The sequence below is a fragment of the Xyrauchen texanus genome, chromosome 48, assembly GCF_025860055.1.
Source record: "Xyrauchen texanus isolate HMW12.3.18 chromosome 48, RBS_HiC_50CHRs, whole genome shotgun sequence".
NCBI classification, from domain to species: domain Eukaryota; kingdom Metazoa; phylum Chordata; class Actinopteri; order Cypriniformes; family Catostomidae; genus Xyrauchen; species Xyrauchen texanus.
Window position 1 is genome coordinate 17697512 of NC_068323.1, and position 71537 is coordinate 17769048.

A 71537-nucleotide genomic window follows, 5' to 3' on the forward strand; every position below is an offset into this window, starting at 1 on the left:
TTGAAAGTAGCTTGAAATGGATATACTAATGTAGCTTGAAACTGATTTGTACAAATCATATTTTATGTGATTTTTTTGCCTTTCTGACTTGCTAAATATGATTGGATTCCAATCGGAAATGCACAAAAATTATATTTGCACTGACAGTGTGATCATTGCCTTAATGTTGTTTGCCAAGGCAAGTATCACTACTACCATCTTTAATGCCTTTTCACGTCATGCAGTTGCTGGTTTGGTATTTGATCATTTTTGGTGCTTCCATTGAGATGGAAACAGGTTTTAAAGTGGAAGTTCAGACTGTGGTTGGTGGCTCTCCTCTAGTAGGGTAGCAAAAGGGGAGAAGGACTTCTTTGTGTGGCTGACCAAGGAACATGAGGTACAGTAGTGAGCTCTGATTACTCTTAAATGTGTCTATGTGCAGAGTGGGTGGAGGGCAATACAGTGGTTCCTCCTGGGCCAGTGCCCTGTGTATAACTGCTCTCAGTACCCACTTTAAGAGTCTGATCTATATCACTTCCCTGCATAATTTTTTATTGAAATACCTAACCATAAGTATGAGCAATGTCAGGCTTTTCTTAGGAACCGTGGTGCTAGGATCAAGGCATCAAATTTCTAGATTGCCACCATTCCCATAGGCCAATTGTGTGTGTGTGTGGTAATACAATTTTTTCCAAACCCATGTTTGTTTTTTCTCATTCCTAAGAACACCAAAGCAAAGTAAATTTAGACCCTGTAAAAGCAACTTTCCTTTGACAATTAAAGAAGTACAGTGGCCCCAAAAAATATTTGGATATTTAAAAATGTGAAATGATTGTGACACATCATTAGATAACAAAAATTTTAACCAAGTACCATTTATTTTAAAGAAAGGTAGAACTCATTTTAAGCAAAGAAGATTGTCAGTTTTTAAATGATAAAACAATAGATATCTAGAATGTTGTTCAAAATGTAGACAAACAGTATTTGGACAATTTCTCATTTTCAAACTAACATGTGCTGAACTGCACCATTAGTTTCCATGCTGGGATACCTGTGTAAACGTAAGTGGAACTTAGTTGACACTTTGAATCAACTTAAATTACCTTGTTACCAGCTGGTTAAGAGTAATTGCAAAAATGGCTCAGAAAAGCGACATTAGAAAAGGTCTTGCGTCATTTATATACTACAGATACTACATTGTTTGATATTTTGTTTTCTAATCCAATGTAATTAATACATTTTGTTGCTTAAAGGCTAGGGTATATTTATTTTTATGCATGACTTTCTGTATTGCCCATGGTTGAGTGCTCAGCCTTTCAAAGTGCACTCTTTTGGCTGCAAGACCTTATGGATGCATTTGATGCTTCCGTCTCTATGAATGCTTTGTGATACTCTTTTAGCACAGACAATGGCAGGCACATACACTGATGATATGCAAAGAAGTGGACTCTCCACATGTTTAAAAAAACTAGACTGCACACAGACAGTCCTTCCATGCATACTGTGCAGATTACAACATTTGTGCCACGAGTGCTGTTCATTATATGTCCTGTATGTCACATGGAATCTGAAGTATACTTAGGTCATAAGTGCCCAAATTCTTCTTGGGGTCACTGTTTGTACTCTCTGAGCAACTTGCACACCAAGCCGAATTTCATCTGAACTGACTTTCTTTTTCCAAGTCCTTCCTTTTGCTCCAGAACTTCCACCATGTTATAGAGCCAACACTTTTTTGGTCCTGGGTTTTCAGGTATAAATACCACACCTTGCTTGACCTTGGCGCCTTGCAGGGATCGTAGGGTCTTACGGCCTGCATTGCACAGGTGTGCTGGATTACCGGGCGGAAGCTAGGTAAGTATGCGAGCAGGGCAATATTGAGGAGGGTCTGTGTGTGAGCTCTATATAACACACTGGCCTCGGGTCATTGGGCCACCATAAACATCGGCCTTAAACACAGAGCGAGAGAAGGTGTAGACACTCGTACCAGCCCTACCTCGGGGCCATCCTAGCAGAAGAGTGAAATAATACAGACCTTCTCATTGACACATCTGCAAAAGAGGGTGTTTGAAGCAAAACGCAGCAGTGAAGAATACTACTTGAATTTTTTGTGACTTCTGGACGTCAAAACATGTGTCTGCATGCACTTGTAAACCTCGAGTCATGTGTGCATTTTAATAATGGATGTGCATGGTTAAGCTCCAACTGTAACTTTCCCCAAAACAGCTGGATTGGATGGACAGTGGAAGACGGTTCTCTTTGAAATATGACAGATGAGTTTTAGAGATGATAGTATGGGATCTTAGCCATGCGAAAAGCTTCACCTCGACCTTATCATAATTTCTCATTCTCTGCTGCGTTCCATCATAGCCTTTTGTCCTGTTGTTCTTGTTTCCTTTTTCTCTCTCTCCATCTTCCTTTCTTTTTCTGAGTCATGAGAATTCTTGCGAGTCCCCGCTGAGACACCAGTTCTCTCTCCCACTGCTGATTGTTCAAAGCTTCAAAATAGAAAAATAGGATGTGAGTTTTTACTTTCTTTTTTAAACAGAGCCTTTTTCAGTTTTGCCAAAGGTTTCTCTAACAAGGCTGCTTTAGCGTAACATGATAAAACTGGACTTAATCATGTTCTCTTCTCTCTGCTAACATTGGAGGAGAGGGTGGGTCTGAAAGCAGACGATATCCTGAAGAGACCCAGACCAGACCACCCACACACTCGGAGGGAACAGGGGACTACAGCTTGACAGGGCCCTTGCATGGAAAACCTGAGCTGACTCTATTTTCACAGCTGCCCCTCTGTTCTCAAAAGAATACCTGAACCTATGACATCATTCTTTAACTGTAGGAAACAGAAAATAAACGGCTGTGATCTCTTGGGTACAATCATGCACTGATGACTGAAACATATCAGACGTTGGAGATCAAGGAGTACGGTTGGGGGTGTGTTTATGAAAGCAGCATGGAATTTTATGTGAATGAGAGTGTATGTATGCACACTTGAAACTGTGTGTGAATGAGTGTAGCAGTGTGTTGCTGTACAACTGGAAGTTCATGCATTAGTTCAGGGATTCCTCAACCGCTATGAATCTACAGCGCGACAGCAAAAAACTTTTTTTGTCTGAACAGAATGGGATGAGATAAAATGATTGGGTACCGGTCATTTTAAATAAGAAAAAAGGCTTGCACACTTACTTTCTGCTCCAAAATGTAATAAGTATGTAATTTTTTAATAAGTAATGAGGTGGTTAATGTTTCGACCCACACAAGAGTCTTCTTCAGAACTTGTTGTATGGATCGAAATGATAACTTGGTTTCTCGTTGAAAATATATACTTTTTGGGAGCAGAAAGTAAGTGTGCAAGCCTTTTTCTTATATTTGAGGCAAACATTGCTTTGGAGTGCGTGTGTTTTTACCTAAATTAACGGTCATTGCGCCATCACACAATCTTTCTGTTGTGACGTCTTCACTGGCTGCATGCAAAAACAAACAAAGCTTGACTGGACTAATAAGATTCAGGAGTGAATTATTCTTATTAGCTAGCTCTTTCAATAAATCTGTTGAAAACACATTTTCGGTTTGAATCAATCTATCGAATTACTTGCTGAATCCATCAGAGCTGGTACTGAATTAATGTCGCACTTACTGACTAGATGTTTGTATGACAATGTGTAGTTAAAAGGTGAAGAATGTAATATGATGTTTCCAAAAGTTAATTTATCTTGAATTTCCCTCTAAAATAATTGTTTTACTTTAGTGACAATTAGGCTTAGGGTTGACGTTTGGGTGAGGGAGTAGAGTTAATAAAATATGCATTTCTGTTTATTTTGTTTTATCATTTACAACATAAAATAAAAATTAATACAAATAAAGTGTTAGAATATATTGCCAAAAATAATAGTATTTTGTTTATTATGTACATAATAAACTCTAATAAACATAGAGCACATGTTACACCGCTCTTTGTCTCTCCACTGGCTGCCGGTTGATGTGCATATCAAATTCAAAGCTCTGATGCTGGCATACAGAACATTCACTGGGTCTGCTCCAGCATACCTAAAATAATTTCTGCAGAGCTACATGCCCACCAGAAGCCTGCGGTCGGATAAGGAACGTCGCCTTGTTGTATCAATTCAAAGAGGCACCAAAACACTTTCCCGGACTTTCGGTTTCATTGTACCATGTTGGTAGAATAACCTTCATACGTGAAGCTGACTCACTCTCTGTCTTCACAAAAATGACTTAAAACACATGGCACTTTTCGTACCTCTGTCTCCTTAAGATGATTTGCTTATGTTTTCCTATTTTGTAAGTCGCTTTGGATAAAAGCGTCTGCAAAATGTATAAATGTAAATGTTATGTAGTTAAGACCAATTATGGTCATCTCTCGCTGCAAAAACTGATTTCATTTGGAAACACTTCATATGTACAGTATGTGTAATAACACCCTGCTTCCCTCTGGCCTTTGAGCTCTGAGAGATTGATCTGAGCTACTACAAGCAAGCTGCCCAGGATAAGTGCTCTTATCTAATGATACATTAGTTTAGGAAAGCTATTTTAACACCAACACAAGCACCAGCACCACCTGGTCCACCTGCTTAGATTACAGGTTAAGCCTTCTTGTCCTGGAGGCATCTCCAAAACCATCTTATCGTATTCCTACCACCCAGACTAAATGCCCAGGTTAAGCCTGTGGTGATTTCAATCTTGACATTGTTGGCACCTTGGCTGAACACCTTTGCTCAATTCTCCTCAATTCTCTGTTTAGTGTCTCAGATGCTGAGGTCAGTGACTTCCTTACATTAAGTCTTCAGCTATAAGTCAGTGTGTATCACAGTGTTGATGCAAATGTGTTTCAACATGATAAGCTTTATCCAGGACCACCAGGCCTCTCACTGCACTAGTAGCCCGAGGAAAAGGAGTCTGTCCCTGATCTGAAAGGCCTAGTGCAACCCATAGCCACCATCTTAAACATTCCACTGTTTCACAATCCTTGTCGCCTGAAGACATTTTGGCTATGTGCTCTGCCAAAAGAGGGATTTAGACACCTGAGGCATATTTTAAACTTGTTCATCCTCAAGAAGCTCCTCATTGCACAAAGGCAGTGAATTAGAAATGTGTTATCTCGAAGACTCCTGAAGGCTGAGCTAATCAAAACACAGCATAGGTCATTGAGGGTATTGAGTGAAGCTCCTTTTCTTTACAGTGATTGCAAAGCATATTTTTTTTTTTCCACAATTTTTCACAATTAATTCAACCAAAATTGCTTAATCTACAGACTCCATTCAAACTTTGTTTGCTAATATTTATTTTTATTTTGTTTGTGGCGTGTTGTATTTATCGTGCCATTTTCCTGGTGAAACAACACTAGAGGTGCTACAACAACTCTCAATTTATTTTTCATCTTTTACACAAATCATGAGTAAAACGGTAGAATATCTGTTCATTAGGGCTGAAACATTAGTCGACATTATCGGCAACGTTGACAATAAACAATTTTGACAAAAATTTTAAATAATCGTTTGATCTCATTTAAAGTAACATGAGATCACATTAAACTGTAATGATGATGCGCAAGAGCAGCACTGCAGCTTGTGCCTGATTTAGCAGAGGAAGAATTAGATACAATCTACACTTTCCAAACTGCTTCAGCTGATGTAGATCACAAAGTATGAGGGAATTATAATGCAAAAATACAAAATAAGTAAAGACTCCACTCATTGTGGAATAAGTGGAGCTGGAGCTGCTGATCCGCTGAAGTAAACCTTGTCTGTCTGCATTACATCTATAATGTAGCTATATTTTATGCGTTATAACTTTAATACAGTTCAAACAATATGGAAGCAGATCATGTAAATAACTACAAACTCTGTCTGCGTTACATCTATAATGTAGTTATATTTTATGCATTATAACTTTAATAAAGTTCAAACAATATGGAAGCAGATCATGTAAATAACTACAAACTCCGAAACTGACATTTCTCTGTGCGGCCAGAGCCTCTTATACGAGTTGCGCAAATGTCCCGCTCGAAGGGGGAGAGAATGAAACTGCACCCGGCTGATGCACACTCTGTCACGGGGACGTTCATCCCTCGAGTGTGCAAGCTTAATGCAGCTAGATTATAACATGATGCTCGCCACTTATAGAATCATAATATATGTGTCACTGTGTCTTGTAGTGAATTTCTTTACTGAATTAAACTTAATAAAAAGTATTTTTTTTCCTTTAATTCGATGAATGTCATTTAGAGGTATTTTAAAAGATGATTTTGTCCTCTTTATTGTTAGTAAGCATATTTAAGCACCTTTTAAGTCAGGACACAAGCCAAAAAGTCAGTTATTAGCTAATGATAAATCATTGCAATAATCACAGAATAGTCGAATAATCATTCTAATAATCATTAGATTAATCAATTATCAAAATATTCATTAGTTGCAGCCCTACTTTTCATCAACACTTTTCACTCTGTTCGTCACACAATTCTTATCTTATGACATCAAAGCACTTTTACTATAGCACATCACTTGTTAAATATTACATTTAAACACAGCATTACATAACGTTTACCATACGTTCACTAACATTTTTCAACAATGAAAATGCATTTTTTATCTCACATTTGATTTTTATGACACAATAGGTTAGGTTATGGTAGTGAGATACGAAGGTTTTGTTTATTTAAAACTCAATAAAGCATTAAACTTAAAACCTCACCTGTTTGGTGGAACATTTAACTCTCTTTTAGCACCACTGAGTGGACACTTCACCTTGAAACTGCCGCCTTGATACGTTTAATGAACATGAAAATGTCACTTTGCTAAATATTCGCCAACATCACATTGTAATTGTAATAATTGCGTAACAAAAAAATTTTGTTCGCCTTTTTAAAGCTGTTTTAGCACAGAAACTGCATCTACATTGGAAATATACCATCAAAACTGTTGCAAGCACTGGTTTTCCTTCAGAAATCTGACACCAATGGGCCCAGTAGACCAATTTAAAGAATTTAGGAATATGTTCTGTCAAGTTCAAGACGAGAAGCATTAGACAGTATCATAGTGAAGAGAGTAAAAATGTGAATGAAATCAGGCAAGGTGGGGGATGAAGAATCTGGGGAAGACAGCTGCAAAGAGATGAGGATGAGAGTGAGAGTAGAAAGAGTAGGGATGTTGTCAGGGTAGCTTTGGCTCACAGGCACACATCTGGCAAGAGATTACAGCTGGCACGCCAGCATGCATGAGAGTGTGCTGCTGTTTCACTGCCCTTAAACTCTGCCTCTGCTTACAACTCTAAAGGCTGTTCACTCGTGATATGTCTCACTGTTGTTTCATCGTGCCATGAGTGCCATGTTTTTAAGATGGAGTGTGAATTTAAAAGATGTTCAACTTTTAATAACTTATCTCAAGGCAGTTCCACAATCACTATAACATTCCACAATCAAGCTGTTTGAATGTAAGTGTATCTTATGTGAACGAACCCTAAAGGGGCATTCTTACTGACAGTGATTTGCATTGACAAAGCAACCAGAAGTAAGTGCTTTTTTAAATGGAAGTTAGTGATTTGAGGCAACATGATTGACAGCGATCATCGGTAATGTGGCAAAGTTGGGCACAGTTCAACTCAACTTTATATGAAGTCATATGATGCACAACAACACAGACTGAACACACCAGCTAGTAATAATACTAATCAAGTATTTGGTGCAATCTCTAGATTTTATCACTCTCAATGTGAACACACCTTTATGCTGCCTTCCTCCAGTGCAATACAATCTTAGGGGTACAAAACCCATAGAATCATTGAATAAATTAACCTACCTCTTCCTCTCTCTCATCCCCCCTCCTTTCTCTCCCCTGCCCCCCTCTCCTTTCCTTATTCCATTTTTTTTCTCCATATCATTTTCCTAACCTCTTCCCCAACCTTCTTTCCCCTTTGATGTGAAATGCTTCTCAAATATGTGAACATCATGATCGCATTAAACAGTTACCCGCTTGCCATTGAGGAATTTTGTCTTCGATGAAAGAAAAAAAAATGAGAGTAGAAATAAGTGACAGAAGTGGGCTTGTCAAACTTAAAATCCTGGTTTAGAATCTTGCCCCAGCACGCACAGACAAGCAGGGCTTTCCCCAAACGGATTTGAACTATACCTAACTGCTATACTGTATATCAAGTGATGTGTATATATATATATATATAATGTATTTTTTATGTGGGGATAAAGGTGAAATATGTTTGTATAATGTTCTGTTTAATCAACAACACACTGCGCTACAAATTTGAGTCTCTCTCTTCCTCCCCGTGCCACCTCTCTCTCTCTCTCTCTCTCTCTCTCTCTCTCTCTCTCTCTCTCTCTTTCTGACCTGCAGGCTTTACATGTCTTTATTGCTTTGCTTCTATTATGTTCTTGCCCTAATCTTGGCTGTTTGGCAGAGCTGAAAGACACTTTTCTCTATTTCCCCACTGTTTGATCTTGCACTCTAAGCTTGAGGATTCCTCTCAGTCTCAGAGCTGAGGGACCCTAAGGTGATGGGTAGCATAGAACAAAGGCTAAAATATTGTAGCTTTACTCACATGAAAACAATGATAAAACTGTCAAAACCTCACATTTAAAGTTCATACTCAAACTCTTTGAATATTGCGACATCACTTTCATAATGTGTGTATGATCTGACATTGCAGATCTGTGGAAAATGCAATGCTTTGACCAAATGAAAGAGAGAACAGAATGAGCAAATGGCAAATAATGCCATTTCAAGGCCAATTGTCCTTTTGAGGACAAAAACACATTGATTGAAAGCCCAATGTACAACAACAAGCAATTAGATGCTGATTCAATGCAAATAGTGCTCCAAAGCTCGATTTAGGCTCCTTCATTCTTTCGACGAAATGGAAGAATGAACGGGTGTGATGTCATATAGAACTAAATCTGTCCAAAAAGGTGTTTTTGAGTTCATTTTGGTGGTTCGTAACAGCTCGCGATGGCAAACATTTAGGAAAACTTGTTCCCGGCTGCTAACACCCTCATTTACTACGTTCCAGACTACTCAGAACACGAAATTTCCCCACCTTCTACTAGAAAATAATGACTGGAACGCCACCCGAAGTCAGACATCCGACTTGTGAACTCGGAGCAGATCATCCATCATTTCCAAGATAGCGTCGACCGACAGGCAGAAAACAGAACTTGATTTTGTGAACAAACATTTAAATAGTTACACAGCACAAAGTGTATGAATATGCAATGTACAATACATATACAAGAGGAGATTTAGAAGAATTGCTTGTGTTTCAATCCTTGTCAACCTTTTCACCTATTTTGCTAGTGAAATAGCTACTAGTAAGCAAGCTAGCTTGCATGTGGAAAGCTGTGCTATGCTTAAGCATTTGGAATGTGTACATGTGACCGTGATGTCTGATTGTCTGTAACACACTGAAGTTGGAAGAGGGAAATTTAAACTCTGATATGGGCACCTCCAACTTTGTCTGGAATGCAGCATTACTGCCATTGCTCTACGTCATCGGTAGGTGTGGCCTGAAGCTTCACCTACTTTGAGACCAACAGCTAATTCCAGTTACATTGTTCAGTTAGTTAAAATCAGTCAACATGAACACACCAGCATGCACTTATTAGCAAGCTGATGCATATTTAATGTACCTATATCTGCCCTATTGTTCATTTAGAGGCGTTGTCCAAGACGATGTAATGCGATTGTTTTTGTTTAGTAAGTCTAGAAAAGCAATCAAATCTACTCAAATACGCTTAAGTGCCCATTCAGTCTGTTGTTTTATATGCTGCTTCACTCATGTGCCATCTGCAGCAAAAGCCATTCACACATCTTTGCAGTAGTATCAGTGCCATCATAAATTACAAAAACGGAGTGTACTTGCTGCATAATATGTCCATGTATATCGTATTAGCTCATTTGCTCCATGAATTAAGAATGTAAACCAGACCATTTACACTTTAACTACTGCATATACTGTATATTACTTTAAATCATTATCAAGAAGTTAAAACACTGATCTCATGAAGTCATTGATAACACATTTTAATGTCATATTAGTTGAGGTATTACATGTAGTCTTGAGCATCATCATATTTAAATCTACATGTAAATTTCTCCCACAGCAGCATTTGTCTGAATGTCAGAATGTCATTGCTCAGCTGTTTTGAGCTTCTTTTCGTTCTTCTGAGCGAAGAACAAAGACACACTTCTCCGTAAGTGTGCTGGGGACTTTAGACTCCTTGAGAAGCTCTGCTTCCGGATGAGCCCATATTGACATGTTTTGAGTCTCTTGATAATTGATCTTTACTTCTCTGAAATCTAATGGTAACGGTATCTGCCATAGACTCCCACCGAAGCACTGAATTCTATGGACCTATTCATGTAGAAAAGAAGTGGATTGCGTTACTTGAACGGCCGATGTGTGCAATATTTTACACTTTTATTTTATCTCATTTATGTCGATTATTTATACATACAGTATATTAGATTCGTCATTGCCACATTTATTAAGAAACTTTAAGGGAAGCCATGCTTTCAGTGTAGTCTTAAAGGAATCACCACTGTAGGATAGTAACATCAAGTTGCTTCCTAGTATTACAGGATTTCAGATTTACACGGTTGCATCATGAATTGACATATTGATTTAACCTTGCACAGACAAGGAAAGCGAATAGACATTTTTAAATGCAGTTATAATCTTGCCATGCCTCTGACATCTAAATCTGAGCATCTCAAAAGACTAGGGTCAAAATGCTCAATAAACAATATTCCTAAAAGCCAAATACAAGCATGCATCTTTTATGTCAGTGAGGAGCGCAGACAGATGCTCAAGACTCTTCAAAGTTGTGGCTCAAAAGTGTTTGAGTTGGTTTTCCTGTGGTAATCCCTAGAGGCATATTAGGACTAAATTAGGTGTCTGAGCTGCTGAGTCACTCAGCGGATGGTGCCCGAAGGCCATCAACTACTCTCATCAACTGTGCAATAATGCTAAATCTTATTTGTTTTTCTGCCGAGAGCATGGAGCGAATGAGTATATGCGTAAAGGAGAGACATGGGGGGTGATGGAATCCCATCTTGCCTTAGGACATGTTGGCACCTGACTGCTTAACAAAGCCCCGGTCAGGGGTCAGAGGTCAAATGTCACGGAGAGAGAGCCCATATGTGGAGGGCTCTAAATAAACGGCAGCTAAATCTTCCGTTATGTCCCCTTTACTCATCCTCTCCTCCGTCGTCTTCCCCTCTCTCCTCGGCTCTCTCCATCTCGCCTTCTTTATCAGTCTGGACTGGGTGTCTTGAGCTCTATTCTCTTAAGGGTGAATGTAAACCCAGGGGCTCCTCAATCATCTGACTGAGGGAAACAGTTTAAAGCCTCAATCGCAGCTCAAAGTCCTTTGTATACTAGGTGACTCTTCTTCTGAGTAGGTGTGTAGATGTATGGATGGTCTTGAAATATGACGTTGCATAGTGGGGGTTGCTAACGGAAGAGTTCAGAGAGTTAATATTTACGACTTGTGGCTATACATTTGAAACAGTTTGGATTTTAATGTTTTTGGACTGGCCCCATTTACTTCTATTGTAAGCAACATACTCCAACGCTGGTGACTTTTGGATTACTTCTGTTTGCTTTATGTAATTTTGGAGCTACAAAGGTCTGATCACCATTCACTTCCATTGTATGAATCTACATTCATACAACAATGATGGGAGAATTTATATTTTGGGGTAAACTGTCCCTTTAAATTTTCCAGTTTTCTGTCCTTTCTCTCCACAGTAACAGATGCTCTGAAGAAAGTCTCTTGACATTGTGCTGATGCTTAAGTCATTACTGTGGCAAACAATGTAGATACTGGATATTAACTACACTGTCTGATCAAATGGATCTGATTTCATCATTTGCAAAATAACTGTTCAAACAGTGGGTCCTAAAAAGGATTAATTTGGAGGTAAATTAAGATTTAATTTTGGATTTGTGTGATCACGTAAAGGTGGATTGACTGGGTTTCCCCTTCTCTTATTCTCCCCTTCCATTTCTCTCTATTTCTCTCTTTCTCCACTCCTCTGTCTTGGTCCAGTGGTCTCTAAATCACTAAACGCCTCGGGTTTCCCCTTCAACGCTTGTATTGTTTTTACACCTCCCCTGTTCTTCATTCTCTCCCCTGTCTGCTAAATTCCTCCACCTTGTTTTCTAAACATTTCCTCCTTGTTCTGTGAAGTGTCTCCCTTGTTCTCTCATTCCTCCTCTGTGTCTTTCCTCTCTCCCTTTTCGCTTTGAGGTGTTGTTATTCTGAAGAGCCAGACATCCTCTGAATGGCATGCGGCAACTGCTTCTTTTCATTCTTCACTCCTGCCTTTATTCCACTCGTTCACTTCCCCTCCTCTTCATCTTGAGCCAGCACTTTAACCATCCAGAGAGTCGAGCGTGAAGAGAGAGCAGGAGATTTAGGCCTAGTGCAGGTCACAGCACGGAGAGAGGAGAGGATAAAAGAAGATGGAATAAAGAGCGAGAATAAAAACAGCTAAACGAATGCCCAGATGTTCAGATGCTGAAGCTGTTGGGTGAATCAGTTCACTTGATCATCTATTGCTTGTCATTCTGACAAGCAAATTCCACTTTGTGTTGTGCATACCCCCTAAACCATGCTAAAATCATTGTTATATACTGTATATCCTTAAGTAAAAACCAGTGTGTGTGTGTGTGTGTTGTGTTGTTTGTGTGTGTGAGAGAGTGAGAGAGAGAGAGAGACCATAGTGGTGATTTAGTGATTCAACTTGTCAGCTCCTAAGCTTCCTTTTGTCCTTTCTGTGAGGCTCAACCTGTTCCATTCCTATAATTCACTCCTCTGATAAAAAGACTTACTTTTGCTCCAGTGGTCCTGAGTACCCCTGCTGCCCTAACCCCAAAATACCCCACTTCTAAACCTGCACCTCCGACCTTATCCACCACTTCCCCGTTGTCTGTTTTGACCTCTCAGGCACCACAAATGAGTTCTTAGGCTAATTAAAAACACCTTATTTCAATATAATATGATATAATTTAATATAAAAAGTAATATATTATTAATATATAAATAATCAATAATAATAATAATGTAACATTTATTTAGCAATAATGAAATCTGAACATTTTCTTGACTTAAATTGACTACTGATTTGACGTCTATATTGAAAGTTCAAATTATTACATTTAAATTAGAAGAGACTAGGGAGTTATACAAGTGCTGCTGGGTGTAATCTGATTACAAAGTAATTTGATACTGTAATCGAATTACTTAAAAGTAAAAAGTTTAAAAAAAGTAGGGCAATGCTTACATTTTAATTTCTAGTCCAATAATCAGACTACAGTTCATTACATTCAATTACGTTTAATCCATTATTTGGGTTACACATTTCTAAAATAGAACTATTTATGCAGAATTTCAAAAATGAATTATGTTCATTATGTTTATGTGACAGTTGAAGAGCATACACTTCTTAATAGGTCATTGGAGAAGTGGAGAAGTGTATGGTGTGTGCAACAATGAACAAGGAGGATAAATATACATTTTGAATTTGTTTCATTTTTGAATTTGAATAAAAGAAAAACATTTTTGTGAAAAGTGTTTTTGAGAAAGTAACTTAAAAGTAAGGTAAATCGTAATGTGATTACTTTCGATGACGTTGTCAGTAAAGTAATTTTATTTTAATTGTACAGATTTAATTAATTATTTGTAGTGTATTATTATTTTGAGTAGTTTATCCAAAAATGGACACAAGAGACATGAAACTAGCACAGCTATGTAGGAAATCTTTCCCTGGGACAACACATACAGTTTAGTGGTCATTATAGTGAAGTTAACTTGACATATACTCTATACATTTTCAATATTCTTGACATTTTTCTAGAGAGCTGTGTAATAAAGAAATATAATAATGTTTTGGAAGAACTTTTACTTTATTGTTACTTTATCCTCACATTAGTGCAACTTGAAATATAATTCATGCATTTCACTTGGACAGTGAAATATGAGTTATAAATAGCCATATCTATTAATCTGGATTAAAATTGCAGATCAGGATATCTTAGTCCATTTTCTCAGTTTACCCCCCACACCCCATACTCTCCATGTGTGACGATAAAACAAAGAGTTTTAACAACAAATCCCTCTGTGGAGTTTTCCACGGTAATCCCTGTGTCTATATTTAAATGGCATTGCTGCACTTTATCTATAATTCTAGTAAATCCAATCCCTTGTTTGAAATTGATGCCCCATGTGATGCCCCAGTGTGTGTTAAATACGTTTGCAGTATCTCTCTCTCTCTCTCTCTCTCTCTCTAACTCAATCTCTTGGACATGGTGACTCGCTCGAGAGTCCTCACCCTGTCAGCATCACAAGGCTTTTAATGGATTTGTGGGTAATGAAAAACTGTGGATGGATTATATCAGAACGTGAGCCCAAACAGAGTAGTTGTTTCATGTACCATGGGATGAACGGAACCAGCCTGTAATCCTGCAAATGGGTGTTATGTGTGTGTGTGTGAGCGGAAGAGACAATAAATAGGTTAGGGGACAATCTGTGACAAAGTATTAAGAGTCACTGCATGCACAGTCATACTCGCAGTGGTATCTTCTGGTAAGTTTTCACAAATGGAGTTCCTAATGAAGATTTGGGAGGACCATGTTTGACTAATTCCACCCATAATAACGATAAGGGAATATGTAAATAGTTGTTCACTTCACTCCTTCCAACAGTCCTTCCGGAATCCTTCCTCCACCTCAACTCCCTTTATATTGTCTATTGACTGTAAAAAATGTCAAAGCACTTAAACTTAAACGAGGGTTTCAATTTAACACGTTATGTAATTATATTAAGTTAACTCACAATTAATGCAGTTAATCATGCCTCATGACACATACGTATATTCTGTAATAATGAAAAAGTATTTTCCTACCATTTCAAGCTTGAAGTACATGTAACTTCATGTTTTTATGAGCTACATCAGCAGGGGGCAGTCAGGGCACCTCAAAAACTTCACAAGCAACGCAGCCACAGAAAGAGAGCCACTCACTGTAACAGTATAAGGATGGGCAAGGAGGAGGAGGGAACTGGCTGAAAAATCAACATTCACTTTTAATACATAAATTATTTTAAACAAACATAAACAGACACACATGCAACGCGGCCGTGTGCGTCTCGCTCCCTCTCGAACCGGCGTCTCCGGCTGCCCCTTATCTCGCTCTCCTGCTGATTAGCTGATTTTTTCAACTACTTTTAACATTGCACATAGCATCCTAATATTGCACCATTTATGTTACTGAATACCAGTGAGATGCTCCAAAACCGTCTGACTGTCTGATATGTACATAGACAACAATTAAAAATGGCGCAGACTGAATGTAAGAACACGTCCTGTGAGAACAGGACAAATAAATGAACTTTACTGCTAAATGGATTGCTGATGATGACTTATGTTCAATGATATGGGAATAAAACAAACAATATTTTGTCTTCTAAAGCTGCTAATTATTGTCTAATCAGTGCTTCACTTTTTTCCACATCATTTTATGAGCATTTAAAATTATGAAAAATTCAGTTCTTCCTTAAATTTCTCTTTTTTACACTGAACATTGTTGTGCTTACAAACACAGACCTCCCGCTGTTTAAGTAACTGAAGAACACAAGCAGAGAGTTCATCAAATAGCACTTAGTGTCCGCAACACATCCTCTTATCAGTTCCTTTTATCACTCTCTTTCCCTCTCTCTCCCTCCCTTCTTTTGTCTCAGCGTCTAACAGAGACAAAGTGGGAGTTCCATAGGAGGGTCAGAGATGAGACACACAAATGTGTGTGTTAGAAGGATGGATTGACGGATGGATGAATGCTTCTGAAGAGTGGCTCAGTTTGGAGCATTTAACTGATAGCGATCAGCCAGTTTAGCTCCCCTTCAACTCATCTTCCCCCTCCACTCCGTCCATCCTTTTGTTTCCGGACCTGCATGTCTCTACTTCTCCTCACTGTTGCTCTGATTGAGCTTCTGTAGTTCCCCCATCACCAAACACACACTCTCTCTCATCTTAGATCAAATCCTCAATCCCTCCCCCCAGAGTATTAACCTACTCTGTTCCTTAAAGTAGAATGTCACAGCTGGACTAAGCCTCCACATGCAAACCTGAAACAACGGAGATGTATAACCACAAAGGAGCCATTCTATCAGTTTTTGCTCTAAAATCTGATTATAGATTGAATGTGCCATGTTTAAAGAAGTTAAATAGCCGATATACGATGCGTTACATTCATATGATCAGACAGAGAAGTAAGTTTGAAGTAAAATGGCGCAGACTGAATGTAAGGTGGAATTTAAATAATCATCAAAGTTCAAGTGTGAAAGTACCTACGAGCAAAACACCATAAAATAGAAAGACAGCAGATAAAAATGGCATTACATACAGGATATGTAAGGTAAGAAGAATTATTATTATATTTGGATACAGTTGAAAAAATATAAGTTTTCTGAGCGAGTGACACAAGCAAAGAGTGCCATTATATAAATCTACATCTGTATCTTTTCATACACATATTTAACATGCAATCATCAACTAATCGCTGAACCTAACTCGCATTAAAAGTTTTAAAATATGCTGGAAATGAAGCGTGCAAGTTGCAAATGCTGTAAAAATCGCATTAAATCGGACTTTATTAAAACATCAGACACGAATCCAAATTATTTCCACAAATGAAAATAGCCCAGATTAGATTTGAATGAACGGATATTTAAAGAGCTTTTGCCTGTTCACACGATCATCCAATTAAATGGTCCTTTTTAGCAGACTGCTACCACTTTGTGTTTAAACCATGACTTGCACTGCACATAATAAGTAATATTGGCATTATATTCATGATGTTAGTCAGAGGGAACTGGCCCCACAGTGAGTCTAGTTGCGCCCAACGTTATATTTATCCATTAACCAACGGATGGATTTGGAGTTTTGTGTTCCTTGTCAAAGTTGCCTTCAGCTTGCTCACTGGGGTTTTAAATACAATTATTATTTAATAATTTATTTTTATATACACTTCATAATCATAGTTAATCAAACTACACAATGATGACTCTAAGACATTATGGATACTTTAGTTTCATTTTCTGTTAATACAATAAGGCGCTATACAAATCAAACTTGACTTGACAGATCTGTCACATGTGAGTGAAAAAAATCAGATTTGGGCCACATTCAGATGTGCTGTGAAAGTAGCCATTGTTACTCCTAGGCAGCAATGAGATTAAAAAGAGAGCAGAGTTTCAGAGGAGTTCCCTGTAAGATCTCACACTTTTTGCCAGAATACCAAAGTTTGTAAGCAAAGGTCACAGATCTCATAATGACCAATTTATCTGAGCTCCCGGTCCACATATATTTTCAGTGTTGGGTAGATTAGTTCAAAATTGTAATCTGGTATGGATAACTAATTAAAATTTCAGTCATTTAATTTGTAATGTAATTTTTTATATTACACTTTTGGGTATTCTAATTTTATTACTTTAGGATAACTTTTTGATTACTTATTGCATGTTTTGCAAAATCAAATAATTAATTTTAAATGTATTAAGTACCAATTTACACTTCATTATTTAAACATTTACAAATGCAAAAAGTGCATTAAGATTAAAAAGGTTTTGATCTGGGGTCTTTTCAATGTATATCATTTTTGTTATTTTTCCTCTGTTTCATTAAAAGTCATTTTTGTTTGAAGTTTAATGATGAACAGGACCACATTGTCACACAATATCGCAACGTTTTAGGCATTGGTTCAAACCACTCTTTAAAAAATGTGGAGTTTATTAGATAAAAGTCACCCGACACACGGGCAACCAACAGATACATGAAGCAGGACCAACTAGGCAGAGTGAGGTTAGTACTCAACTTCAAACACAATGCTCTAAAACTCAGTCAACTCTGAGCAACATTAAACATTCAACATCTAACTACATTTAACAATCCAGCCCTAGACATGACACACGAGGGGATTAATATAGGTGTGAACAAACAGTGGGCAGGTGCCGCTCGCAGCTGAAAGTTGGCATGATCAGCGTTCCAATGGAAATGCTGATTCTGTGTGCCAGTGTCAAATCAAACACATGAGAGCAAAAACATTGACATGCTTGGAACAAAAAAAACAGGGAATGATTATGCCATGGTGCCATGGTCCTTGTCAGACAAAAACCCAATCTGACAAGGTGACAGAACCGTGACATCACCTGAGAGCGCATGGTGGTAACTTTCACACGGTGGTAACTCGGACATGGCGGTAACCAACAACTGGACCTCGGAGCTCACACAAAGTATGTACATGAAACACAAGACAGACAGGGGATGATGATGCCACGGTCCATGTCAGACAAAACCCAACCTGACAAGGTGAAAATACCGTGACATCACCGGAGAGGGCACGGCGGTCACTAACAACCAGACTCATGTGCTCACACAAATAATGTACACGAAACATGAGACAGAAAGGGGATGAATGCCACAGTACCCACAGTAACCCCCCCAACAGGAACATCAAACAAAAAAAACAAGACAAAAAAAATTAACACTTAGGGAAGAGAAACCAAGAGGGGCCTGGGAGGAGGCCTCAGGGCAGAGGCAGGGCCTGGCGGCCTCAGTGCAGAGGGGACAGTGAATTCGGCAGCAGCCACTGGACTGGGTTCAGGAGGGAGCGGCTCAGGGGATGGAGCCATGGATGTCTCAGGTGTGGGCACTGGTCGTGGCTGGCCGTGACAGGGAACGGCCTCTGCAGCTGTGAGCACAGGCAGCTGCAACAGGGGAGCAGCCTCCATGGGCTTGGGCACCAACAGAGGCTGTGGAATGGCCTCCATGGCCGTAAGCACAGGTAGTGACAGGGAAAATTCTTCCATGTCTGTGACCACAGGCAGTGACAAGGGATCGACCTTCGTGGCCAGGGGCACTGACAGTGACAGGTCAGTAGCCTCCGTGGTCGTGGGCACTGGCAGCGACTGGGAAATGGTCTTTGTGACCGAGGATGCTGGCACTGGGATGGCCGAGGCTTCAGGCACTGATTCTGGGGTGTCGAGGCTTCCATGGCTGTGGCCGCTGGCAGTTGCAGGGGAACGGCTTCCATGGTCATGGGTGCAGACAGAGGCAGGGGATCAGCCTCAGTGACCATGAGCGCTGAAAGCAGTGGGGCAACGGCCTTCGTGGCTGTGGACGTTGTCAGTGAAAGGGGAACGGCGCTCATGGCCGTGGATGCCGTCAGCGACTGAGGAACAGCTTCCGTGGCTGTGGATGCTGGCAGCGGCAGGGAAACGGCCACCGTGGCCATTGTCTGTGGCAGGGTAATGGTCCTCATGGGTGTAGACGCTGACAGGACCATGCAAGTAATCATGTAATCCTTAAAAATGGAAGTTTAATGTGATCATAAGTGATTAAAGTGAAATTTAATACAAATGCAATTACTGGATTTTTGTAAACTGATTATGTAATCCAGACATATTAACATATTTTCTAACTTTATAACGTCTAATTTTTCTCATTTTTGTTTCATTCAAGGAACTTTAGTAAAGCCCCTTTAAGGCAAGTCAGGTCACTCTGCAGCCAGATAAGTAATGCCTTCGGACAACAATTTTCTATGGATACAAGAACAGCTCCTATCTACTTGTGTGGGGCTGGTCAAGAATAACATATATCAAATCAGCAATAAAATCTGACAACAATAGTATCATAAATTGCAATTTTGTGGCTCATATCAAACTAAAAAATGCTATTTTTCAGACTGGCCCAGTCAAGAACGCACATGCGTGTTCTTGAACTGACAGACAATGTCTCTATCAAAAAGGTGATTGGCTCTTTAAACTGTAAGGTGGGACTTGCATACCTACATCTGCTATCTTTAGTGTTAAGTTTTCTCCCATTCATATGGAATAGGACTGTAGGAGAAAACATATGAGAAACATTTTTCATACTTAAATGAAAGACAATTCATGGTTGAATTGCTCACAATCTCTTCTCATGGATGTTGTGACATAAGAGAGTTTACTTGAAACCCGTAGGTCAGGAAGTGGTCAGGTGGGATAGGCTAAAACAGGAAATGGACTTACCTGCCCTGAGGCCAAAGATTTTCAGGGTTGTATCCATTATTTAATATCGACACTTTGTGTAACTAAAGCCATATTGTGTTGTATAGAATATATTTAATTCCACCCTGGAGGAGAAATATTTTGTGTTTCCAAAGGGGGGACAATATCAAAAGCTGTCAAAACCGACAAAGATGACAGAGTCAATTGCCGAGGTAGGAGATAAAACAATTGAAGTGGTTGTTTATTGTTCTGAAAAGAAGGCCTTCAGTAAAAAGTGGGATAGTGAGAAGAGACAGAAATAACGGAGAAAATGGGTTGAAATGTGAGTGTGAGAAACAACTTACCTGTATCCTTTCCATTGTTTGCTTCCGTCTCAGGTCAGAAACCCGAGTCCAACAGACAGTCTGGAAAAGGCTGTTGTGTAATTTACACTATTAACCGCAATAAACCTGATTTTCACACATGACAGAGTTTTAATAGCTGAATTAACTGTCTGTACTTCAGCGCAAACTGTGTGAAAGCGATCTCTTTCTTTTTCTATCTCACTTTTTAAGGCTAAGTGAGTTCAGATTAGTCAGACTATGCCGATAAAGGAGGACAGCAAAGACTACTCTTAAAACATACACCCACACATGCTTGTCACAAAACACACAGCCGTACAGAGACAACACTCTCAAAAAAGTCACACAAAGGGTTAGGAATCAGTATAGACCGGGCTATTGTTTGGAACTTTTACTCAAAATGATATTTGAAAATCAGACATTGCATTGCGAATGATGTAATCAAACATAAAATATAAATCTATTAATTTAAAGTTATTGATTATAAGTATAGAAAAAATATGTTTTAAGTTTATTGTCAAATATTCAGATATATCATATATAATATATATAAGTAGTTTGAGAGTGTAGAGAGACTGACTCAATATTTACAGTGCTTCGTGGAAGTGGGCGTCGCTGAAGAGCTGTTTTGTTGCATTTTGTATGCCGCAACTCTCTGGTTGGTGAATTGATTCCCCTCAGGATCATGGGTCATGTAGATCTAAGGGACTAAAAACAGTTCAAGGAACAAAAACCAAAACCAAAAATTAACAATTGTTTAGCAATATGTAGAAACAGGATCAAAATCCCTTTCAATGGTTCCGGAGTGAAAATGTTACTTTTCAATGCTGGTAACTTGTTAATAAATGCAGATTTTTCATGAAATTTTTCATGAAACCAAAGTCTAGATGGTTTGTCACAGTTAATTTCAGTATTACATCACATCCTGTTGAATGTGAAAAAATTAGGCTTCTCTCTTTTTAGTAAAACATGAGCATGTGCTCCCTTAGCACAGTCATTTTAAAATGAACATTATAAACCTTTTTTTTTTATTTCGTTCTAACCAGTTATCGATTGGAAAGGAGGCTGCAGAATGGGAATGAAAAAATACGGTTTCTGCTCAGAATGTACCGAAATTGAAAACGTATCGTTTTTATCCCCTAGTAGTCCTTCACCAGGAATTTCTCTTGTAAATAACTCTTGTTTGTTGAAATAACATGGACTAAAGTCTTCAGCAGTAGCATATACCATCGATGAACAACCTTAAAGCTAACAATACAGTAGGTTTATTCTTTAACGGTTTATAAGTGTTATGAATGGAGGCAGCGAAGCAGACGAGGAGATGCGGATCCAATCGCAGTTCAACTTTATTAAGTAAACAAACAGGCAAAACACAAAACACGGAACACGGAACACGGGAACAAAGGAAAAACCCTCAATGGGGAAATAAAACATAAAACTAGAAAACACGGGCAGGGAACACATACCAGGCTAACAACAACATTCAACGAATGACCAGGAGTGAACAAAAAGCAGGGCTTAAATACACAGTGAGTGATGACTGAATAAGACACAGGTGAGAACAATAAACAAAATGGCAGTGATGATGGCAGGTGGATTCTGGGAAGTGTAGTTCTTTAACAATGACAAGTGAACACGAAGGCTAACAAAGAGACTAAGGGGCTACACAAGGGACAAAAGTGAAAACTAAGGAATGCAAAGGTGACAAAAATGGCAGACAGAGGGCAACAGTGAAACAAGACAAGGAATTCCTAACATAGCCCCCCCTCAAGGATCGGATTCCAGACGATCACAGTAACATAAAACAAAACAAAAAATGTCCATGACTGGGGGGGAGCTTGAGGTGGGCAGACAGACCAAGGGGGCAACAACGGGCAGACAGGCAGTCCAGGGGGCAACGAGGGGCAGACAGACAGCCCAGGGGGCAACGAGGGGCAGGCAGGAAGTCCAAGGGGGCACAGAGGGCAGGCAGGAAGTCCAAGGGGGCACAGAGGGCAGGCAGGAAGTCCAAGGGGGCAACGAGGGGCAGATAGGAAGTTCAAGGGGGCACAAAGGGCAAGGACAGGTTCAGGTGGTCTGGGAGCTGGCCACCGGGCAAGGACAGGTTTGGGGAACCTGGGAGGAGGCCAAAGGACAGGGACTGGGTCAGGAGGCCTGGGAGGAGGCCACAGGACAGGGACTGGGTCAGGAGGCCTGGGAGGAGGCCACAGGACAGGGACCGGGTCAGGAGGCCTGGGAGGAGGCCACAGGACAGGGACTGGGTCAGGAGGCCTGGGAGGAGGCCACAGGACAGGGACTGGGTCAGGAGGCCTGGGAGGAAGCCACAGGACAGGGACAGGGTCAGGGTCAGGAGGCCTGGGAGGAGGCCACAGGACAGGGACTGGGTCAGGAGGCCTGGGAGGAGGCCACAGGATGGGAACAGGGTCAGAAGGCCTGGGAGGAGGCCACAGGACAGGGACCGGGTCAGGAGGCCTGGGAGGAGGCCACAGGACAGGGACCGGGTCAGGAGGCCTGGGAGGAGGCCACAGGACAGGGACCGGGTCAGGAGGCCTGGGAGGAGGCCACAGGACAGGGACCGGGTCAGGAGGCCTGGGAGGAGGCCACAGGACAGGGACCGGGTCAGGAGGCCTGGGAGGAGGCCACAGGACAGGGACCGGGTCAGGAGGCCTGGGAGGAGGCCACAGGACAGGGACAGGGTCAGAAGGCCTGGGAGGAGGCCACAGGCCAGGGACAGGGTCAGGACCCCTGGGAGGAGGCCCTAGAGGCGGTGACCTGGAAGGCTCTGGCGGCGGAGCCGTAGGAGGCTCTGGAGGTGGAGCCGCAGGAGGCTCTGGAGGCGGAGCCAAGGGAGGAGGAACCATGGAAAGCTCGGGAGGCTCAGGGGGCAGAGCCGTGGGAGGCTCAGGAGGCAGAGCCGAGGGAGGAGGAACCATGGAAAGCTCGGGAGGCTCAGGGGGCGGAGCCGTGGGAGGCTCAGGAGGCAGAGCAGAGGGAGGCTCGAGAGGCAGAGCCCTGGGAATCTCGGGAGGAGGAGCCCTGGCAGACTCGAGAGACTTGAGAGATGGAGCCCTGGGAGGCGGAGCCCTAGGAGGCTTGGGAGGAGGAGCCCTGGGTGGCTCAGGAGACTTGAGAGGCAGAGCCCTGGAAGGCTCGAGAGGCTTAAGAGGCAGAGCCCTGGAAGGCTCGAGAGGCTTGAGGGATGGAGCCCTGGGAGGCTCAAGAGACTTGAGGGATGGAGCCCTGGGAGGCTCGAGAGGCTTGAGAGGCGAGCACTGGGAGGCTCGAGAGGCGGAGCACTGGGAGGCTCGAGAGGCGGAGCACTGGGAGGCTCGGGAGACTTGAGAGGCGGAGCCCTGGGAGGCTCGGGAGGAGCCCTGGAAGACTCGAGAGGCGGAGCCCTGGGAGGCTCGAGAGGCGGAGCCCTGGGAGGCTCGAGAGGCGGAGCCCTGGGAGGCTCGAGAGGCGGAGCCCTGGGAGGCTCAGCAAGCTCGGGAGGCGGAGCTCTGGAAAGCTCAGGAAGCTCGGGAGGCGAAGCTCTGGGAAGCTCGGGAGGAGGAGCTCTGGGAAGCTCGGGAGGCGGAGCTCTGGGAAGCTCGGGAGGCGGAGCTCTGGGAAGCTCGGGAGGCGCAGGCTCTAGGACGGGCATGACCATTGGCGCTGGCTTTTGGTCAGTCCTGGCTATTGGCGTTGGCCCGGGAACGGTCGAGGCTACAGTCGCTGGCTCAGGGACGGTCGAGGCTACAGGCGCTGGCCCAGGGACGGTCGAGGCGACAGGCTCGCTGACCTCTGAGGTGACAGGCACTGGCTCGCTGACCTCTGAGGCGACAGGCACTGGCTCGCTGACCTCTGAGGCGACAGGCACTGGCTCGCTGACTGTGGTATGCGCTGGCTTGGGTTCGCTGACCCTGGCTGACAAAGGCTCTGGCTCGCAGACCGGGGCAGGCGAGGGCTCTGGCTCGCAGACCGGGGCAGGCTCTGGCTCTGGCTCGCAGACCGGGGCAGGCGAGGGCTCTGGCTCGCAGACCGGGGCAGGCGAGGGCTCTGGCTCGCAGACCGGGCAGGCTCTGGCTCTGGCTCGCTGACCGGGGCAGGCGAGGGCTCTGGCTCGCTGACCGGGGCAGGCGAGGGCTCTGGCTCGCTGACCGGGGCAGGTAGAGACTGGGGAGCAGAAGCCTTTCCTCTTCTCCTCCTCCGCCGGGCAGACGAAGTGGACCGTGCAGGCTCACTGACCAAGGCAGGCGTGAAGGGACGAACCACGGGCGAGTGGAGGGTTATTACTGTGGGAGGAGTGACAGAGTTCTCCTCGATGGCGCCCACAGTTAACGGCGACGCGCAGACCAGCAGAGTCTCCTCGATGAACTCGTGGAGCGTCCAGCCGCGCGTCGTCGGTGGTAACCGCTCCTGGAGCGCACAATTCAGGTTAGCCCGAAAAAACGCCACTAGGGCGGAGTCAGGGAAGTCGGTGGCACTCGCAATCGCGAGGAAATCGTGGATGTGGTCCTCCACCGGACGGTTTCCCTGCATGAGGCTGAGCAGACGGCAGCTTGCTCGTAAAACCGCTGGATCCATGTTGGTCGTTCGTTCTGTTATGAATGGAGGCAGTGAAGCAGACGAGGAGATGCGGATCCAATCGCAGTTCAACTTTATTAAGTAAACAAACAGGCAAAACGCTAAACACGGGAACAAAGGAAAAACCCTCAATGGGGAAATAAAACATAAAACTAGAACACATGGGCAGGGAACACATACCAGGCTAACAACAACATTCAACGAACGACCAGGAGTGAACAAAAAACAGGGCTTAATTACACAGTGAGTGATGACTGAATAAGACACAGGTGAGAACAATAAACAAAATGGCAGTGATGATGGCAGGTGGATTCTGGGAAGTGTAGTTCTTTAACAATGACAAGTGAACACGAAGGCTAACAAAGAGACTAAGGGGCTACACAAGGGACAAAAGTGAAAACTAAGGAATGCAAAGGTGACAAAAATGGCAGACAGAGGGCAACAGTGAAACAAGACAAGGAATTCCTAACAATAAGTTATTATTAATAATCAATTTTCCTATAGAAATAATGAAATGAATAGGATTTTTATGTCCAGAATCAGATTGTGGCACTCTATTGAACTTTGGTGCTTTGCGCAGCAATTACTGAATTTCCTGCTTCATTAGAGGTCGCATAGAGCGTAGGCACGTCAATTTTAGTAAAAAAAAAAATATAATTACACTTGCTCTGAGTGGCGCTCATAAATATTACTGTGACAAATTATCTAAATGTGACAAAATGAAAAACACTGATTCATGGTTTTTAATATCATTAGGTAAAATACTGTGATACTTTGAAATACCCAACCTTTAGTCACGCAGACTGTAATGCCCATTTGAAGGAAGGGCCTTTCACACACATCCTACACACACTGGTCCTATTGTGCCTTTAAACACACCCAACCAGTGGTTTAAAGTAAAGCATGCATGTGTGTGTGAGAGCTCAAACCGACTAGTCTAGCACTAATGTTGTGTTAGTGAATGCAAGATACACATACTCTCATTTGTGGGAAAGACTTGTTACATAACGAGATTTCAAACCATCATGACGTTGTCAATGACCTTGTCTCTCAGCTAACCACTGTCTACAAACACTTGTTTGTTTTTTCTCTGCAAACTGCAGGGTCTGTGACAGGAATTGGCCATTATAATTAGCCCCATTCTGAAGAAAAGCCAGTTTAGTATAAGCCAACTCAAAGAGCCCCATCAAAGTTTCTGGAGCAGTTATGCGCAGACAGACAGGGGCGACTGTTCAAGGCATAGATTGGCCCTTGATCATAGTGGTTTGGATTTGAATGTGTCTTTGTGTGTGAGACGCTTGCTTTGGTTATGCCTAAACTATAATAAACTAACTCATCAGTCTCCATCCTTTCAGTTATCATCACATGAGAGAGAAAGAGCAGAACTTGCATAGTACTTATTCAACATAGATCCTTGAAACATATTATATTTATTCTAACATCATGTTCTAACCAGGTGCGACAAAGTTCCCAGCATCAGGTAAGTTTATAGTCCAATTTGAAAGCGAATGACTGTGCGAACAACAGAATCAGAGCCAATCAGAACATGTTTTATCCTTGTGCTGCCTTCAAGTCCCATGGGTAGTTCTTAGTGTGGAAATCGAGACGATGATGTGATTACGATATAGTTTTGTCAGAAAACAAAAAAAAACTTTCTTAATCAACAGCACACAAACTGCACGGAAACTAAATAATTTAAAATTCACAATTACAATGTTTAATTATAGCTGCAAAACATAGCTGGGGTCCAAGAAGTTTGAAAAAGTGAAGAAAACTAATACAAATTGACTAATTTGAAAGAACTGATCTGTCAGGTGCAAAGTAATTTCATTACTAAATACTTTAGTTACTTTCTACAAATGGTGTTTGCAGACTTACAAGGATTAGCGAAGTATGAAGTGATTTTTCAGAAACAAAATAATAAATTAACGTCCTAGATAGTTGTTCCTATTCAAAATTTCAAAATGTTGCATGTACCATCTATAGACCCTCATGACAAAAACCTAGCAAAAGAAGTTTGATTAGTCAAATTGAAACAAGATATCTTTATGGTAAACACGACTTTGAGGTGGCGTTAATGTGCACTTAGTTAATGTGTGATACATAAGATCTCTTTGAAAGTTTAAGGTAGCATATGTATACAGCTTTGTGAATTTTGGAGCAAACCCCAAAGCAGAACAAAAATAGAAACCAAACAGTTAAAAATGTCTTGTAGGCCATCGCTTGCTGATGTCAGGGTGTTTAGGACAAAAGCTAATCTTAACATGAAAGAAATTGTCACTTTATCAGGTCACTCCTGGTTCGGACAGTGTAATAAGCTTTCAATAATCATTTCGTTCTCTTTCTGTCTTTCATTGTTGCTATTAGATTGCTCATATATCACAAACAATAATCAGTATCTTTGGCTCAGTCTATCAAACGAACACAGTAAATTGTATAAACAGTGTATGTACTTTATTAGTATCAGTTACTGTAGTTTGTGTTTTGTTGTACTTGTTCATTCTATGGCATATACAAGAGAAGATCAGTGATGATAGAAAATCGTCAGTTACAAAAATAAAATGATACAGATATTTGCTGGAGAAAATACACTGTGATATACAAATACATTCATAATAGATGCTCCTTTAAAAGGTTCTGGAAATGGATGTCGGAATTTTGACATCTATGAAAGTTTGTGTTCAGGCTCTCTGAGTCTCTGTCATGGCAGTCTTTGTGTTTAGTCCCTTCTAAAGGTGCATCAAAAGTCCAAAGTGATCCAAAAAGGCCTCCCTGATTCATTCAGGGCTAAACAGCTTGTGCCTGCCACGTCTTTCCAGATGATATTGCTCACTGGCTGTTGTGCAATCCCATTTATCTGATTGGATGCAATGACTGCCACTCCCCTCCTCTGATTTCTTTTATCGAGTGCTACGCTCACCTTATATCTGCTGTGGAGAAAAAACCTGTTGTTAAATTGGTAGGCTTTTGACAGCACACCTGTACAACTGACAAACAAACAAAAATACACTTATAGTTATGTTCTTTTAAATGTAAATTTCTGTGCCACAGATGTTGTCGATACAGCTTTAATTCTATTTAACCCTGAATTCCTTTAATCCCAGCTAATGATTTTCAGCATTCATATCACTACAGTCCCAATATAACCATTAAATAGAGATAATTACATTAATTCAGATAATTCATAGTCATTCCTATAATTATTCCTGTAACTCCATCACTTATTCCTCATAATTCTTCTAATTAGAGTTCAGTCATGGCAAGTCTTGGAATAAATGATGACATATTATAATGGATATGACAAGTAAGTAGGTTTGGTCTTTGCAGACTAGATCTGCTTACGCTGCTACTACTGCAGAGCAAGATTTGCTACTAGTAAAACACAAACAGGCTGTGTTGAGCATGTAAGACATGCTGCTGCACAATCAGACATCTATAAAACATACTGCATTAAGCATGTATGACAGTATGCACAATTATACAGTACATAAAACAATCCCTGTGAAGAATTTCTAGACCAGCGGTGCTGAGAAGGAGGAGGGTTTCGGAGAGAAAACTCTCATAATGCATGACAGTGAGACCTGCTACTTGCTAACAACTAAGCAAATTTAAATACAAGACAAAGAGGGAGTAAGCTAGTTGATTGGCTAATGGATTACATGTGAAAGGACCTATCAGTTTGCGCCATGTAGAGTTTCATGACTGAACTGAGGGATAAAACTGCACCATCCCACAAATTGAAACAACTGATTGGTGGTGTACGTGAGCAGTAGGTCAATCCAGCTTACTGACAATTTATCCAAAAATAGAATCTTTACTGCCAATTTTGGAAAGTTTATCTTTATTTCCATTTCCCTCTCTCTTTTTATAGCTCTAGCACTGGGCTAGCATGTGAACAGAGGGATGGAGGAAAGGAAACCAGGACAGGAAAAAAAGGTAGAGAGGGAAAAATAAAGCAAGTAAAATGTTCAAGGCAGAGTGGGTGTGTTTGGGCAGTTGTATTTATGCACCTATGCGGGACTCTGTGTGATGTTTGGACGTGCACACACATTCGAGATGATCCTCCAGTTGCACCTGCACCTCCCGGAGCTTTGGTCTCCTGCGTACGTACTCTACCTTGGCCACCTGAGAGAGAGAGAGAGAGAGAGAGAGAGAGAGAGAGAGAGAGAGAGAGAGAGAGAGAGAGAGAGAGAGCGCGAGTGTGAGAACATTCTGAGTTGCAAGCACACACTCATAACCCTATCAACAGTGTATTTTTCCTCTGCTGTTCCAGAGGTGAGATAAGGTGAGAGCTAAATGTGCCTCTGTCGGTTTCCTGTAATGTAGATGAGCCGCCTCAAACCTTTTCTAAACACACACACACACTTCTCATATCATACTGACAGACTCCTTCCCTCCCCGCCAACTCAGCTGCCCTGCAGGCCCATTTATACAATACTTTATTCAGGTCTGAACACACACACACACACACACACAGCTACAGAGATAAACAGAACATAACACACCCCAATGCAGAGGCGTAACAGACAGATATTTGCTGCGGTTAACTCAAGGTTAGGGCTATTCGTTAACTCGCTGCGGAAGTCTAGGCTGAAACTCTTTCAGTATGTTCAGTGGCCCTGAAATTCTCATTGACATTGTCCTCCCCTTGGCACGTCCTACGCCTTGCTCTTGTTACATTTAAATTTGAGAAATGTGAAAAGCTTTACAAGCTGAAAAAGAGCCCAAAGAGTGGCAAACAATCTTCAAGCCAGTCACCAGCCAAAAGCTCACTTTACAAGCGATTTACATTAAAACAAAATTTGTGTCATGTTCCAAAATGCATCAGACCACAATTAATAACAACGCAAGGATGTGTTTTTCAAAGTTGCCGCATTAGTGTGAACTATGAGCTTTTACAGTGAGCTACGGTAATGGTGGAACAACAGTTTGAAAAGAATATTGCTGAGCTAGTAAGGTTAAGTCAATATATTTTGAGCAAATTACATGGATAATAACAAATCCAGTTTAATGCCGCAGACTTTTGTAGGTAACTCTATCGCCACCATGAGTTCTGAGGTTCTGTATGCTCAATTAGGCCGCCTGTTGGCCAAAAACTTGAATCTGCATCCGCATACTTTCGTAAAGATGTCTCTCCTTCAATATACGTCAGTGGGATTGTTTTATCATCCTTCAAGAAAACTGTTTAGCCTGACTCTGACAAGTAAGAGCACATCTCACGTTAATGATCCACACAGGGGTGTTATTCCCTTCTGAAGCACAAATGATGCGGATGAGTTACATGCCTTACAGGCACTACTAATGAGTTTCAAATAAATAAACAGTAAAATGTGTGTTCACTAACAGTGACAAAAGGGCTCTTAAAGGGATAGTTCACCCAAAAATGAAAATTCTCATCATTTACTCACCCTCCTAGCACCCAAAATGCAGATGACTTTGTTTCTTCTGCAGAACACATATAATGATTTTCAGAAGAATATTTCAGCTCTATGGGTCCATACAATGCAAGTGAATAGGTGCCAAAATTTTGAAGATCCAAAATACACAAAGGAAGCATAAAAGTAATCCATATGACTCCAGGGGTAAATCCGTGTTCAGACATGATATGATAGGTATGGATGAGAAACAGATCAATATTGAAGTCATTTTTTTTTCTTAAATCCACCTCCATGCCCAGTAGGGGGCGATATGTACAAAGAATGGAATCACCAAAAACAGAAGGAGAGAGTGAAAGTTAAGGAAAAAAGACTTTTTGATCTGTTTCTCACCCACACCTATCAAATAGCTTGAGAAGATATGGATTTAACCACCAGAGTCGTCTGGAGCACTTTTATGTTGCCCTTATGTGAATTTTGGAGCTTCAAAATGTTGGCACCCATTCACTTGCATTGTATGGCCCAACAAAGCTGAAATATTCTTCTAAAAATCTTTCTTTGAGTTCTGCAGAAGAAAGAAGTCATTCACATCTGGGATAGCATGAGGGGGAGTAATTGAAAAGAGAATTTTCATTTTTGGGTGAACTAACCCTTTAAGGCTCGGTCACATTTACCTTTGCACAGTGAAATTGGAAATTTTCATGAAAAGGAATTTTGTCTGATGGACTTATAATGGCAAAGAAATTTCTCCTCCCAAGGTTTGAATTTTTACATGTAAATTCGCAACGTTGACCAATTGGAACTTGCTTTGTTTAGCAGTTGACTTCTCTGTGGGCGGTGCTTCGTACATAGCTACACTGAATATTCGCAATAGATGAGAAAGTCATTTAGCATGAGTTTCTTTATAACTTCGCTCTCCCAGAGTATAAAGAGCAGCATAAAAAAGAGGCTGTTTGGCATGTCGTTTTTCACACGGTTTCACACTCGCTTGACATCCATCCATGCCTTTTCCACCTGTGCAATTTTGCAAGAGTTGTGCAAAGGTAAATGTGACCGATCTTTTAAAATGTCATGTTTTACATAGGCTGTCTTCAAACCTTATACTGAAAGCTGCCAACCTAGCCAGCATTTTTGGGCATAATATGCACAACTGAGTTGCCCAAAAATGCTTTCTAGGTAGGCTTCTCAGTAGGTTTTGTAGACTTTCTCAGTGAGTGCACAAAGTTTAGGACAGAGCTACAATGTTAACATAAACAGGAGAAAATAAATGTGATTCTATACAGCAGGATTTGGCACAAATTCCCTGAACATGTGTACTGTAAGTGGCCACTGACAGCGATCTTAATTACAGCAATAACAATATAAACAGGAGAAAGGAGTGTGTACTCACCTTCACATTCCTGTGGTGCTTTTTGGAGGGGTGGCAATGCATGTTGCTGGTGTTGCAGCAGCCCGAGCATCGTCTCACCTCAACACATGGAGGCCAGATCAGGAAATTGGCGGCCGTGGGGTCCACCTGACTGCGTGGGATTTCGTAGATTACTGTGCGAGTCTTACAAACGGCTGGCACTGCCTCCTCTAAACACACACAGGACACTAGTTTGAGAATCAGTCAATCTACTAGCTAGTGCCTTGCATGGATGGCAGCTCTGCCACCATTGGTGTATGTGTGTGTGTGAATGGGTGAATGGGACACAGTGTAAAGCACTTTGGTAAACTCTAAGGTTAAAAAAAGCGCTATGTAAGTGCAGACCATTTACCATTACCATTTACTGAGGTTTGCAATATGTGTGTTATTGCAAAGTGTTTCTTACCAATGCTTCTTTTGTGTCTAGAGTGTGAGTTCTTGTAGTGTCTGTTGTCATAGAGATGCTCCTTATGGTGGCTTTGTTTGACTTCCTCCACCACATCATTCTCTGCACCAATCAGATCAAAAATGGTCAATGAACAAATAGGAGCAGCAGAGCTCACTGGTACAAGTGTTAACACATGACCTAAAGAACAATAGGGGTGGGTAAAAATATTGTTTTCCCGATGCATCGTGATGTTTATTTGAATGATCTTGATATTGATTCTTAAATCCCAAGATCGATCTTTCACTCAATGCGCAACCCTCTACCACCATGAGAGGAAATCACTCACATTTGCAACCAAATTTTGCACTATGCGACTAAAGTGAATATATTTGGCAACTAGCTGGTAAATGTTTACATTTCACTCACCAGTAATTGTGTAGTTTAGTAATAAAGGGTTGGGCAGCGAGATGCTTTCACAACATGTTGAGAGTAAAAGTTGTTCCGTGTAATGTGTATCCAAGGACGAGATCCACGCAACCCATTTGTCATTGAATAATGTCTCTTTTATTAACCTTTCTGTTCTTTACAGTAAGTTGTTGATCATGCATTGCACGCGCTAATATAAAGGCGCTGTTTACAGAAATGCAATTTTTGTTGAAGAAACAGTACCTGTTTTAGCATGTGTTCAACAAATTAATGTAAATACTTACAAATAGTACAAATTATGCAATTTAGCAATACATACGTAGCAAAAATAATATATGAAATATAATATTGTATTTATTGATTGAATACATTTATTTGTTTATTTAAAAAGACAAAATGTGACCAAAATGGTGAAAAGGTAATCAAATATAATTAGTAAAATGTATATTTTCCTAATGAACCTAGATTAAATGTCACCTGTATAATTAACTGCATTCGCTGGGAGATCATTTATTTCATATGTAAGCAAAAGGGACATTATAACTGAAATTAACCCAAATTAATAGACATGGAATCGAAACGAAAGCGAATCGAGAGCATGTGAATCAGAATGAATCGAACTGAATCTGGAAATCTCTATCAATACCCAGCCATAAAGAACAACCTAGCATCCATTGTTATAACAAGCCACAATCCCTCTCACTATTGTCAAGAAAATGTGTGCCCTTTGGATATGGAACAACTTTGTGAACTGGTATGAGACCGCTTTCAACAGCCTGATGGAAAAATCAAGAAAACCCTGTCTGATTATGAAGTAAACCATAAAGGTGTCTGCCAACTTGCCAGCACACTTCAATCTCAAAACTTGCTCCATTTCCTTAATACACAGATCACAAAGAAAATATATGCACTGCCTGAGGACACCTGGTTCTAGACAGAGGAAAGCTAGACTCAACAGCCTTGCAGAAAGCTTTTGTAGTTGGTGAAGGATTGCACTCTTTAAATGGATAAAGTCATACAGGTTTGGAACTAAATGAGGGTGACTAAATGATGAAAGATTTTTATTTTTTTCCTAAACTATCCCTTTAAGAAAGTTGCTCTCACTGAAGCCATGTATGAGCAGTTCGGTTTGTTAGTCTAGGTTGAATTTAGGATGACTGAAGTGTGCAGTGTTTAATCAGGCTGTTTGCTGGTTCTGTAGAGCTATTGAGTCAGACAACAGAGGAGATAGATGCCCCTGTTGTTGCCCCCGGAAACCACCCAATGGAAGAGGAGGGTGGTTTTAATTCAGGCTTGAGCACTGTAGCTGGCCGACTCACTCGGCTTTTCACACACTGGTTAGCAGAGCAACAGACCTCACAAACACAAACACTACTTTAGCTTCAATCTCTTTCTTTCACAAACACACAGACACACACTCACACGCAGAGACGCACACAAACTAAGGAATTCAACATGAATAATACATTACAGCAGCATTGGCATTCAGCCCCACTCAACTCATAAAGGCAGCATGACAACATTATAATGGAGAGAGTCTCTTGACCTCCCTCAGGCACCAGCCACACAGATGCAGCTGTTTGCATTTCAATTACAGCATCTTATGGGGAAATCAAATTTGAGACTCATATCATTAAGGCTGTAGCATACAGGTGAAACTCGAAAAATTAGAATATCGTGCAAAAGTTCATTAATTTCAGTAATTCAACTTAAAAGGTGAAACTAATATATTATATAGACTCATTACAAGCAAAGTAAGATATTTCAAGCCTTTATTTGATATATTTTTTATGATTATGGCTTACAGCTTATGAAAACCCCAAATTCAGAATCTCAGAAAATTAGAATATTGTGAAAAGATTCAGTATTGTAGGCTCAAAGTGTCACACTCTAATCAGCTAAACACCTGCAAAGGGTTCCTGAGCATTTAAATGGTCTCTCAGTCTGGTTCAGTTGAATTCACAATCATGGGGAAGGCTGCTGACCTGACAGTTGTGCAGAAAACCATCATTGACACCCTCCACAAGGAGGGAAAGCCTCAAAAGGTAATTGCAAAAGAAGTTGGATGTTCTCAAAGTGCTGTATCAAAGCACATTAATAGAAAGTTAAGTGGAAGGGAAAAGTGTGGAAGAAAAAGGTGCACAAGCAGCAGGGATGACCGTAGCCTGGAGAGGATTGTCAGGAAAAGGCCATTCAAATGTCTGGGGGAGCTTCACAAGGAGTGGACTGAGGCTGGAGTTACTGCATCAAGAGCCACCACACACAGACATGGGCTTCAAATGTCAAACGTCTTACCTGGGCTAAAGAAAAAAAGAACTGGTCTGTTGCTCAGTGGAGCAAATTTTGCATCTCATTTGGAAACCAAGGTCCCAGAGTCTGGAGGAAGAATGGAGAGGCACACAATCCAAGATGCTTGAAGTCCAGTGTGAAGTTTCCACAGTCTGTGTTGGTTTGGGGAGCCATGTCATCGGCTGGTGCTGGTCCACTGTGCTTTATTAAGTCCAGAGTCAACGCAGCCGTCTACCGGGACATTTTAGAGCACTTCATGCTTCCTTCAGCAGACAAGCTTTATGGAGATGCTGACTTCATTTTCCAGCAGGACTTGGCACCTGCCCACACTGCCAAAAGTACCAAAACCTGGTTCAATGACCATGGTATTACTGTGCTTGATTGGCCAGCAAACTCGCCAGACCTGAACCCCATAGAGAATCTATGGGGCATTGCCAAGAGAAAGATGAGAGACATGAGACCAAACAATGCAGAAGAGCTGAAGGCCGCTATTGAAGCATCTTGGTCTTCCATAACACCTCAGCAGTGCCACAGGCTGATAGCATCCATGCCACGCCGCATTGAGGCAGTAATTAATGCAAAAGGGGTCCAAACCAAGTACTGAGTACATATGCATGATTATACTTTTCAGAGGGCCGACATTTCTGTATTTAAAATCCTTTTTTTTTATTGATTTCATGTAATATTCTAATTTTCTGAGATTCTGAATTTGGGGTTTTCATAAGCTGTAAGCCATAATCATCAAAATTATATCAAATAAAGGCTTGAAATATCTTACTTTGCTTGTAATGAGTCTATATAATATATTAGTTTCACCTTTTAAGTTGAATTACTGAAATTAATGAACTTTTGCACGATATTCAAATTTTTCGAGTTTCACCTGTATTTGCTCATTTGATGCACTGGAATTTTATATTTACAGCATTTTAAAGGTGGGGTATGTGATTTTCTTTTTTGACCATTTTTTCAAAATAACTTGAAATCCTATTCCTAACCCACTTACTGGCTGTAAATTAGAAGCACTGAAATGAAAATTAAGCAATTTAATCATCTGTGGAACGGGCAGGACTCGAAAAACTCCAGCCAATCATTTTCAAGACCATCTAGAATCATTGGACAGAAAATGTGTCAATCAAACGGTCGTACCATGCCCCCTCCCCCACCACCCTGGCGCGCGTGTCCCGTTCAGTGCGCATACTCAAAGCTCGTGGCCCAGTAACAGGAAGCGATTGTATTTATGTATGGAGAATAGAGCTTTTATAGTGCTAGTGGGGTTGTTCCACATTTCTATGAATCCTGTTTTGAATAGAAGACCGCTGTACAGACGCCAGGGCTGGCGATGTTCTTTTTTTACAGTTATGAGAAAATCAGCTCTACACCTTTCAAGAGTGGTATGCGACCCGCTCCTCCTGCTGTGTCAACAATTTGCTCTGAAAAATTGTCTGACAGGTGAATGCACTGTTTGACTAGTGAGTCTAGAACATTGCTAGAACACTGCGCATCTGAGTTTTCGCTCGTGCATGATTGCGCGTCCATGTTTTTCGAATGGGTGGAGTCAGGGCCAGCGTTGGAGGAGAGAAGGTAGGACCTTAGAGTTGTGTATTTTCAAAATCTGCCGGCCGTTTTGCAAATCACATACCCCACCTTTAAATGTAAAAGTTAAAGGGGTCATGACATGGGTTTTTTTATTGTATTATTATGTTCCCTTAGGTGCAATTATATATATTATATATAATATATAATATATTTTTTTTTAAGAAAAACTTTTAAAATCTAGTGATTTATGACCTTTTCCCACCCTGTTTCTCATCCTCTGATTCAAACAGTCTGTTTTGGGGGCGTTTTCCATTTAAGACTTCAGTGTTAACGCCCACTGTTATGATTGGCTAACGTCAGTGCCTATGTATCAATTATTGACGCCCCCAGCCAGAACAATATGCAAGTAAACTAAGTAAAAACACTGTGATTATTCATAATGAATGAAATTGCGCTTTAAAAAGTAGTTTAAAGTTTAAAATAGATTACTTACAGTTTGCGTCGTCGTTGTTCCCAGAATAGTCGGCACGGACTTATCTTTGAGCAACAGTTTTCTGGCAAAGCCAGCATCATATTGAGATTTGTTCTCAAAACAGTCATCCTTAAAATGTACAGAACAAACGCTTAAGTTAACACTGCCGTGACTGGGGCGTCCGCAAAAAATAAACTGCATCCATTTTTCCCTGACGTCTGGATCTTTCGGCAGCTTATTCAGAGGTTTTGTTTGACCACAGCCAGGAACAGCACATCTGTGTGGCATCGTAATTTTCCTGTGCACAAGTAGTCTCTGTCAGAGCTCGCTGTCCATCGACTGAACACTTGTGAGGCGCACGGCGATACTGAAATGAGCGTAGTTGTCTTGCGCTTAAAGCGTAGTTATCTTGTGCTGGAGGCGGTCATATGCAAACGCTGGTACGTCACTTCTAACCGTCACGTCACTTCTAACCATGAATCCAGAACGAGCTGTATTTTGAGCTTGATTAAATAAATGATTCGTTTAGAATGGGGAGGACGTCTTAAAATATTAAACTTGCAGGACGTTTTAATGATACAAAGACCTCTTATATACCAAAAGATCAAGGCAAATTTGGTTTCTCATGTCATGACCCCTTTAAACAGTTGAAGCTAGATTTTCATTTCCAAGTAGTGCTTGCAAGGCATAAAAAGAATAGTGCTAAAGTTTTAGGTAAACTTAGGTTTTAGATTTTGGTTCTGCACAAATGCCGCATCAGAGCTGACTTAACGGGCATTTACAAATAGGTTGCGGAGTCTCTGTACTGTAGGTCGCTAGTAGGCATTGTAGGCACTGCTTGTTTCCATAAATCTGCACATAAAATCGGATTATCACAAAAATTATTTGCGATTAAAGCAGCTTTTCCATCCCCTGCATTTAAGAGAACAAGTCACTTCTGGGAAAACTGGCGCCAAATAGAAATCAAAATGGAAGTTTGAAGTCACTCTGGCTCTTTTTTTAAATGTAATGAATTACTTCCAGAGTTTGCAGACAAATGTTGGGGTAGGAAATAGTAGCCAATCATTTTGATGACAGGCTTTTTGTCCGGCTATAATCAGAATAACCATAGCAACATTTAAGATGTTATGGATGATATTGATTCTTTGGGCAAATTATGCAATCACATGACTGGTTGAGGCAAAGTCACATGACTTACATGAGCATCTACAGTATATATATATATATATATATATATATATATATATATATATATATATATATATATATATATATATTCTAAGGAATATTTTCTGTCAATTTGATTTCATCGTATTCTATGCACGACTTCCTATCAAATGAAACATTTATTCAATGATTATGCATGAAATTATACAACACAAGTTCGAGCTAAATTAATTGCAAAAAATTGTTGAGAAGAACATGAAGAGGACTTTCAATAGTGCCGCCTCAGTGATTTAAAAATCTGTCTTGCTAAATATAACTTAACATTTTCAAGAGACAGTGACATGTTTGGGTTTAGAATGTTGGTCCCGCCAAAATGTGACATCAGTCACCAAGTTCAAATTCTCGGGCTCTGCGTGAGGCGCCGCGAGCTCAGGAACGGGACTGTGGTTTCTAGGCAACAGCTGCTGAGGCGTTCGGTAAAAATTCGATTAAATGGCGAGGTCCGTGAACTTTGAGCGCAGTGAAAGATTGAGAGAGTCTCCTCTGAAAGGAGTTGTATTTCTTCACAGCCTTGTTTTACATCCTAACATTGCGCCTAAACGCTTTGGCAACTTGACACATGGTGCTGTCGCTGCCCAGAAGCTTTAGGACGCCTGTGTCAAATGAATGCAAAGTTTATTTCCAAAAAAAAAAAAAAAAAACACTAACGAGGAAAAACTGTGGGACTTTACCTACGAAGTCAATCTCCAGGATCCGCTGGAGGTCGCTGATGCTGCGGATTTCGCTGTTGGAGAGTCGCTCGATCAGCTCTTTGGGAATCGGCGCTTCCTAGGCGAAAAAATAGGAAAGCATAGGCTCTGATACTGAAATTAAATGTGGTGTTTGCTACTGAGAACATAAATTGCATTCCTAAGATGTCTTCCACATATTTGCATGCAAAATTACCAAATATAGATATATATATATTGTGTGTGTGTGTGCGTGCGGAGAACGCATCGGTGCAAAAGGAATGGATGTTATTATTTGAACATTTCCAAAAGAATAGCGTAGTGACAGGCCTTATAATCAACATGTTCTCTCTTTCTTTTTAAAAGGAATCTCTCTCTTTAGTTAAATGGGATACATCATGTTACTTCCCTTGCCCTCAATGTATATCTGGGGATATCGATCTCACCTCAGCGGCTGCTGAAAGCAGAAAGAAGCAGCTGAAGAGAAAGTGGATCAGCGCGGTTCTCATCTCCCCTTTGGTCCAAAAGTGTCCCAGCGCAGGAGAAACCTTCCCGACCGGAGCCCCAGAGATGCTCCAACCGGCGTGGAGCCAGAGAACATGCCTTTGCAGAAAAAAATATCCCACCAAGGATAAAGTTTTCACAACTTAGAGAAAGAAAGTCGTGTGATAGCAAACTCACGCCTATCAATGAATTCGTCTCTCTTCTGTTCCATTAAATGTACGTGCGAGATGTGATAGTCCAGCACAATTCACCGTTACAAAGACCATTGCTGTAAGATTATTTCATTAAAAAAAGGAAGAGAAATAAAAATATACGTTATCCATTGACTGCATCGCGTGTGAATTAAATTCATATCAAAATCCAAAAATTATCCTGGGAACGAAAACGTTCTGGTAGTGTAACAGTGAGTCCAAACTTCATCCAAAATATTCCTTTTCATTCGCCCACGCTTTATGCGTTTGTGTATAATTTGTTTTGTTCAAACTCCAGCAGGTTGTGCAGCGTGTATGGGATCTGACAGTGAATGAACGGACGCTTCTCTCATATCAACTTTAAACTCGCGAGGCGCGCCCCCTCAGCACGAGGAAATCTCTGCACGAGCCTTTCAAGACGCCGCTTCGAGGAAAACTGGATGTGTTTCAGTCTGCTAACCCAAGAAATTACTAATTTTTCTTGCCTGCTACACACATCTTCTCAATTTGTCAAGTGAGGACGTGAGAAACAAGCTACGAGTCTCGAATATAAAAGTGGAAAGCCTCGTGTGCTCAAATATCGTTTTGGCGGATATTTCCAAATGTAGTTGTATATTAATCATTAGCTGGATATCAACTATTACATTTGCAATTGTTAAAATGCTCATTCTTTACATCAGGAATGTATATTAGCAATTAGTAGTGAAAGTGCAAATTTTTTTATATCATTATTACACTTACCAGTAAAAAATATGTATTCTTTATATCAAAGATGGCGTCTTCACTGATGGCACATTCTTGATTTCAAAAATTGAATTTCAACTAGTAAAAACTCATTTTTTTAATCTGTAATGGCATTTTCAATAGTAGAATTTCACAATGATCGTTCATCCACTCTTCATAACGCTTTTATTTGTGCAATTTATTTCTAACGAGTTTAAATAAAAATTTTGATATCAAGAATGTGTATCTCTGCGAGTGATGACGTAGTTATTATATCAGTAATTACATTGTTACTAGTACAAATATCCAATCCTGATATCAAGTCACTTTTGAAAATGGTAATTTTTCAAATTTGTTAGAATTTCAACATTTTAGATTTGACATTTCAGATATCAACATATTGGAGTTGTTATGGATATCTAAAAAGGCTTTTTTAATAGTTACAATCATATTACAGATATCAGAAATCCACATTGCCTGTAGTGAAATCCAAAATACTGGCATCAAAAATGAGAATTAATGACAAAAAATGAGACATTTTTGAGGTGAGTTGATAAGGTGTTTTCCTCCAAGCTATTAGAAAGAGTTAATGATTAACTCATTTGGTTCAGATTCAGATGGTGTTTATATTAGTCAGGTTCTGACAGACTAATGTCTAACAGGAGAAATAAGGGTGAGTGAGTTTCAGGGTCTGCTGGAGACAATGTTCTTCCTCTTTCTCTCTCAGTTTTAGATGGGTGAATCCTTAATTAGACCCACAGAGACAGGAAGTACCACAGACAGACAACTATTGAGGAGAAATGATGGGAAAGAAAGCAAGACTGAATAGGCTAACGTGGAATAAAGAAAGGGAAGCTGGATGGGCGAAGACAAGAGACTACAGGAGGTGAGCACAGTGTCTTGAAGTTAAAACAATAGCATATATGTAGACACACATGCACACACAGACACGTGCATGTACACACACACCAGAAATTGGGTTTGTAAGGTGTGGTTAAAGGTGGAAGAATGGAACGTTCTGGAAGTTGTCCATCGTTCCACTCATACCAGCAACTCAGAACAAAACAATTTGGTGGAATTTTGTTATACATTGAAAAGATCACTAGAAAAAAAAGTTTCTAAGTAAATCTTTAATGCAATAAAATTAAGTAAAATGATCTTAACTTTATGGCCTAATATTGATTAACTTGAGTGAGTAAATGTTACTTTTAACATTTGAGTGAATACAGTAACTTTACTAACAAATCTGATGTACATGATGCACTTAATAAAACCTAAATAAAAATTGTATTAAAACATTTTATATGTTGAACTTTCCACACGACACACAGAAGCCTTTCACAGGGAATCTGAATGCATGCTAAGCAGTCGATTAGACAATATCACCTTTGCATTAATCGAGATTGGAACAAGATACAGAGCTGCGCACGCAGACATCATCACTTGGTGCACAAAACACTGATGATAAAAATAATCCGAATTTTGAAAATTAAGCCCAAGTCTCCACAAAACAAAAAGTTACCAAACAAAACAACAAAATCAACATTCAAATGTTAACTTGCAAACAGTGAAACCATGCAAGCTCATTAAATATTCAAGATCGGTGCATGCTGGGAACACCTGCTTCAAAAAGTTTCGTAAAATGTACTTATTTTATTTACCTGTGAAATTTGCTCAAATTAGTGGATAAGTATGACAAGGTTGTCTACTTTAGGATTGATACATGATGATGCACTGATAACAAACAATCAAAAGTAATATTTACTTATAAGCTATGTTTGAATTGAGTACAAATGTAGAATTTACTTAATATTTTCTGCTATATTTACTTCACCACACGGTAATTGTTTTTCAGTATATACTGAAAATTTATTTTTGCTGGTTGTGCATGTTCCCATCACAATGTTTGTGGATTTGTGTGTGTGTGTGTGTGTGTGTGTGTGACAAGCATTCCTGACCCTGGCTTTAGCCATAAGATGGAGAGGAATGTGTGAGGACCAGTGCACACACACACATAAAGCTTCAGCAGGTGAAGAATCTGGAAATCCAGCTTTGCAAGGCAGCGTCTATGTAGTTCATGACTGACATCTCAATGAAGAGAGAAGGGGGAGTGGGGAGATGAAGGTCAGACGAGCTGAACTGAAAGAGCTGATACCAGAAAAAAAAAAATATTTGATAGGGACTGTTGTCTTTCAATGAAAGTTTGATATGAGAAACAGCAAATGACAAGACTTCTGTTATGGTTGTGTTAAAAATAGGCAGAGAAAAATGGGACTGGGAGTTAAAATCCCCTGAGATTCTGCTTTGCCAAAGTGAATGAGTCATAGCCTCAAGACCCCAAAGACAGCACAACCACATTTAGCAGTAACGTGTGTGGGAAACCGCTACAATGCACACTGATGCATACTCTTACCTTTTCTGTAAGACACAAACAGACATACTTAAACACACGGATACCCACACATACCACGAGCACCGGCAGCCCATGCCAAGCTGGGATTTCTGCCAAAACCAAAAAACCTTTGCTCTCCTTCCCATCCATCCAAGCATGAGAATAATAAGTTGAACTTGTATCGTGTGCAAACAATGCACACATACAAACTGGTAAAACTTACTGTATGTGAAGTGAAAGACTTTTAAAGTGATACCCTAAAAATAAAAATATTTCACTTTCCTGGAACACAAAAGGGCACATTTTGAAGATCCATGTTACTCTTTTCCATGCAGCTAAATTATACAGTGCCAAGGGGCTTAAAAGCTCTAAAAATTACAAATAAGCACCATAAAATTATCAATGATGTCAAATGGCCAAACTAAAATTTAAGGTATTTTAATGGATAAATGTTTAAATCAGACCTCATTTACAGTTCTTGTTAGGGATGAGTGATACCACTTATTTATTTATATTTTATGTTCCGATACCAAGAACTATTAAGGTTTTTATTAAGGTACTATTTTTGTTTTCTTTAAATATATATATATATATATATATATATATATATATATATATATATATATATATATATATATATATATATATATATTTAATGAATTAATGAAATTGTCCCAGCCCTAATTGGGATACAGTTCACAGCAATCCATTTCACAAGTGAATTAGTCAATCAGTTGGAGATTTATTATGAGGGCTTGTTTAAGGACCGTCAATGTACAGCTGCGTCAGACTAAGTCTGTGTTGCCTCTTGGATGCATTGCATCATAAACATAAAATTTTAGGTCACTGTGTCAAGTTAAATATAGTTTAATACTTAGAACACATATTGAGATCACTTAGTTCGCATTTGCGCTCCTTCAAGTGTTTTGAACGCAAGAACGTAATGCATATTTGTGTTCTTCTGTCTGCTGAAGTGTTGTTTTCTTCACTGTATGAACTGTGCATTGCCACACAGCTGAAGTTTCACTTACTGCCCTCTGGAGTAAACAGGTGGTACTACAAGCTTGCATTTCTCAGGAATCTTCCATATTACATTGCGGGCATTGTGATTAATTGGGTTAATTTTTTTAATGCGTTATTTTTAGTCAGATTAATCGCACTGAATTAACGCGTTAAATCGGCAGCCCTAATATATATATATATATATATAAAATCTTGGGATAAAATGGGTCATTTTAAATATAATTTTTAGAAGCCATATTCTTTATTAAATGTATAGGCTTAAATGGAAAATTATTACACTCAAAAAATTGTTAACATTGTATTTCAGTTTCATAACAAAATTAAATAAAATGGAATTTAGTCATCTTTAACAAAGTCTAATTTTTTTAAATATATTTTATGTTGTTAATGTTATTTAAAAATTCAACTATTTAATTTGTTTATCATATGTTTATTATTAGCATTTTTGTGTGTAAAGTTGAGCAGGAGAAGATATAGTTCTTATACTATGCATCAATTTGCTATTATATTTATAAAACATTTTTAAGATTATGATACACATTAACTTTCATGATAATAATAAAATGAAGAATTAACATTTCTACGTGAGGATCAATATTATTGATATCGCATCAATATCTAAAGTTTTGATATTTAACACCATTTCTACACTGGGCGTAATTTGGTAATTTGGCTCTTCTAAATGTGAGTGAAAGTTGAGAAAGTGTGTGTCTTTAAATGCACTGTGGCATCAATGCCAAAACAGTGGAACTAAAATGTTTTCATCTGTAATTGAACATGCTTTTTGACAGCTTGGCTGTGGAATGATGGCATCAGTAATTTTGGTTTGTCCTGGAGTACTCCTAAGAAGACAAAAATGTATATAAATGTAGGGACAAAAGTATTATTGATTGTTGAGGAAAAAGACCCTCTTCTCCATCTCTCCTCCGTCTCTCTCAATTCAAGCACTGTTCATCCATCCTCAGTGTCTCTGGCTCCTGCAGAGCTTCAGTGTGTCCAGAGGAATTAACAAACCGAGACCTCTGCCACCAGAGACAAGCCCTCAAGCCCCCACAAGAATAACATTGTGTTGCAATGCTTGAGCAAGGAAAACATTTAAGGGAAATTCCCAAAAGCAGTCCAGACAGTTTACACAAAGAGACACAGACTAGACTTCTCTCACCATCCTCCAATTACTGGCTTTGCATTTGTTTTTTCATACATAGACTCTGTGTGTTTGTGCATGTCTCATCTCATCCCTTTAATCAATTTAATAAGGAGACCCTTGGATGGAAGAAGAAAAGTAGGAAAGGGAGGTGTGATTGAGCATGTGTTTGTTGTAGCTGGCAGGAGTGTTCTTTACAGTGCAGGCAAGTTAGACCAAGGGGGTTCCTTCTTAAATATTGATTGCTACAGCAGTAAAACAGTAGCTTGGCTGTTTTCAAAATGATGTAGCTTTTCCAGTAAGCAATTTTTTCCATCAAGTAGTGGTGTAGCATGTCAAAACACTTCATTGATATTTTATGTCACAATGTATTGTAAATGCATCCTTACAACTGAGGGGTGAATTCACTTAGAATTAAAACTCTGTTTATATGCAAGCATTGTCTGCACTGGTTTAGCACCCGATTCACTAAAAACAACTGTGAATACACACCCATAAGATCTGTGCTGAACACAATTTGCATGGCACAGTTCCGTTTTTGCTAACCAGACCACCACTATATGACACAAAATAGCTACGTTTATATGTACACAAATACTCTAACTATTGTAATAATCAGAGTATAAGGAATAATTAGATACAATTTTTACATGGTTTGGGCAAACCTCTTCAATCCTGTTCATTCATTTTTCATTTATTTCAGGCAATGGCACAGAAGTACAAGGCAACATATATTGTTAAGTCATACAGTGTAAAACAAACATACAGTATTAAACTATGACGATCGAAATCTGCCTGAAAGGGAGTGGGAAGAAGACAACTTATTTAATCCCACCCCAGTTCCCCATTTAATAATTAATACATTGAGCTTCATTTTACTTTGCTCACGGATTGTTTACAAATGTTGTATCATGGTGGCGTTACCACAAGTAACAAGTATTTATTATAACAACAGTACCAACAATTAAGAAGAATTACCAATGCCAACAATGGTAATGGACAATATACCGACGATGTTAATGGACAATATACCAACGATGGTTAGGAAACATTGAGCACATGTTAACACTATAAGACAGAGTACAACAGCAATGTAATGTTTCCTGTTTATATGCTACTTGCCAACACTTTTATTATTTGCTGGAAAATGCTAATGCTAATTTATAAAATAATAAAACAAAAAACATCTTGTTGCAAATATGTATCTTTAAATACAGCTTGGCACAAGTTAAATTAGTCAGTCAGTTTGTGAGTCTTTTTGAATGATTTATTAAAAGATCGGGTTAATAAGAGTCATTTGTTTGTCAGATTACACTGGTTACACTGGTCTGTTTTGGTTAACTGAAAAGAATCGGTTCAAAAGAGTCACTTGTTTGAATGTGTTCCGCCTGCAAACTCATTTGAAAGACGTACTTGTCATTTTTCTGCAGTATACAGTCTTTTATATCTTACCAACATTCAGTTTAGACTGCAAATGGACATTCACAACTCGGAAAAATATGTTTTCTTTTGCCGTGCGGCTGTAGATTCTGCAGTTGGGGAGCACCACTTCTGTTTTGTGATGTTTTAACCTGTGCTTGAGCGTAGAATCATCCGTCTGCAGCACTAACACAGGCGCACTTTAATCAGAGTGGAAGAAATGCAATTAAAACGTTTAGATGCCAGTATAAAGTGTAGCAAATCAGCTCTATGAAATATTAATAATCAATCATAACTTGTTATAATCGATTATGAATATTTGGATCAGTTAATCGGGTTAACTTGATGTAGCTACATTAACATTACAACCAAATACTCGGTTCATCCCGTGAACACTCAATATTGGTTATTAATTAATTAATTAATAGAAATGTCTTTCTTACTAAGTATTAAGAGCAAGTAGTCAAAATCTATGATTAGTGACTTTAGATATGAGCTTGAGACACAGACAACTTTACGTGTGACATGGACAAGACTTTATTAACTAGACTAAACATTTAAACTACTCTAACATACATATACATACATGCATACAGTTTACCAAGGGAAAGAGGGCTGAAGCAGAATACAGGAAGGCAAGAAGTTATAGCATTGTTTGAAGTTCAGCAGATCAACAGCCTGAGCAAACCATCATATTAGTTCTGACACGCCCTTTTTAGAAAGGGGTAAGGATACTTAATGTATCAAATAATGAGACTAAGTTTGATACTTGCATGTCCCATTTGAATTAAACTGTCCTGATGCAATTTGTTGAGGCTCCAGTTGATCTTTGATGATGTTGTCTTGATGAGAGAGAACCAGTGGGAGTCAGAGGATCTTTGGTGAATGGAAAGACAAGGCCGTAGCCTGGCGCACGCTTGGGAGTCCTTGGGGGCTTTCTAGTTCAGCATCATCTTCATTAGGACTTCTCAGGAAGGACCAAGAGAGTAAGAGAGTGCACGGCTCAGAGGACCAGGAAGCAAGAGAGCAAGAAGCAAGAGAGAGAGGAGCAATTTATGACCTTAGAAAACATGTCCCACCTCTCATTGTCTCGACCAATAAGAAGGGTGGAAGTTCCAGGCGGGAATTTGGTTTATTGCCCTTTGTTCTCAGGTTGCTCATTGCATGTGCACCCTGGAGGGGTGGTAGCTGATGAAGAAACTAGAAAATATTCTTGTAATACTAATATGTTGTTGTCATCGACATATCATTTACACAGTCATTTCAATCTTCAAAATACCAAGTTATAGAGACCAAACATGACACACATATGATTTCGGTTAACTAAGTATGCAAAGTCTGAAACATTAACCCATTAGAGTTTGCAAGAAAACATAGACCAAACAACATTTAAGGGAAATCGTGAGATGGCACATTAGATACATGTCAATACATTTATCCCATGGATAGAATATATAGGATTAAAAGGGTTCATTTCTCCTTCTCAGTAAGAGAGCACGAGGCTCAGCACTCTCTGAACATTCCTTTGGAGGTCGTAAAAGTCTACTTTATTTGGGCATGAGAGAGTTCCTTTGTCCTGTCAAGGCTCATTTGCATCCTTTATGACTCGGGGTCAGGACTTTGGTTTGAATAACTCAACAGATGGTAATACCTAGCAGAACACCATTCTAAGGTAATCTTATATTTAGATTCAGCTAGGACAAGTCGTAAGGTTTAATTTGATACCAAGGAACGTGTATTTAGTACACTTAGAAAAGGGATATACACTCATATATGCATATATGAGAAGCATATATGAGGCTATTAAATATACGGCCTCCGAGTTTTACTACACAACTAAACAGTCTTACTAGTTTGATCTAACATCAGACAAATACACAGGGATTAAAACATATTTCATTAGACATACATTTTTAAGTTTAAAACTGAAAAAAACACACACACACACACACACACAGTTTTACGTTCAAGATCTCACATGGTAAAACATGCGGTGTGAGGCGAGTCGTATGGGAAAGGGGGGGCTTAGCAGGCACGAGGATTTCCTGTCAATAGTTCATTGTCTCTTTTTTCAATAGCGCATTGTGCTGTGGAGACTAGTCGGCGCTATTGCAGTAATTAGGGGAGTTTTAGCAGTGGGTTCTTTATTGTTCGGGACCGGCTGAGTTAATGATTATCCTTCACTGATTCCTCCAGACGCTACAAAAGCTATTAAAATTGGAGTCTTCCACATATCTTACTGTGATTATCATTACTCTGATTTAGAGGTCGACCGATATTGGTTTTTTTCAGGCCGATGCCGATCTTTTGAAATCCGAGTCGGCCGATGGCCGATTAATGCTGCAGATTTATTTTGGCCGATATTTGGCCGATATGTGCTTGTTTTTAACCTCTTATTTGAACCTTTATTTGAAAGATAAAATGTAACACAAATAATTACTTAAGATAGTCAAAATTTCTCAACAAATACATTTATTGAACACTTGACCAATCTGCACAAATGTATAATGTAAAAACATATTGTATAAATAATGTATAACAAATATATTAAATAAACAAAGCAGGTGTTACGAACTGCTCCGAGACACGAAGGTTGAGATCCAAATGCAGCTTTAATTAAGGGGCAATCCAGACACGTAATCCAATATTCAGAGCATCCAAGAGAAGCACAGGCATAACTAGGGATGGGTATCGTTAAGGTTTTAATGGTATTACTACTCTTACCAATACTGTTTATCGATCCGGTACTTTAACGGTATTCTTAACGGTTCTTTTTGTTATATATATTTATATATATATATATATATATATATATATATATATATATATATATATATATATATATATATTACACAAAGATAAACGTTATATAGGCACAGTGATTTAATTTCAGGAAGGTCTACTAACATTACTGTTCAGGTGTGGTCTAAAAAGAAATCTAATAAAGTAATCAATTGTAAAATAACGCTGCATAGTTTATCATAGATAGATTAATGCTTATTAATGCAGAAGTTATTCATTCAAGAGCTGTCAGTGATTTTCTCTTTGCCTTTTGTTGTTTGATTCGCAGTAATGGCTCAATCGTCAGCATGTTCATTATTAGACAGCTTCCCCTTTAAGACCGAGTCTAATAGGCTCCTGATGCTATTTCCTGATGCTATTTTTCTCCCAACTATTTCCATAACTACATCCATTTAAGACATAAACTGTGTTTAAGTGAATCTCCAAGCCGGTCGTTTTGACATATTTTTGTGTATAGTTGATCGTTTAGACGCGCACATGAAACTCAAAGTAGCCTATACTTTGCTTGTCTCGTTGCGGTCCGTTTCGGAGCGTGCGCCGCCTTGGGAACGGTATCTCTTGCGCTCTTTTTATTATTAAACGCGTCCCGCAATTTAGCAACAGTAGCTAGACTGCATTTTACAACAATCACCGATCATGCTGATTCTGACGTTAAGTTTGAGTTTTAGGGAGAAATGTCAGTGCAGCGCTGTGAAGGGAAGGAAGTTTTGCTAGACAGAATGCGGCTTATGTATAAATATTATTTTTATAATCTTTGGAAGGCGAAATCTAAAATAAAATCAGACTAATAATCACAGATCTAAACCAGGCTATGTTTGAATGTTTAGTTCTGTCACTCATTAAGCAGGGCTCGTGTTGTGCTCACTGTAGCACCGCGTGAGATCTCTCTCTCTCTCTGACTGCGAATAGCTAAATTGCATCACAGACAAATGGTTTCATATTATTATACATAGAAATGGCTGGCGAGATAAAATAACTTTCTCTTTATATCAATAATAAATGTATTTTCTTAATTTCTCCAGTACTGACAGCAGAACCGGTAACGTCCGAGCTTACCAAAGCCAGTCCTTCAATAGCTTATAGTGCTTTGGTATCTTTTTATTACTTATTTATCTGCATTTAGTGACAACCCTCTCAAATATAAGACACACAAACAGAACAAATAAAAGTCTCAGATTCACTGTCTGTAATTGCAAAATTCTTGCTTACTTATTGTGACATGATAGCAACCCTTCTGCTGTGATAATGCAACTTCAACTACGCTATCAATATCCAAAGTAGCCGAATGTCATGTCACGTTTTTTCTCGAAGTTGGCAGTAAAATATCAAAAGTTTTTAATTAAATATAAATAAGTTATACAAATTTAATCCTTACTGTTTTCTCCAAGGAACTTAGCTCCTTCCTTACGCCCGTTTCACACATACTCCGTGTGCAGTGCGTATGCGGTGCGTATACGGCACAGGAGCAGCACGCGCTATAGTGCTTTCACATATGCTGCGTTTGCAGTGCGCTACTCATCCGCAGTTTCTGTGTGCCACAAAATCAAAAATGTGTAAGTAATTTTGATTTTAAACCCAAACGTTAACTTTGAGATTGTTTAAGACATTGAAACAGTATGAAAATTCATTTTAATCATTGTGATTCATTGTTTTACATGTAGTTCGAGTTGTTGACAGAAGAAAAGCTATCGCACTATATCTGTTGCTAAGAAGGAGAAGAATGAGACGCATTTGGGTTCACTGTCTTTTTTTAGGGTAAAAAAATAATATATGATGGGATTTTGCAACTTTTGGGACTATAATCATACTTTTTTGTTTTTCTTGACCCTGTAATTTAGTAACTGTAGCACACATTAACTGTAATTATGCGTATATGATGAAATTATTACAGTTTCTTGACAATCTATGTCTATTTTAATGTGAACAATGCGCTGCCACTTTAATTCAGTGCGGTGCAGCACAGCAAAAATAGACTCGGTACGTAAACGATCGCTGCAGTGCTGTATACACACCGCAACTGGAATGGATCGACGGACTGCATCCGCGTGCAGTGTAAAAGCTCTAACCTGTTAACATGGGTAAAAAAATACACACTGCATACCCACCGCATACGCACTGCAAATGGAGTATGTGTGAAACGGGCGTTAGGCACTGGGTGAGGTCTGCTCACTCTGCTGGAAAATGACTCTAGGGGCAGTGTGCGTCGAACACGTGTTCCACAACAACACTAGGCTGCCCACAGATGCGCCTGCCTAATAATCGGCTTGATATACTTGGATATTGGCCGATGCCGATTATGTAAAAAAATGCAAAAAAAACAATTAATCAGTCGAACTCTACTCTGATTATTAGCATAATTGCAATATCATAATTGCAATATTCTGTTTACATGAGCAACAGTTTATTCGCAGTATTATCTCAATCACATTATGAGGGTGCATGTAAACATAGCCGATGTGCCATGTTGTGGATCATCTGATTCCCTACTTTCTTTGGTTAGTTTAGAAACACCTGGCCTGGTTTGGAAATGGCCACTGATTTCTACACTGAGATTCCCAACGCACATCCCAGTTTGAAAACAGACAAAGATTTGATACCACCCACTTCGGTTAACTGGGGATGTGCGTGTGCATGTGAATCATTTTACTTACCTTTTCAGGAGATTTGTTCAATGTGAATTGCCAAGGAGAAAAGAAAATAAGTTTTGCACATTATAAAAAAAATGCTGGTTAATTAAACCGAGTTGTTTCATTGATGTCTGTTCTTTTTTTTTTTTTTATCCCATTTTCTCCCGATTTGGAATGGCCAATTCCCACTACTTCGTAGGTCCTCGTGGTGGTACGGTTACTCACCACAATCCGGATGGCTGTGGACAAGTCCCAATTGCCTCCACTTCTGCATGACACCGTGGAGACACACAGAATGAGGAGACTCGTGCTACTCTCCGCGATCCACACACAACTTAGCACCCCATTGAGAGCAAGAACCCCTAATCCCGACCACGAGGAGGTTACCCCATGTGACTCTACTCTCCCTAGCAACCGGGCCAATTTGGTTGCTTAGGAGACCTGGCTGGAGTCACTCTGCACACCCTAGATTCAAACTCGCGACACCAGGAGTGGTAGTCAGCGTCAATACTCACTGAGCTACTCGGGGCCTCTTCAGTGATATGTGTTCTAATGAATTTGACACAGTTTAAGAGCTGTTACACAGGATAACATGGTTGCCCATGTTAACGTGTGACATTGGTTTGAATGGGAACTGGCGATTACACTTGACAGAGCTGTAAATCGCAAGTGGAATTCTTTTATTTGCAGAATTAAAGCATCAACCATGTTACCCTGTGAAGCCATTCAAATCGCTCTTAAACTTGTTAAATTCATTAGAACAGACATCAATGAAACAACTCAGTATAATAATGACGGCGCAAAACGTCTGTTCTTTTTTTCTTTTAGTTTTTGCTCCTTGGCAATTCATGTTGAACGAATCTGCTGAAAAGTCAAGTCAAATTATTAACATGCACGTGCATATCCTCAGTTAATACAATCCCCAGATGATCCACAACACTGGGACAGTTCAGTCAGCAATACACTACTGCTGTGATCCAGACACTTGAATTATCTCTTTAACATACCTGAATTGCGCTTGACTACCGTAATTTCCGGACTATAAGCCGCAGCTTTTTTCCCACGCCTTGAACCTCGCGGCTTATACAATGACGCGGCTAATATATGGATTTTTCCCGCTTTCAAATTTTATAAAAAAATAAATAAAAAAAACATTCTGTGACGTGCTCAGTTTTTTGGCGGCGTGAAGCTTTCATTAGATCAATGAAATTGCCGAACGGGTTAAGGTCAAACAACTTTTTTTGTTTACTGTTTAGATTAAATCGAGCGCGCTCAAACTTCCCATCATTCTGATTACGGTAGTAATTTTGTCACCCTCACCATGGCAAAGACATGGAGAAACGCATATGATGCTGCTTTCAATTTGAAGGCGATTGATCTGGCTGCTGCACGGGAGCTTGGTCTTAATGAGTCGATGATAAGACGCTGGAAACAGCAGCGTGAGGAATTGACTCAGTGCAAATAGACAACTAAATCTGAGGCTATACTCCGACACCGAAGGAGATGACTTCAGTGGTTTCAGTGCACAGGATGAGGAAGATAGTGACCAATGACTTGGTAGGCTACTGTTTACTGCAAATGTTTTATTACAAGCCGTGTGTGGCAGCGGGGGCGTGGTCAAGCGCCCGTCCGGGAGAGAAAAGCGGTAAGGGCGCTTACACCTGCGCTAAATTATGTCTAACACCTGTGTCTAATTTCAAGTGCCCTGCTTCACGTGTCCTTCTTGGGAAAACTGTCACACGGGCACCAGTGTGACAGTTTTCAGCAGGGCACTTGACGTTCCAGGTAAGGCTTTTAATGGCCACAGCAATGTTTACAATCAATTTTATAAAGTTTCTCAATTCTTCTATGCGCCAACACTAGACTGACGTGTGTCACTCTCTCAGCTCTGTGGCTGCTGCCTTTTTATGCCGCTCTCCCCATGCTTACTGAAATTAGACACAGGTGTTAGACATAATTTAGCTCAGGTGTAAGCGCCCTTACCGCTTTTCTCTCCCGGACGGGCGCTTGACCACGCCCCCGCTGCCACACCGTGTTTCGTTATAGCCTGAGTAAAGTTCATTTGTTTCAATGTACCGGTAGGCACCTGCAGCTTATAGACAGGTACGGCTTATTTATGTTCAAAATAATATTTTATTTAAAAATCAGTGGGTGCGGCTTATATTCAGGTGCGCTCAATAGTCCGGAAATTACGGTACATTGATTTTATCAAATTTGACTACAAATTTTATTTACATAAAAAGGAGGCTTGTTTGTGCAGAAAGGAACTACTGTGACTTAATTGAAATACTCGAAATGCCGATTGCACCTGTAAGGCGGGTGCCAGCGAGTCTGGGCTACTTTTCGAGAAAACAAAAGGCTCTCATGAGAATTAACATTTGAACTATCTCTTATATATGTAACAGCAACATCCGAGACGCAGCACACAGTGCAGCTCACACCTCACTTCTATAGTCTCATCATCTCCCCCTACTCCCCCCTTCTCCTCCTCACTTAAAGCTCACTAAAAACCTATGCAATGTTAAGTGTGTACAAAAAGTAACTATACATGTTTGGTATCATTTAAAGTGTCTCAGTGCGCCTGGTAAACTGGTCTCATTCTCCCAGCCATAATAAAAAGCTAAAAGAAGTTATAAAATATGAGAAATAAGGTGTGCCCTCCCCCAGATCCTCGATACAAACTACCTCCTGTATGTAAATCTACAGGAATCAAGAACCCATTCAATTACAAATTCTGATCCCACAGTTGTGAACCCCTCAATAGGGTACCAAAATCGAATTATAATGACAGACACCACCATTTGGTAAGCATATTGAATTATCTGGGTTTATAAGGAAAATGGGCAAAAGGTTCAGGGAGTCTGTAGGTAGACTTCCCACACGATCGCTGTGTGTAGTTTTCGTTGCCAGGTAAATATTTCTATAAATTCCTCGATTTCCGAATTGTTGTTATTATATTTGATTGATCGATGATTTCACTCTATGAATTGGATTTTGAATATTTGTTCTATTACCTGGTCAATAAATTGTAAACATTTGATTTTATTCTGACTGACTCTGAAATTGTTTTCCGAAGCAGATTAAATGATTTGTATGTTACAGTAAGTCTGCGTCAGATTAGTGACGACTAATATTTGGCATCGATTCAAGTGTACTTGGTTTGCAAAGACAAAAAGGGAATTTCCGTTTAGAACAGCAAATGCTGCTTGACCAATCTAAATCCGGGTGTGTCTTACCTGTGTTTTGATGTTTCTCCAGATACGTGTACGTGGGAAACCACGCATGGCCAATCCAAAGCTATTACAAGAGAAGTTATGTTGGTCAATTTACATCTGTAATAGTGGCCGTGACCTCTACTGGAGAAAACATTAAGTGAAATTCAAGTGTATGCAATTCCATGGGGGATATACTGATGTATCTTTGATTGTGTAAACGTGAATTTGACCGATCTTAGGTATATAGCAATTACCTCTGTTTGATGGTCAAAGACTGATGAGCTTGTAATCGTGAGACCCTTCGTAAAAGAGAAAAACACGCGATGACCTCAAAGTGGCATAGTTTCCTAATCTGATAAAATATAATTAAAGAGAATAATCAAACATTCGCTCACTTTTAATGATGCTCAGATATCATTAAAACCTTTTTCATTTATGGAGTCAGTTGAAATAACGAGGTAATACATAAGATAAAATGTATTTCATTTAATCTTGTTGCGTTGCGTAAAAGGAAAGACAGTAAAGCGCAGAGACCTTCACCCGTATTATTGGAGACCGCCATTGGACCGATAAACGGGCTTACACACCTGCTTAAACAAGATTGCATGTGGTAAGTTAATAAATGTAGGTTTTTGCACTGATGTACCAACCTCAAAAGTGGTGCAACTTTAAGGTGTTAATCAAATATAGTGACTTTAAGTGTCTGATCTCTCACAAGTAGTGTTGGTAGCAGACTTGGTAAGTCTGCTTCATTTTTGCAAATGTATTTATTTGGCCAGTGTGATGAGGAGGAGGGCGTGGCTGGGCCATGAGGGTGCATCAGATGATTAGCAGGAGAGTGAGATAAAGAGGGACCTGAGATGCCATTTCAAAAGAGAGAGAGACACACGCAGCCGTTTTATGTTGAGTTGCCGTCCTTTATCTGTTACAGATGGTCATTTCAATGAATTTATATGAGTACTGTGCAGCATTTCTGTCTTTTTTGTTGCAAAAACATTGTTAAATATTTCTGTCCATTACTATGTTTTTTATTTAGTTGTTCAATTTATTTATTTTGCTTTAATAGTTGTATTCAGTGTAGCTTTATCAGTTAAGTTTAATGTTGTCACCCTAAATTAGATCCTTGTCATTGCGCAAGGTAAACACTGCCCTGATCGCAAAAAATAAACTAGGTCATCTAATCGTTATATGCATTATTCAGAAAGATGTTGCCTCTTAACCCTCATGCACTATGCTGTAATTTTTGAACAAAATCAATTTTGTTTCTTCAATAAAACTGGTTTCCTTTATCTGACTGGTATGAGACTTGGTGAATTTTAGGCCAGTCTAAGTGGTAGAAACAAAGTTACACTTGTACTGCTCCCGGTCAAAAGTGACCGCCATAAGAAATTAATGGGAAACACTAAAAATCTTTATTATATAAAATAATAATAATAAAAAAAACAGCCACAATGCAGAAAAAACACACACAAACATGAAGGGGTGGAACTACCAAACATGCAAAACACACACACACACTCGCTCTCACACACACACATTGGTGTGGCTATCCTTATGAGGACTCTCCATAGACATAATGATTTTTATACTGTACGAACTATAGATTTTATCCCCTACACCTAACCCTCACAAACTTTCTGCATTTTTACATTTTCAAAAAAAAACATAGTTTAGTATGTTTGTTAAGCATTTTGAATAATGGGGACACCTGAACTGTCCTTATAAACCACATTTATAGCATAATACCCTTGTAATTACCAGTTTGTAATCTAAAGAAATTTAATAGAAAATCACCCAAACCTTCCCACACACACTATGAACTATGAACTCAACTGTTTAAATCAGGGACTAAAAACGGCTCAAGGAACAAAAACCGAAAACGAACAAAAGTTTTAGCAAAACAAGAGTGAAAATGTTATTTTTAAATGCTGGTAACTGGTTATAACTGGTTAATTTAATTCTGATTTTTTTTTTTCTTGAAACTAAAGGCTAAACGGTTTATCACAGTTTCTTTTTTGGAACTGCACCACTTCATGTTGCCCAAAAAAATTAAACATGCTTTGACCGTGAAGGAAACTGCAGCATCACACATTTCTTTGGCTAATCGCAGTTGTGGATGAAGCATTCAGTGAATGAAGACTTTATTTACTACATATACATGCACAGCTAATCCAGGTTCAAAGGAAACATTATTAGAGGTAAAAAGTAATTTTGTTCTGTTGTTCCCAAGTCTTCACTGAATTATTGTTAGATATGATGCATTAATACAGATTTGATGCTGCTGGGTTTTGACTCAAAAGCAGATTTGTAATTAAAATAATACTTAACTGTTAATTAACTGCTAGTTATGATTTCTATGTATTCACCACACAGGAAAAAAATTATATTGCTTATTTTCGCCTATTTCGGTGAGTCAAGTGTCTAATTTTGGGGCTTGTATTTCCAGACCACATTGCTTGTTTCTGTTGTGAGATCTGGGAACACTGCAATTGGTATTTCTCCCAAGTCTTAGTGAAGAGTACTGTCATTTTAAAAAGAACGTTATTAACCGTTCTTTTATTTTGTTAAATCCAGTAACCTTTTGGAAAGGAGGCTGCGGAACTTCTGAACAGGAATGAAAAAATACAGTTTTAGCTCTGAATGAACCGAAATGAAAAACATTTAGTTTGTAGTCTCTGGATTAAATATACTGTATAGCTAAATTCAAAACATGTGACAAAATCTAGAAATCATCTTCTCTTCAACCAGGAATGAATAAGTAGCTCTTTGTAGCCATCTAGGGTTTATACTTGGAATTTAATCTGGTTTAATAAAAAAAGGAAAAAAATTTAATGGACAGCACAGTTTGATTCTTAAGATTTAAAGCTTTCAAACAGTATATCATTTATGAGGATTGGTTCAGTATTTGAGAAAATATTTGAGTCTAAATACACCAAAACCCATGATTTAATTTAGAGTTGTTACATTTCTTTCATAACAATTTTAAAAAAACACACTTAATTGTTTCCGGTTATTATTTACCAGGAACAACTGGAACGTGATTTAAGAATGAACAGTGCATAAGGGTTAAAAATGTTGCCTTCATTTTGTTTGTAGCTTGTTGTGTAACTAACAACTTTTTCAAAAGGGTAGCTCTCGTGAAGTTGTAGCTTCTCCAATACTGATGTCAAAGAAGACGTCAAAGTGTTTACTCATGATAAACCTTATTTGGCCGCTGAGCAAAATCTAACATGCGTTTTTGCGGGAGCAATTGGGTGGTGTCCAACCAAAGGCTTATCCTGGACAGGGCCGTATCAAGACAGTGTGGTGCCCCTGGGCACTATACCTCAAAAGGCCCCCCCCCCCCCCCCCAATCAGACAAGACATAATCAAGGTGATTTCTCAAATGTAATTTCCTAACTTGTCCAACTACATACATGAAGGCATATGAGCAGTGAGCACTATATTCAAATGTCTCAATTTATTAATACTACCATTAAAACACATTTGATTTTTAATCAATGTATAATGTGTAACTTAAAAATAAACAGATTTGTGTGTGTGTGTTTTGTTGGGTGACAGTTGTTGGTTACAGTTTGACAAGAGTTTAGAGTGTGACAAAAGCACTTTGTTGTGTTTTATTGCGAGTGTACACGAATATAAGTAAACACTTTGCAGTTTGAATGATGTCCTGTATGAACAAAATTACGGAGTATGTTTTTATGTCTGATCGCGCCCACGGCTCTCTCTCTCTCTCACGTCACACACACACACACACACACACACACAGTTCGATCGCGACCACGGCTCTCTCTCTCTCTCACGTCACACACACACACACACACAGTTCGATCGCGACCACGGCTCTCTCTCTCTCTCTCACACACGCACACACAGTTCGATCGCGCCCGCGCCTCTCTCTCTCGCTCTCTCTCTCCACTGATCTATATAATGACATTCTATAATAGATCAGTGTCTGTCTCACACACACACAGTCCGATCGCGCGCGCACACGCGCGCGCACACAAACACACACACACACTCGTTGTGTTTCCATGTTTTATGGGGACTTTCCATAGACATAATGGTTTTTATACTGTACAAACTTTATATTCTATCCCCTAAACCTAACCCTACCCCTAAACCTAACCCTCACAGAAAACATTCTGCATTTTTACATTTTCAAAAAACATAATTTAGTATGATTTATAAGCTGTTTTCCTCATGGGGACCGACAAAATGTCCCCACAAGGTCAAACATTTCGGGTTTTACTATCCTTATGGGGACATTTGGTCCCCACAAAGTGATAAATACACGCTCACACACACACACACACACACACACACACACACACACACACACACACACACACACACACACACACACACACACACACACACACACACACACAGTTGTGTTTCCATGTTTTATGGGGACTTTCCATAGACATAATGGTTTTTATACTGTACAAACTTTATATTCTATCCCCTAAACCTAACCCTACCCCTAAACCTAACCCTCACAGAAAACTTTCTGCATTTTTACATTTTCAAAAAACATAATTTAGTATGATTTATAAGCTGTTTTCCTCATGGGGACCGACAAAATGTCCCCACAAGGTCAAAAATTTCGGGTTTTACTATCCTTATGGGGACATTTGGTCCCCACAAAGTGATAAATACACGCTCACACACACACACACACACACACACACACACACACACACACTCCAGCATTGCAGTCTTGATCAGACTGTTCATTATGCGAAATAGAGCGATATGTATCGCTATTTAGTTTTATTTATTTTTATACCGTGTATTCTCCGTGTAAATTCGTGCACGAGACGTGACGCCCGTACCGTTTCGGTTCAATATGAATAACTTACATGTACCGTCCCACCCCTAATATTTACCTTCATTAATGTCCTCTTCCTCACCCGAGTCTTCCTCGCTCCTGTCTCCCCCAAGGACAAGGAGAATATCCTCATTCGCCTGGCGGTCATCGCCGACGCCCTGACTAACATTAGCAGCTGCTGCATCTCCCCCGCTAGCAGCGCCAGCGGTGTCAGACTTAGCGCTGCTGGTGTCTGCAATTCCAGCGTTCTCCCAAAAAACTAGCGATTTAACAAAAAAATTGTCGATCCCTGGAACATTTTTTATTGTAGCTAAACGTCTAGCGTCCTTCTCTTTCTTTAATCTTCTTTTTGCGAAACCACTCAATTGTCGTCTGTCCATTTTGGATTTTGATTCATTTTCTGTAGCCGTTAAAAAAATTACACATTTGCGCGTACTTGTTGTGGACCAACTCAACTCTGACAGATTGGGGTGGGGGGGGAGTGATAGTGGTCATGTACTCTTCATTTATTTATAATTTATTGTTATTGTTAAATTAGTGTTCATAAACAAGTTATGTATGGTCTTTCAAGAATTTCAAGTTAATAATATAACAATTTACGAAAAATATTTTTAAAGCTTGTGTCATGTGGTGCCCCCCTAGTGGTTGTGAATGGTTGGTGCCCCTGGGCACTGGCCCAAGTGCCCTTATGGATAATCCGGCTCTGATCCTGGATAACGTTTGAATGTGCTTAAATATCCCACAGTTTACTCATAGATACTACTATCATACGTCAAACAACATCTGCTTAGTTAGGATGGGAATTTTGCATGTGAGTGTGGTGGAAGAGGTCAAGATGTTTCAGCCTTGAATTCAGATGACGTTGCTCAAATGAGAATAAACCTGACATATTCTTACTAACACACATGCAGGAACATGCTTACATGTTTGTACTCGCTCAGCTTGGAATACTCAGAGAATGCTCTCTGGAACAATGCATTCATGTTATATCTGCATTGTTTAAGGCCTCAAGTCTCTGTCTTACAGGGTTTACACATGCACTGTAATTGGCAGCAGTGACTAAGGATTGTTAAATCAGTGGTGTTTTCTAAGGCGAGCATCACTATTATTACTGCTCATACTTAAGGCAGGGATTTGAACAAACCCCTAAGACCAAGTATTAAACTTTGAAGACTAATTTGTTCTGCATAGTTTGTGCTACTGGCATGAATATCTGAAATATTATGACTTGTTGAGGAGAGATGTGCTATTATTTTTCTAAGCGGACTTCAGACTTAAGATTTTCATCTGGTGGACAAAAAAAAAACAGCATAAAAAATCCCCAAATCGTACATGCTAATAACCTCCCACAACACTTTAACATTGTAATGCCGAGTTTTGTATGGGAAAGCACCACTCAAAATATGTTGTTTTAGATATAAATGGCCAGAGACTCCCATTGGAACTGAGACTGTTGTAGCCACCACATTCACAAAATAGGCCTTCCAATCATAAGCCCAACAGAGCACTTACAATTAATATCTCTGAACGATCCCTCACCTCTGACTAGTTTTACAGATAAAGCTCAAGCAAATAAAAATAGATAAGTGCTTTCCTGTTTTCCATTTTTATTCCTTCTCTTCTGTATTTATTTTCTACTTCATAGACTAAAACAAAGGTTCTTTCTTTCATTGCTTCCCTCCTGCTCTGTCTCTCTGTTGTGTCATTTTTATTTTCCCCCTGTCCTTGATCTGCAAGTGTAAGATAAGTGTTCACTGTGGCATTGTTCTGTTTATCATTGAACAGATGTGCTGAGCACTGCTGAGTGGCCCACATCTTCCTCTCTCCTTCCTCTTCCCTCTTCCTCTGAGTGACAGTGATGAAGGTATTTGGGTAAACAAGGCTCAGTACTGATGGATGGGTCAGCGAGCTGGTGTGTGTGCGAATTGTGGATGTTTTAGCTCAACTGTAAGCAACAGTATTACAAGCACCTGCAAAAGGCGCAGAGGAAACAGATCCACCAAACACACACATTCTCAATCGTCCTTCTAATCTATATTTAGAGTTTTGTCTTTGTATGTTTGCTTGGAGTAAAAGGGTTACATTCAAAAATGAACATTCTGTCATAATTTTCTCACACTCATGCTGTTTCACACCTGTAATACTTTTCAGTGGAATTCAAAAGGAGAAATTATGAAAAGTTTTCACGGTGGCTTCCAATGAAAGCAACAGTGACCAGGGACTGTTGTTTTGATACAAATGTAGGGTAAAATGGGCTAAAGGCTCATGGGGTAAAGGGCTCCATTAATTTTATTTTCTCCCAAAACACTAAATAGTATCAAAAACTACCACAAGACTTTCCCAAACACCTGTTTGTCATTGCAAAATGTTCCTCTTCCATTAGATCATTGCATGTAATGTTTAAAGTTTTATTTTCAGACAATTTGATCTAATTTGTAATATTTTTTAAAATGTTGCAAATTTATGTAGCTCATGAAAATCCCTGACATTAACACATTTAATTTAAGACAAAATACTTATTTATCATTGTCAGTTTTGTTTAGGGTCATTAAATCAAACATTTTCAATAACTGTCCATTAAATGTAAGGATAGTATTTGGGGTAAACTATTAAACGCATTGTTTTTCTTAAGTGGGGAATAATTTGTTCTGCAAAATGTTCAAAGTGGGCTCACACTGACTCATCCAATCATAATAGAGATTAGTTTGTTTGTAGAATATTGAGATGTAATAAAATGCCAAATGTCTTTGAAATGAGCAGGAAATTGTGGACTTTTCTGATGTAGTTTTTATGTGAGTAACATCATCTTAATTTCACACAAAAAAGCTAATTGGTGTCAAAATGATGTGCTTGTAATGATTAACCTGTCTTGTCTCTCTGTTGCCCCCTTGTTTTCTATCTTGTCACTTTTCACTTCGTTCTGTAATGCTGAGTAACGAGGCTGACGAAGAGGTGCGGATCCAAATGCAGTTTGAACTTTATTTAGCTGAATAGACAGGGCAAAACACAAAGCAACAACCCACGATGGGGAAAAGAAATGTAAACTCGATAAGGAAACCACGGTAGACACAAACAGGGAACTAGGGAGAGAGGCACACACCAGGCTAACATCAAACGACGATCGACAAAGACAGCACAAAGACACGGGGTATAAATAGACAAACGTGGGAAAGGTGGCCAATGAAAGAACAGAACTCAAACAAGGTAACAAGGTGATAAACAGAAACCAAAGGCAAATTAACCAGGGCAGGTGTAAACAATGAACAGTGAATACGAACGCTAACAGAGGGTTGTGGAATCAAATAAAGGACTAAAGTGACAACAAGATGGAAAACGAGAGGGCAACAGTGAAACGAGACAGGGTGGACTATGGAATTAAATAAGGGACTAAAGTGAAAACTTAAGAAGTGAAAAGTGACAAGATAGAAAACAAGGGGGCAACAGAGAGACAAGACAGGTTAATCATTACATAGCCCCCCCTTTAAAGATCGGATTCCAGACGATCCAAAACAATAAAAAAAACACAAAAGACAAAAAGACCCACAAAGAAAAAACAAAATGAGGGCACCAGGGGCACACACACAGAGACAGTCCACAGGGGTACAAGGGGCACTGCGACAGTCCACGGGGGCCATTAGGCAGTCCAGGGAGGTGGAGAGGGTAGACTGGTAGACCATGGAGGCCGAGAGGGCAGGCAAGCAGTCTATGGGGGTGTGTCAAGGGACCAGGGTCAGGTGGCCGCAGAACAGAGGCCGGTTTAGATGGCCCGGGAGCTGGCCACCTGGCAAGGACAGGGACCGGGTCGGGGGCCTGGGAGGAGGCCACTGGGCAGGGACTGGGTCAGGAGGCCAGGGAAGAGGACTCAGGACAGGAACAGGGGCAGGAGGCCTGGGTGGAGGCCACAGGACGGGAACAGGGTCAGAAGCCCTGGGAGGAGGCCACAAGACAGGGACTGGGTCAGGAGGCCTGGGAGGAGGCCACAGGATAGAGGCCAGCTTCGGTGGCCTGGGAGGTGGTCGTGGGCCAATGGCCGGTTCAGGGGACCTGGGAGGTGTGGCCACTGGGGGAGCTGGCGGAGCCGCGTGAGGCGGAGCCAAGGAGGACCTCTGAGGCGGGGCAGTCGAAGACTTGGGTGGCGGCGCCGCAGGAGGCATAGGCAGGGCCGCAGGAGACCCTGGGGGCGGAGCAGAGGCAGGCAGAGCCATGGTGTACCCTGTGGGCGGAGCCGTAGAAGGCTTGGGAGGCGGCGCCGTGGAAGGCTCGGGAGACGGAGCCGAGGGAGGCTCGGGAGGTGGAGCCGGGGGAGGCGATGGCGTAGAAGGCTCAGAAGGCGGAGCTGAGGGAGGCTCAGGAGGCGGAGCCGAAAGAGGTTCTAGAGGCGGAGCCCTAGAAGGCTCTGGAGGCTCTGGAGGCGGAGCTGAGGGCGGTGGCGCCGTAGACAGTTCTTGAGGCGGAGGCCTGGAAGGCTCCGGGGACGGAGCCGAGGAAGGCACAGGAGACGGAGCCAAGGAAGGCTCAGGAGGCGGAGTCGCAGAAGGCTCTGGAGGCGGAGCCGCAGAAGGCTCGGGAGGCGGAGCCGCAGGAGGCTCCGGAGGCGGAGCCGCAGGAGGCTCTGGAGGAGGCTCGGAAGGCAGAGCCGTGGATGGCTCGAGAGGCTTGAAGGGTAGAGCCCTGGGAAGCTCGAGGGGCTTGAGAGGCGGAGCCCTGGAAGGCTCGAGAGGCTTGAGAGGCGGAGCCCTGGAAGGCTCGAGAGGCTTGAGGGGCGGAGCCCTGGAAGGCTCGAGAGGCGGAGCCCTGGAAGGCTCGAGAGGCGGAGCCCTGGAAGGCTCGAGAGGCTCGAGGGGCGGAGCCCTGGGAGGCTTGAGGGGCGGAGCCCTGGAAGGCTCGAGAGGCTTGAGGGGCGGAGCCCTGGGAGGCTCGAGAGGCTTGAGAGGCGGAGCCCTGGGAGGCTCGAGAGGCTTGAGAGGCGGAGCCCTGGGAGGCTCGAGAGGCTTGAGAGACGGAGCCCTGGGAGGCTCGAGAGGCGGAGCTCCGGAAGGCCCGAGAGGCTTGAGAGGCGGAGCTCCGGAAGGCCCGAGAGGCTTGAGAGGCGGAGCCCTGGAAGGCTCGAGAGGCTTGAGGGGCGGAGCCCTGGAAGGCTCGAGAGGCTCGAGAGGCGGAGCCGTAGGAGGCTCAAGAGGCTCTGGGGGCAGAACCGTCAGAGGCTTGAGTGGATCGAGAGGCGGAGCAATCGGAGGCTCTGGAGGCGGAGCCGTAGGAGGCCCCGTAGGCGGAGTTGCAGGAGGCTCGAGAGGCTCTGGGGGTGGAGCCGTAGGAGGCTTGGGGGGCGGAGCCCTGGTAGGCTTGAGAGGTTCAGGAGGTGGAGCCCTGGGAGGCTCGAGAGGCTTGAGGGGCGGACCCCTGGTAGGTTCGAGAGGCGGAGTCCTGGAAGACTCGAGAGGCTCGAGAGGCGGAGCTCTGGAAGGCTCGGGAGGCAGAGCTCTGGAAAGCTCGGGAGGCGGAGCTCTGGAAAGCTCGGGAGGCGGAGCTCTGGAAAGCTCGGGAGGCGGAGCTCTGGAAAGCTCGGAAAACTCGGGTGGCTGAGCTCTGGAAAGCTCGGGAAACTCGGGTGGCTGAGCTCTGGAAAGCTCGGGAAACTCGGATGGCTGAGCTCTGGAAAGCTCGGGAAACTCGGATGGCTGAGCTCTGGAAAGCTCGGGAAACTCGGATGGCTGAGCTCTGGAAAGCTCGGGAAACTCGGATGGCTGAGCTCTGGAAAGCTCGGGAAACTCGGATGGCTGAGCTCTGGAAAGCTCGGGAAACTCGGATGGCTGAGCTCTGGAAAGCTCGGGAGGAGGAGCCCTGGAAGGCTCGAGAGGCGCTGGCTCTTGGACGGTCACGGCCATTGGCTCTTGGATGGTCGTGGCTACTGGCACTGGCTCTTGGACGGTCAAGGCTACTGGCGCTGGCTCTTGGACGGTCGAGGCTACAGGCGCTGGCTCAGGGACGGTCGAGGCTTGCGGCACTGGCTCATTGACGTTTGAGGCTTGCGGCACTGGCTCATTGACGTTTGAGGCTTGCGGCACTGGCTCATTGACGTTTGAGGCTTGCGGCACTGGCTCATTGACGTTTGAGGCTTGCGGCACTGGCTCATTGACGTTTGGGGCTTGCAGCACTGGCTGGGTTACCGTGGTTGGCGAGGATTCGGGCTCGCTCACGGTGACATGCATGGGCTCTAGCTCGCTCACGGTGACATGCGTGGGCTCTAGCTCGCTCACCGTGACATGCGTGGGCTCTAGCTCGCTCACCGTGACATGCGTGGGCTCTAGCTCGCTCACCGTGACATGCGTGGGCTCTAGCTCGCTCACCGTGACATGCGTGGGCCGGGAGGCGGAAGCCCGTCTTCTCCTCCTTCTCCGGGCAGACGAGGAGGACCGCGCTGGCTCGTTGACCGGCGCGAAAGGACGAACCACGGGCGAATGGAGGGTCAATTCTGCGGGAGGCGCTACGGGGTTCTCCTCGATGATGTCCACAGTTAGATGAGAACCGCAGATCTGTAGGGTCTCCTCAACGAACGCGTCAAGCGTCCAGTCGCGCGTTGCCGGTGGCAGCCGCTCCTTCAGCCCATCATTCAGGTTGCCCGGAAGAAGACCACGAGAGAGTAATTAGGAAAGTCTGAAATGTTTGACAGAGCCAGAAAGTCGTGGATGTGGTCTTCTATAGGTCGGTCCCCTTGCTTCAGGCTGAGCAGATCGTAATTCGCTTGAAAAACTGCTGGATCCATAGGTGGTCGATCGTTCTGTAATGCTGAGTAACGAGGCTGACGAAGAGGTGCGGATCCAAATGCAGTTTGAACTTTATTTAGCTGAATAGACAGGGCAAAACACAAAGCAACAACCCACGATGGGGAAAAGAAACGTAAACTCGATAAGGAAACCACGGTAGACACAAACAGGGAACTAGGGAGAGAGGCACACACCAGGCTAACATCAAACGACGATCGACAAAGACAGCACAAAGACACGGGGTATAAATAGACAAACGTGGGAAAGGTGGCCAATGAAAGAACAGAACTCAAACAAGGTAACAAGGTGATAAACAGAAACCAAAGGCAAATTAACCAGGGCAGGTGTAAACAATGAACAGTGAATACGAACGCTAACAGAGGGTTGTGGAATCAAATAAAGGACTAAAGTGACAACAAGATGGAAAACGAGAGGGCAACAGTGAAACGAGACAGGGTGGACTATGGAATTAAATAAGGGACTAAAGTGAAAACTTAAGAAGTGAAAAGTGACAAGATAGAAAACAAGGGGGCAACAGAGAGACAAGACAGGTTAATCATTACAGTGCTTTAGTTGAGAAATTGTTCATTATGACTATTTCCCTGGTATCTACACCGATATCACTTTAAACCCCATAGGGGCCTTTTACCACCAGTGAGGGAGCTTTTTACCCCAAGTGAGGGAGCCTTTTACCCCAAGTGAGGGAGCCTTTTACCCCAAGTGAGGGAGCATTTTACCCCAAGTGTGGGAGCCTTTTACCCCAAGTGTGAGATTCTTTTACCCCAAGTGTGGGAGCCTTTTACCCCAAGTGTGAGATTCTTTTACCCCAAGTGTGGGAGCCTTTAATCCCAAGTAAGGGAGCCTTTTACCCCAAGTGTTGGGTAAAAGGCTCCCTCACCACCTTTTTGTTTTAAAAATGATCTTTAATCGAATCAACCTTCTGTTGTTATTTATTTTCACACAAATTACAGTATGTTGCTCCATCAATATTCAATAAAAATAAATAAAACATTTTGACCTTGATATATTTTGTAACCAGACAAAAAGCAACATTTCCTTAAGGGGTGCCTTTAGCCCCATTGTACCCTAACATTCATATCATTCATATCTCGCATATGTTCAGATATGTGACATATGCGAGGTTTGATGTCAGGGATTGGTTTAGCATGTATCGTAATCTATTGCATTATGGCAAATTTTTACATGCGGAAGTGCAAATGAGATTTTAGAGTTACGATGGAGGAAAAGAATATAAGTGAATTGTAATGACTTCTGTCACTGTCAATTTCTCACTTAAAGTTACAGCCTGATCTCATGAATATTACTTGACTGTGGTGAAATGTTGGCAAAATGACTACATGGTTCATTACACTTATAGTGGCAGTTCCAAGATGAAATATCTACTGAGTACCGCTATAAGCAGGTTACATTTTCTCCCACACAGATGAATTGTTTATGATTAATGTTATACTGAGTTTTAAATCAACCAAATCTATCTCCCTACCCTAAACCTTAAACCTAACTTATAGTGTCAAAAACTGCCAATTTGAGCTGAAAAATGCAGTTGCGGAAGAATGTCACTTTTATTTTACGTGTCGATTTAGGACTCATAATTTGGTCCTACCATGTGCAATGTCCTACAGTGCAGTTTTAACAGTTGAGCAACCTTGCAACTTGATCACATTGGAATAAGGTTGTAAATCTAGTTGGTAATGTAATGCAAACGTTAAAATGCATCTTGAATCATGTGCTACACAGTGCTGGTACTAACAGATTACATGTAATCTGGATTACATAATCCGTCTAAAAATCTAGTACTTGTAATTGGATTAAATTAAAATGTTAAAATACTCTTAATCAGACTACATGATTACATATTAACAAGGCAATGGCAGTTAATTGTTAATATATTATTGATCATCCTAATCATTCTCTTTTTTTAAATCTTTTACATTTATCATTCTAAATCAGCACACACAGGATTCTATGTCAAATCTAAAGAAGCATTTGGACGTATGATTCCAAGTTTTTTTTTTTTTTTTTTACTTTACATCTCAAATCTAGCATTTTTCCAATTATTATTTGAATTATCACTCACTGTGTGATATAATCATGTGTCGCAATGTCTTTGGAAGGGTTTTGTCCATCAGAGGCATCAAAATTAAAAAATACGCATAATTTAATATTCAATTAGATTAACGTCATAAAGTTACTTTTAGTTTCTTAAATTGCTTTTGTAGTCGGCTTCAAAAATGCACTTTTGGTGTAGGGATAGCTGGGCTGATCTCTTACCACACATGGATGGCGTTTGTAAAATGGCGAAATTGCTTTACCGCATTAGTGTTAATGTGCCCTGAGAACCTGTCCATAATTTTAGAAACTACAGTTAGAAATGTCTGTTAAACATATTTGATTCTGTCATTGATGGAGGACCTAGACTTCTATCAGCATCACGGTAGAAAAGATGAAATCTTTCTTTATATGTTTACATTTGCAATTATTTATCTGAATTTCTAGACATAAGCAATTCTCAAACGATTAAACCGTGCAGAATTTAGTTGAAAGTAATCCAAAAGTAATCAGATTAGATTACCCCATAAATGTAATCTACAGGATTACACTACTGATTGCATTTTTTTTCCCATGTAATTTTAATCAGTATCTGATTACAATTCGCAAGTAATCCGCCCAGTACTGACTCTACAGTAATAGTTCTTGTTCGATGGAAGAAAGTCTCATTGGTTTGGAACGAAAAGGATAGTGAAATAAATTACAGAATATTTTTGGGTGAACTATTCCTTTAATGCTGCATTCTTCAGGTTCTTTCCTGTGTAATTAGTTTTCCCAATTTATGTTTATTGACAAAACTGTCCCCTTTTGATCTTTTACTTTTGTTTTTATGCCACACCTGTTTTCTACTCTCTTTGGGATGAATGACACTGAATGCTTTCGTAGAGAATGAAACATACATAACTGAAGTGCATTATGCCAATGAAAGGTGTATTTTAGTCCATGTGATGCAATTTGTGATTTGCCTGGATTATTATTGTACACTTGAGTGATTAAAGGACCCTTTTTTTTAATATGAGAGATTAGTGCAATTAGCAAACAGTCACAAGTGCAGGGGGTTTTGTGAACAGTGTATTGTCTCTTGTACCACTTATCAGCAATGTCATACGGCGAGAGAAATACATGAAAGTACAGCGTTACTCGCTGGAATAATGAAGTAATTTTTGTGCGATCACACAATGCTTCCAGTCTTCCCTTGACTTTGTTTAAGATAGAGCTCAACTGGCAGGAAGTGAGAGTATTGTTCACACTTAGGTGCGAAAAGCATGTGTTTACGTGAGTGAGAGAACTGCTGGTTGGTGAGATCATCGTTACACCAGTGTAGAGAAAACCCCTCATTAGGCAGTGATTCATCTTATTCGTAGTATTTAAAAAATGCAGCATGTGTGGCATAAAAAAGGGTATTCACAGTCAACTGCTGACGTTAAGAGCTGTTTAGCAGTTAAACACATGCACATGCCCACACACCTGCACTGGTGAACTATTTGACTTTGATGCCTGGTCAACTGAAACTTATTTTTCTTTTTCTCTGCCTGCTCTCACCACAATAATAGATCAAAAAGTCCTTACTGCCCATCCCAGAATTTTACAAGACCATTTAAAGATAAAGTTAGTATGTTTGAAAAAGAAGAGAGAATTAACTCGTTATGACGGAGATGTAAATAGTGCTAATAACAGGTGCATTGCTGACATTGACAAGCATATATGCTGAAAATGTATATGAAAATAATCTTTCTCATACTAGGCCTTGAAAACATTGAATATTTACAATATTTTCAATATGGTAAACTCTAGCCCACCCTTAAGATTGTGTGAGCATTAAGACAGATATTTTAATAGTGATTTAAACCTTTGTAAGAACAGACCACATTTAGTCATGCACTTAAGAAAATTTATTATTCCAGGGTTTTTGAAGAAAGCGGCATTCTGAAATGTCATGCAAACAAGAACGCTGATTTCCTTATGCTGTTTAAGGGACTAAGAGAAAGAGGTTTAACACACCTTGGTTTTTCTCGAAGAATTTAGCTATTTGTAGTCATGTAAACACACAAGCTTGAAGAGTGCTCATGCATGGAACAGACCGGGATAACAAACGTCAAAGGATGGAACCCAACAGCAAGTCAACCTAGTGGAAAGAATTCAACATTTCTTGAAGTACAGTGAGAAAATCACATAAACTATACCCATTTATACACACCAATGTAAAATATGTAAAATAACTGTCCCTCACGTTCACGTTTATGTGCTGATACATTGGGGGAATCCCAGAGATTGACATAAGAGGGAAAATTCACTATTGCAGCGCAATTCTGCTGCAGGTTGCGGTAGAAAGTTGAGAAACCAAACACATTAACAACGCTGGAATATCTGGAAATAGTGCAAAGAAACAGAGAATAAAATAGAGAAGTCTTCCTCAGATCCCATGTTTGTTATTTACAAAAATGTTGGGGCAAAATTACATTGCTGTGGAGAAAGCTGCTTACTGACCGAGCTGCATGTATACGGAAGTACGGCGAAAGCTGATAACACAGCTCATGTAAACCCATACAACGATTTTGAGCCTTAATCGGCTTTCTTGCAATAAATGGCTTCTTGGTGTCCATATAAACGTAGTCACGGAAAGATCTCACTGTATATTCGGTGACAGTTGGTTAAAAGTTCTTCAGCTGAAATCGTTCTGCACTTCCTGAAAATCAAACCACTACCCCCAGTAGGTGAAGCTGGAAGTTGAACTTATGGGCACATGTGACCTCCAGTTTGAGGGTGAAATGTCCAAAGAGCGGCGCCAAAAGTGAGTACTAAAACAAGGTGTTTTTCATTTTTAAGAGTACCTATTATGGTTTTTCAAATATTACCTATAATATTAGTGTGTTATATAGCTGTTTGTGAATGTAAAAAAGTCTACAAAGTTTCAAAAATCAAAGTGCACGACAAATGAGTTATTGACTCCCAAAAGAAAGAACCGATTCTGAACACCTGAAATTAGTTGTTAGTAAAAAAACCCGCCTTTGGTCTTCATTGACTGCTCGCGAACAGCTTTGACCTGCCCTCAAGCACTACACTAAGCGGTAGACCAATCACAT

At 40.6% G+C, this 71537-nt stretch overlaps 1 protein-coding gene across 2 annotated transcripts; it reads right to left on the reverse strand.

Annotated features, from left to right (window-relative positions):
* Nucleotides 1-27406: 27406 nt before the first annotated feature.
* LOC127639907 (platelet-derived growth factor subunit A-like) lies at nucleotides 27407-39755 on the reverse strand. 2 transcript variants are annotated; one of them, XM_052122238.1, is made up of 6 exons: nucleotides 39193-39755; nucleotides 38750-38846; nucleotides 32147-32248; nucleotides 31723-31910; nucleotides 28968-29082; nucleotides 27407-27884 (listed from the first exon to the last, which is right to left on the reverse strand). In XM_052122238.1, exons 1-6 carry the CDS (start codon nucleotides 39253-39255, stop codon nucleotides 27874-27876), a joined length of 576 nt encoding a protein of 191 aa, XP_051978198.1. In that variant the 5' UTR covers nucleotides 39256-39755; the 3' UTR covers nucleotides 27407-27873. The 2 variants fall into 2 exon arrangements, with proteins under 2 accessions (XP_051978198.1, XP_051978197.1); XM_052122237.1 differs by having other exon boundaries at nucleotides 27407-27887.
* Between the last annotated feature and the right edge of the window lie 31782 nt (nucleotides 39756-71537).

What these genes read in the sequence shown, in the direction of transcription:
- LOC127639907 (XM_052122237.1), bottom strand. Translation starts at nt 39,255, where the DNA reads ATGAGAACCGCGCTGATCCACTTTCTCTTCAGCTGCTTCTTTCTGCTT. An exon ending in TAGACACAAAAGAAGCATTG is followed by an intron (nt 31,911 to 32,146) that starts GTAAGAAACACT and finishes GTGTGTGTTTAG; the next exon opens with AGGAGGCAGTGCCAGCCGTT. An exon ending in AGCACCACAGGAATGTGAAG is followed by an intron (nt 29,083 to 31,722) that starts GTGAGTACACAC and finishes TCTCTCTCTCAG; the next exon opens with GTGGCCAAGGTAGAGTACGT.